At 29.6% G+C, this 72089-nt stretch overlaps 7 protein-coding genes across 14 annotated transcripts; 3 read left to right on the forward strand and 4 right to left on the reverse strand.

Moving 5' to 3' along the window:
• Positions 1-266: 266 nt before the first annotated feature.
• LOC113854068 (1-aminocyclopropane-1-carboxylate synthase) lies at positions 267-3888 on the reverse strand. Its single transcript, XM_027484902.1, has 4 exons — positions 3335-3888; positions 3049-3180; positions 2768-2928; positions 267-1899 (listed from the first exon to the last, which is right to left on the reverse strand). The coding sequence occupies exons 1-4, from the start codon at positions 3503-3505 to the stop codon at positions 906-908; spliced, it is 1458 nt and encodes a 485-aa protein (XP_027340703.1). The 5' UTR covers positions 3506-3888; the 3' UTR covers positions 267-905.
• Positions 3889-12266: 8378 nt separating this feature from the next.
• On the forward strand, positions 12267-21270 carry LOC113854814. 3 transcript variants are annotated; one of them, XR_003502803.1, is made up of 12 exons: positions 12267-12445; positions 12508-12592; positions 12675-12751; positions 12851-12875; positions 12986-13079; positions 13164-13230; positions 13988-14081; positions 14167-14348; positions 14561-14788; positions 14868-14984; positions 15478-15629; positions 21260-21270. XR_003502803.1 is itself a non-coding variant. In XM_027486053.1 (11 exons), exons 1-11 carry the CDS (start codon positions 12368-12370, stop codon positions 15541-15543), a joined length of 1113 nt encoding a protein of 370 aa, XP_027341854.1. In that variant the 5' UTR covers positions 12267-12367; the 3' UTR covers positions 15544-15909. The 3 variants fall into 3 exon arrangements, 2 of the variants coding, with proteins under 2 accessions (XP_027341854.1, XP_027341855.1); XM_027486053.1 differs by lacking the exon at positions 21260-21270 and having other exon boundaries at positions 15478-15909; XM_027486054.1 differs by lacking the exon at positions 21260-21270 and having other exon boundaries at positions 12992-13079; positions 15478-15770.
• On the forward strand, positions 20067-21316 carry LOC113855747 (probable WRKY transcription factor 29). The gene is made up of 2 exons (XM_027487378.1): positions 20067-20392; positions 20743-21316. Exons 1-2 carry the CDS (start codon positions 20067-20069, stop codon positions 21314-21316), a joined length of 900 nt encoding a protein of 299 aa, XP_027343179.1.
• Positions 21317-24334: 3018 nt separating this feature from the next.
• On the reverse strand, positions 24335-34653 carry LOC113855028. 2 transcript variants are annotated; one of them, XM_027486461.1, is made up of 9 exons: positions 34315-34653; positions 31615-34224; positions 31428-31531; positions 30493-30562; positions 28053-28838; positions 27117-27319; positions 26372-26495; positions 25541-25747; positions 24335-25146 (listed from the first exon to the last, which is right to left on the reverse strand). In XM_027486461.1, exons 1-9 carry the CDS (start codon positions 34480-34482, stop codon positions 25003-25005), a joined length of 4416 nt encoding a protein of 1471 aa, XP_027342262.1. In that variant the 5' UTR covers positions 34483-34653; the 3' UTR covers positions 24335-25002. The 2 variants fall into 2 exon arrangements, with proteins under 2 accessions (XP_027342262.1, XP_027342263.1); XM_027486462.1 differs by lacking the exons at positions 24335-25146; positions 25541-25747; positions 26372-26495 and having other exon boundaries at positions 27149-27335.
• Positions 34654-35129: 476 nt separating this feature from the next.
• On the reverse strand, positions 35130-40080 carry LOC113853596 (serine/threonine-protein phosphatase PP1). Of its 2 annotated transcripts, none has more exons than XM_027484046.1 (4): positions 39519-40080; positions 37689-38248; positions 36873-37085; positions 35130-36416 (listed from the first exon to the last, which is right to left on the reverse strand). In XM_027484046.1, the coding sequence occupies exons 1-4, from the start codon at positions 39694-39696 to the stop codon at positions 36411-36413; spliced, it is 957 nt and encodes a 318-aa protein (XP_027339847.1). In that variant the 5' UTR covers positions 39697-40080; the 3' UTR covers positions 35130-36410. The 2 variants fall into 2 exon arrangements, with proteins under 2 accessions (XP_027339847.1, XP_027339846.1); XM_027484045.1 differs by having other exon boundaries at positions 35379-35798.
• A 6616-nt stretch (positions 40081-46696) lies between these two features.
• On the forward strand, positions 46697-51963 carry LOC113854084. Of its 4 annotated transcripts, none has more exons than XM_027484926.1 (7): positions 46697-47080; positions 47991-48323; positions 48409-48564; positions 49553-49893; positions 50121-50625; positions 50737-50769; positions 50914-51963. In XM_027484926.1, exons 1-7 carry the CDS (start codon positions 46936-46938, stop codon positions 51432-51434), a joined length of 2034 nt encoding a protein of 677 aa, XP_027340727.1. In that variant the 5' UTR covers positions 46697-46935; the 3' UTR covers positions 51435-51963. The 4 variants fall into 4 exon arrangements, with proteins under 4 accessions (XP_027340727.1, XP_027340728.1, XP_027340730.1 ...); XM_027484927.1 differs by having other exon boundaries at positions 46746-47080; positions 48045-48323; XM_027484928.1 differs by lacking the exon at positions 46697-47080 and adding an exon at positions 47489-47553.
• Positions 51964-52148: 185 nt separating this feature from the next.
• LOC113856353 (protein LURP-one-related 17-like) lies at positions 52149-53322 on the reverse strand. The gene is made up of 2 exons (XM_027488138.1): positions 53035-53322; positions 52149-52584 (listed from the first exon to the last, which is right to left on the reverse strand). Exons 1-2 carry the CDS (start codon positions 53320-53322, stop codon positions 52183-52185), a joined length of 690 nt encoding a protein of 229 aa, XP_027343939.1. The 3' UTR covers positions 52149-52182.
• Positions 53323-72089: the final 18767 nt, after the last annotated feature.

Consider the following 72089-nt stretch of genomic DNA (forward strand, 5'->3'; position numbering starts at 1 on the left):
TAATAATTTTTAGTTATGCACACTAAATTTTAAATAAATTAAATATTTACACCCGTATAGTTAATAATTATTTATAATTCAAAAAAATTATACATCAAAATAAATTATTATTAATTAATTTTGTAAAATTAATCTATTTATATAAATTTTTAATGTAACAATTAAATTAATAAAATTTATCAATCAGTAAAATGTTATTCAGAGAAATACAAAAATAAATAAATAAATGATGCGATAAAAAAATTACTATATAAGTTGTGGTATAGTTTTATTATATAAATATGATATGTTTATTCAAATATAAGAAGCCTCGTCTTTGAACAAATAAAGAAGAAAACGTGTAGGAGATTTTTTTGGAAGAAGTGCGAGACTACAAGCTTTTCTTTTCTATCCAAGAATTCGTGAGTCCTTGTAAAATGAATATTTGACAAATTGAAAAAATAAAATAAAATGATTCTTTTTCTGTGGCCATTTTGCAATATCAACTTTCCTTGTTTAAACTTAAAAACAAAAATAGGGTGGGGGTATTGTATATTGAAGACCTTTACTAACAATTCATTCATCATTGGCCTTACAATTTCATTAACAGAATACAGACATCTTTGGACTCTTCTAATAATATAAACCAATAACTAAACAAAAACTATAAACTTCTTTCACCATGAACCCATTATTTGGTAATTAAGTGAAAAAAGAAAAAATGTCCCCAAGATTGAAGGGGCATGCATGATGAATCTAGCAGCATAAGTTGAATGACGCAAGGCATCCTCCATACTAGAAAGACTGTGATGTTGGTCACAAAAACAATATCAAGAATTCCCTGCTATTGTTGTTAAAAAGAACAAATCTAACACTTGTGCATCTTGCCAAAATAAAAATCAAAGAACCAAATAATCTTAATTTCTTCAAATTGTGGCTTTAACTAGAGGTGAATGAGGTATTGGGGAGTGAGGTGACATCATGATATCTTCAAACCTTCTTGATTTGAGGCTAAGCCTCAAGTTACTCTGCCAACATGGTTTCTTATTAGATACCATAACCTCCTTATTTTGAAGCACAAAGGTGCGAATTCTTTGCAAAGCAACTTGCAAAGCCCTATCATCATCCATGTTAGCATAGCACACCCTAAACCACCCTGGTTCAGTGCAATGAAAAGAAGAACCAGGTGAAACATTGATCTTAACTTCATGAATAATCACTTTCCACAGCTCCATTTCTGATTCAAGTGTTGGCTTTTTAAGAAGATGTCTCAAATCCATCCACACAAAGAGACCAGCATTACTTTGCAAACACTTTATGCCAACTTTTGCCAACCCACCGGTGAAAACTCTATACCTTTTTTCTAACCTCTTGGCACTCTCTTCAAGGAACCTTTCCACAAACTCATCATCAGATAGCATTGATGCTAAAAGATACTGAGTTTGTGTTGACACTAATCCAAAGCTAGACATTTTGCGTGCACAATGGACCACAGCATCATTGTAAGAGTATATGATGCCAACTCTAAAGCCAGGGAACCCCATATCCTTTGAAAGACTATAAACAATGTGAATGAGGTTATGATCACATTCAATATCTGTTTCTTCCTCTAATATCTCAGCTATGCTTATGAAACTTGGGTGGCTGAAAACTGTTGCAGCATATATTTCATCACATACAAGGTGGATACGCTTTTCATTGATGAAACTCACCACAGTTCTTAGTGTTTTTCTGTCCATGACAGTGCCTAATGGGTTTGATGGATTGGTAATAAGCAAGCCCTTTACTCTTATGTTATCCTCTATGGCTTTCTCATAGGCACTTTCTAATGCTTGCCTTGTCAACTTGAAGTTATTAGAGCTTTCACACATAACTGGAAGAAGTTTAACTCCTGTTCTCCACCTCAAATCCCGATCGAAACTGCATTAGGAAATTCAGTTGCTTGTTAGAAACTAATTAAGATGTCGGTGTCAACAATATTATATTTATTATATGGCTACATTTCATACGATTATACAAACTTTCTTGTTTTATTTTGTCGTGTACATAGGAAGAATAAAAGAAAATGCCGTGACGGCTTGACAATGAGTCAATGAAACATAGTTAGCGGTGGACAAGTTGCTATTTATTTGTGGTGTGAATTTGACCTTAATTTATGAACTTTTTTATAATATGATCCTTTGACTAATGTCATACATGACACGAATGATGATGAAGTTTGAAAATGCAAAGTTATTTCCGTGGAAAATATTGACGCCCCCTTTTTGTGAGGTCAAATGGTTGGAAGAAAAGAGATATGAAGAACATAATAAAAAAATTAAAAAACGAATATAAGAGCATAAAAATGTTAAAATATAAGAGTTGTGTACTCCCTTAAGATATATAAAAAGGTTTGAGTTTTAAAAGAGACAAAAAGGATCATTTTTTTAACATTAATTGAACTATATAAATTTATATATGAAAAATAAAATAAAATACATCAAATTTATAATAGTATATCATTTTTTTCAAGTTAGCTAATAAATATATTTATAAAACTATAAATTTCATCTTTTCCCTTTTTTAATTTAATTCTCATAGATGCTCTTAAAAAGCAGTGCAATCAATATCTTATCTGGGTGGAAATCAAAAGGAAGGCAGTTAAGTGGAAATCAAATCTATTTTAGTTGAAGAGCATCATCACACACGTCAGCCATACTTCATCATTCTCTCTCTCAAAATAATTGAACAACAACTTCAAAAAAATAATAAAATATATATAAAGCTAAAATTGAATTGAATATATTACCCTGGATAATAGGGAATTGGCACCAAAAAGGCGTCACCAGGGTCTGCCAAACAAAAAGCAGTGACCTCGTGTGCTCCAGTTGCTCCACCACTCATCACAATGCGGTCAGGGTCAAAACTCACTCTATTTCCTCTCGTTCTACCCATGAATTTAGCCACGGCCTGTGCAAATTTCAATTCACGTTTAGTTTGTGTTTCAAAATATCAATACTCTGACTGAACTTGTTAATTTATGGATACCGCGAGTTATGTAATCAAATTTCTTGGTATAATGTCACTCACATTTCTGAACTCTGGTAGACCATGATAATCCTGAAAATTAGCTATGGCTCTGAAATCCCATACTCCTTCTGGAGTACAAATAGAGGCCTCGGGGTTACTTAGCATCCAATCTTGAACGAAATCAGAAGTAAGCTGCAAAGATTTAAGATCATTGAATTAGAACTAATTATTATTAACATGGGAAAATATTAATAATATGCTATACATATCCTATTAGTATATCCTCGAAAGAATAGGAATCTCCTATCTTCTGCAATTGTGATAAGAAGCTTTATTTGCTTTATACCTGATTCTCTGCAAGACCCATTTGGATAACCCCATTAGGATTGTTGGTGGGATGAAAGGGGTCTTCATCATAAGCCTTCCATCCATCAAAGTATGGGGATCCTTCACCATGTCCATCGCTGATGGCTATCTTGGACAATAATTGAGTCTGGTCCACGGTCATGAGCCCCATAGAGTCTATGTTTATGTTGTCCTTAGAATAATGTAGTATATATCGATGTAAATAAATTGATGAAATCCAAGTCAGGGAGGAAGTGAGGGCTGCGTCAAGTCTTTTGAGTAGTGTTATGGGAATTTTGGTATGAAGAATTTACAAAAGCAATGCGTTGCAATGAACTAAAGGTGCTGGAGGGGGTGCTTATTTATAGCATGTTGGGCACAAAATTACCTTGACTTTGAGAGACAAGAATCTCTTCAGTGCAAATAATAAAGAATGAAACTTCGTTGAAGGAGAGAAGAGTCCAACCTCAGCAATGATGCTTCGTGGATTTGAAAATTAGGCAGGAGTTGGTACGCAGACAAGACCGTCAATTAATTAATAATAATTGTCGTACTGAGACCTAGCAAGATGCCACTTGTCTTACTTCAATGGGAGAAAGAGGATAGACTTTGTGACACACGCTTTTATCAAGTACAGCATCCAAGTTGAAACTAATTACGCACACATTCTTGCGTGTATGTTACTTCATATTTATCTAATTTTTATCACATGTATATATTTTTGCTTTCACGTCGTACTTAACCTTTTTTTTTTCTCAAACTTCAAATTTAATTATTTTTAAAAATGTTATAAAAATTCCTTTTCCACGTCAAATCTCAATCACTTGTATTTTTGTGAGTAAATCACTCATATTATACAATTAATTCTTTTTATTACTTTTAATTTTACTCTGTTCTCCATGTCTAAGTTATTAATAGCACAATTTGAAAATTCAAATTTAATTTTTAATATATCTTTAATATACTTTATAATAAAAAAATGTTTACCAATTTCTTAACAACAAGACTTAACCTTTAAACTAAAATGTCCAATGCAAATACAACGACCATTAGTAATATGTTTAAATTAGGGTTGTACATGGTCAAATCAGATTAATAGAAATATATATAGGATTGATCTTGTAGGGAAAAAGAAAACAGAGCAACTCAAAACTAATCATCCTAATTAAATACAGCTTAACTTGTGCAACTTCATTTTGTAGTCATTAGAAAAATTTCTAGTCTCACAAAATTTTTATTAAATTTAATTTTGTCTCTGAAAATGCATACATTTAATTATGATTAATAAATAAATGGGTGCTTAATTCGATTTAGATAATTGAATTGAAGAGGGCACACGTTTGTTTAAAAATTATAGTCGATATATATATATATATATATATATGTGTGTGTATTTTGTTTATCACAACACTCTTAAATTATATAAAATAAATAAATATTTGTTCATAAAAATATTATTACTTAAACCAGAGAGGCAACGTGGTGGTGGCACGACAAAAGAGGAGGGGAGTTGAACGGTGGACTCCTGGACTGACAGCAAGCATCATCTGATCAATGTTTGTAGGCTACAGGTTAGGTTACCAGTGTCGTGTCAAATTTTGAGTTTGTTTTTTTACTCTTATGGTATATGTTTATTTTTATTTGAATAATTTTTCTATCTTTAATTTTTAATTTATTAAAGGAGAATAAAATAATCATATAATTAAAGACAGACCTTGTTATTTTAAGAGCAGCAGCATAAACTCTTGAAATTTTCTGAAGTTTAAAATGTTATGCAAAATTTAGGGCAGAGGTTAGTGTAATATAATTCATTATTTTTGACTTTTTATTTTTTAACTAGTTTAACTTGAAATGTCCCTAAAAATGTTTCATAATTAATTAATTATAATATTTATTCTTAATAAATAATATGATTAATCAACTTATTTATCTTGCAATCTATTTTTTAAGATAAAATTTAATCAATTTCCATTTCAGGAAATTTTTAAATTTTTTTTAATTATTTTACTTTTTTATATTCTTTAATACTTATAAAGGATATATTAATTTTCTATTAGATTGTTTTTAATATCTTAAGTTTTAAAATAAATCAAGAGTAACCATATCAGAATATTTAACCAAAATTAAAAGCTTTTCAATATTAATTTAACTAGCAAGTTTACGGATCATTTTCAATTTAAATAGATTATAAATATATGTTTTAAAAATTTGTGATTTTTTTTATTATTAGATAAATATTTTAATATATTAAATAAAACTAAATAAAAAATAAAATAATTTTAAAACGGAAGATAAAATTATGGATATAAATTACTAAAATTTATGACATTTTTTATTGATGCAGTTGGTCAACTTTTAATATTTTAAAAAATAAAATTAAGGATTTGGTTTTTTAGCTTCAAGTCTGGCGTGGATTTAATTTTGTCAACTTTTAACGCTTGAATCGAGTAGATTAATCAGATATCATTGACTTTTCACCTAATTTAGTTTGCTTCTTTGTTTTTTCTTTAAATAATCGTGTCAAATAAGGTCATGACACTGTAAAAAAATGCTATTTATCAATAAATAAAAAACATAGAAGTATTAAAATAGCTTTTATTAATATACTTTTTATTTGATAAATTATAATTTGTTAGCAAAATTTTTTAAATGTTTATTAATAAATAATAGTTATAATAACATGTAAATATTAATATAATGTAAATTGATAAAGAATAATATTTTTTGTAGTACTGGTTTATCCGACCTCAGGAAGATCACTTGATTTGTTCACTCGGGGAAGAACGAGTACCTTACGTGTTACTAATATTTGAAGAGGATAGTACTAAAACTTCGGTCTGCAATTATTTGGATATGCTATCAGCATTAAATGGCTCAAGTGGCATTTCATCGATTAAAAGAAAGTGTAACCTAACCAAGTTGGTGTTGGGCAAGAAGCATGTGGCATTATTATGGAGGGAGTGGGGACTGAGGTCCCATTCAAATTATTGTTATTTTGTTTTTTCCCCATCAAAGGAAAACAAGTTTTGGTCATCGAAAAAGAAAAATAAATACTCATGGAAACTGGAGTAGTTGAACTCACTAAGTTTTGTTTTTGTGTCCAACTTTCAAATCATATGCATGGTTAGTGCAACTTCAAACAACCGACCAAAACAATCTTAAACGCATCATTCATGTTATTGAATTATATGATAATCCCCCATTTTTTTTATTATTATCATTATTTCTTTTATATTATTAAATTAGATGAATCCCCTGGCTTCTCATTATACATATCTAGAATGTTGAATTACAGTATTTTTTTTCTATAAAGTGTCGAGTTACCTTAAATTCTTGTTAGAGATACAATATTGCAGCACAATTGTCAAATTTAATGTTTGTAGAATGATAATTTTTTAAAAAAAAATTGTATTTTCGTATAAAGAAGTTAGTTCTAATTATGAATGTGGAAGTTAGTTCTAATTATGAATGTGGTCTACGAAAAAGTTATTACATATAATTTTTATCAGACTAAAAGTTAATAGAAGTGACTAAAACTTAAAAAGTTACTAAAATATAAAAATTCAAAATAATATAAATCTTAAAAAAATCAATGAAAACATTATAATATTAAGTTTTATCCCTAGTCATCTTATAGGAAAATATACCTTAGATCGTGTTTATTGATCATATACTTTTTTTTTCTCATCAGTAAAATAGAACTAAAAATATTATAAATCTCATTTTTTTTCAATGTATAAAACACATGTTTTAATAAAAAAAAAACAATAATAATAATATGTAGGCTTCACTTTTTCAAATATTAAAAACAGTTTAGTTACACAATTTGCTTTAGAGATACCCTTAACCCATCAATTAATTTTATACTTTCTTGTGTAACATGTCCATCGATCTATCTATCTCCATATATTGAATATAAGCATTGTTTTTAAATAAATATATTTATAATAATAAAAAGGATGTGAATTTAAAAATTGTATTTAAATATATTTATAATAATAATAATAATATTTAAATAAATATATTTATTTTAATTATGTGCTCAAAATTAGTAACAAATTTAGTTCTGGTTTGCTTATTCAACAGATTCGTGTCCGGTGGATCCCTCCCAGCCTTGGTCATTACAAACTTAACGTGGATGACTCAATCACATATCACCATCAAGTTGCAGGATGTGATGGTCTTATTGGAGATGATAGCGGTAGTTTTATTGCAAGTTTCTTTGGCTGCATCTTTCCTTGTTCTCCTTTAACTGCTGAACTTTGGATTATGTTTTGGGATATCAAGTTGGTTATTCACAAAGGTTTTCAGAGTATTTGGATAGAAAAAGACTTTAAAGAGGTTTTATTTTTTGTTTTGAACGTTCAGCCTAACTCTCACCCTTTTGCTGCCTTATATCATATATATTCTTCTATATTTTGTATTAAAATCATAATTTTATATTAATTTAACTTTTTAATGATTTATCTATCAATTTAAAAACTATTTTTAATTTAATTTTATTTAAATTAATAAAATATTTATATTTTTTTGAAATTTATTTATTATTTAAAATTATTTTAATTAATAATACACATATTATGTAAAAAAATTGATAATACTAATTTATTGTGTGGCTTTTGGTATTTCATATTTTGTGGTATTCTTTTCACATTATTAACATTTTAATGTTAAAGCTAATGTTATAAAAAAATTTAATTAAAATATATGACAGTGTTAGTACTATTTTAAAAAAAACTTTTATAATGATTAATATAAATTATGTTAATTCTTATTTTTGGTGGTTATAGAAAAAGAGGAACATTACTAAGTTGAAGAGAGAGAGAGAGGGAGCTGCAGTAATTATACTTTACAGAGGAAAGGAAAAGAATGAGTTGATTGCGTGTTCATAATTTGGCACATGGGTGGCGGGAAGAGATGGTTGGGGTGTTATTATGAAGATTGAAGATGAGAATTATAGTGAGTGAGAGCTTTGGTCAACCCTTCAATGTCTCTTCTTCTTTCCATCTAATTGCCAATTCGCCAAACCTTCCACCCAATCTCAGCCTCTTGGTCAAAATCCACGTGGAGTGGAGATTACTGTTAATTTTCTCAAGATTTGGGACTAATATTTCAGTTTGAAATAATCACCACTTCCTTTTCTTTCTTTCTCACAAGTAACCACTCCACCCCCTTTAGATCCGACAAGAACATAAGAAATGAGATAGTGGGATTTTTTAAATTTTTTTTGCCTATTTTTAAAATATACAAATAAAATAATTGTATATAACATTATATACATTATTAAATTTTAATATTTCAAACAGTTAAACTGATTAAAAAAAACAGGGTGGAACACAAGAGAAAAACAACAAATTTGATATTACTTGACATGTAATAAAAAGTATATTATGTTTCATCGATAATTTTTTTGAAAAAACTCACAGTTTTATTAATTTTGTAAATTAATTTGATTTAATACAAAAATTCAATAATCAAATCATCGATTTTATTTTAAAAAATATTACTTTTTATTTAGATCTTAAGTATTTTGATTGGAATAATTTTATTTAATTATAATACAGTTTTATTAAGTAAAACTTAAACTCAAGACAAAATGAGAATAAGGTTTATAATTTCTTGGTAATATAATAAACTATGTTTCAATAACAATGGATAAAACTTTACATTTATTTGGTAAAAAGAAACAAATTAAGTTATAATAGTACTATGTATGAGAAAAATTTTCTTATTTTTATAAATGTGTTCTCCTCAAAATTACAAAGAAAATGTTCAATATTTTATTTTAAAAAAGTTGTAGTTGAAAGTATATGTTTTAGCTAAAATTTTAGATGATCATAAAAATTTTACTTTTTGACAAGTTTTTATGAAATTATAATAAAAAAACAATAATTTTTAGTTGAAAAAAATTTAACCTTTTTATAAATTTTTTATGAAAATATGAGAATAAAAAGAAATATAATTTTTAGTTAAAAAGACATTTTAATATACTTTTTTACAAGTTCACGAATGATGTGTAAATAAAATTGTAAAAGACTAATAAGTCTAAAGTTAGCCTGAAAAAAAGGATGTTTTAAAAGACATTGTCTTAAGTTATTTTTGGTAAAGTATAAGTGATAAATGTTTCTAAAAAAATAACGGATTTATGTTGAAAATTTGAATATATTGAGAATGGTTGCAGATTAAGAATATACTTAAAAAAACTTGTAAAACAAATTTTAATTTTAATTCTAAATTGTTATTAAATTTATTTATTTATTGTTAAAATTCAGTGTAAATACTTTATAATTTAAAAGATTTTTTCTCTCAATACATTGACCTAACTCTAATTAATAAGATTAATTTTCGTGGCTAAACGAAATCATGAAATGGTTTCGCACCCAGAATATGCAAGAAATTTTTGAACATTTCATCATTGGCTGTCTCTTGCTAACTAAAAAACTCACTTGACATGTTTGAATTTCAATTTCCAAAACCCAAATATATACTTTAGCAAAACATCCCTGTTCCTCATAATGCTAACCATCATAATTGACGATTTTTTTCAGTGAACATGAAATTTTATCGACCCAATTCCAATTTGCTGTTGTGTCCAAACCTCGGCGATCGATTCCACTTAATTTTTAATCTTAAAAATGTTAGACCGCAGCCATATTCTTAGCTAGTTGTTCGAAGTAAATGTTGATGAATCCATTGATTTAGTCATCGATCATATTTATCCACTGCAATGCAACCCCAGGGTCAAACTTGCCATCTAATGAGAAAGAACAAGTCACCCAAACTAAAATTTAGCAGCCAGGGGAAGAACATATATTAATTATGTCATAATTAGTTCTCTAAGATTGAGGGAATGATAAAGGGGAAGTTTCATCATTGCCGAACTTGCACATTAAATCTTATCAAAAAATGAAAGTAATGTTAATTGTTATACAAAATTGTAATGTGATTTATATAAGTAAACAAACTATTAAGTTAATTTTATTGTAACAAGTGGCACAATATGTGTCCCTGCAAACATTCATCAAATTACTATAGTATTACTTTATTTGAGTGAATTTATAGAGAAGTTTATATATATATATATATATAAAATAGTATAAAAATAATAAAAAATTTTATAAGTTAAAAATAATTTGTTTTTTAAAATTTTAAAGATAAATAAAATAGTTTCTTAAAATTTATAAAAAATAAAAAAGTATAAATTATTTATAACTTATGAAAAAAAAATTATTTATATTTTATATTAATTTTTTCTATTATAAAAACTTATCAAAACAGGACTTATGTTGACCTTACACAAAAAGAACTTCAGACAGGCAAATAATGACATGCAACAAAGATGTAATGAAATGTTTGGAAGAATTATATTTTTCAAATTATTATATTTGTTAAATTTTAAAAATAAGGTTCTAAAGCTTAAAGCTGTAATGTTTAGAAACACAAAAGAAAAATAAAACCTAAATAAACAAATTTCAAACTTATAATCAAAAATAAAAATTTTGTTCCACCTTATAAATTACTAAAATAAATAGTATTTCACTTAAAATAATTTTTGTTAAGAGATATATAAAAAAATAAACACTATTAAAAGGAAAATTCATAATTATTTATTATTCTTGAGGTTTATTTATATTAAAAATAACTAATGTTATTTATCTTTAGTTTTCAAAAGAAGAAAGTTTATATAATGATATTATTTTTTTCAGTCTCTTTGCTAGAGAAAGAGAATCAAACTTAGTTTTTTGAAACTTAATAAGAAATAGTATTTTTTCTGTAAAATTTGTCTATCAACTTCTCTATAATTCTGTTTAGGAGATCAAATGTAATTAGGATGTGTTTGAATTAATTTGACAATGGAAAGACCCTCCTAAAATTTCTCTCTTCTTTTAAAAATTGGGTCATAAAAGGCTTCTTACTAATGAAGAAATACTTCATATAGGTCTAACTGATCTATCCACCTGTCCTAGATGTAGAGAAGCTCCTAAATCCATTATGCATGTTTTTAGAGACTGCTTTTATGATCAAGAAATATGGCAACATTTTATATTTCTCACTCAATGTCACTAATTAGTTTGTGTCTAATTTAACTCAATGTAGGTTGAGCAAATTTATGGACTAGAACTTAATTTTTGGGTTTATTATGTGGCATCTATGTAAGGATAGAAATAATTTTATTTTTAATAACTTATCTATCCAACTTAACTCCATGAAGCATAAAATTCTATGTGACTTTCTATTTTTTTCTTCTGTTTGCAGAAATTGTACCAGTCATCTCTCTAAGCTAGTGCAAGACAAGACTATGATCAGAGACTAGGATCAGGTGGATCCCTCCCCCTCATGGATATGTCAAACTCAATGTAGATAGGTCTGTTTCAAAGTGTAGAGATGTAGTTGCTTGTGGTGACTTAATTCGAGACAATAATAATAATTTTATAACTAGTTTTTACAGCAAAATTACCATCTGTTGCTCCCTTAAAGTTAAACTTTGAAATTTTTTCTTTGGTGTCCAACATACAATAAAGAAAAGATTGAGAGTGATTATAAGGAGACAGTCTCTCTTATTCTTAATATACAATTTTACTGTCACCCTTTTTTTGAGGTCCTTAATAAAATTAGAGATTTACTTTATTATATTAAGTTCATTAAGATTCTGCATGTGTGTAAAGAGACTAATTAATGTGCTGATTGTTTAGTTAATTTTGACATTGATGAGTCCTGTATTTGCATTATTTTGATGTGGCTCCCGTGCCCTTAACTTCTTTTCTTGAATATGGATGCCATTGGTAGTCCCTTTTTAGGACTCTCTATGTAGTTATTTTGTTCTGGGCTATTTAGCCCATTTTATTAAAAAAAAAAGTGATTTGGACCCAAGCATCTCCATCGATCCATTAACCAAGGGTAAAACCCTTGAAAAAAAAAAAAAGAAGAACGAAACCCCTAACAGTGAGAAGGAGTTGGTGGGTTTGAGTTTGAAAGAAGGCATTAGAAACAGAAGCAGAAGGAAAAGCAGAGGCAGAGCGCAGTAGGAAGAGGCATGGCGGCGCCCGAATCCCCTCTCTGTTACGTCGGTGTCGCCAGGCAATCCGCTGCTTTTCGCCTCATGAAACAAATGGTACTCTCTCAGTTATTCATCTTCATTCTTCTCTATATAGTCGATTTAATCTATTTATTTAGGGTTGGGAAGAAGGAGAGGGTCTCGGAAAAGACAAACAGGGAATCAAAGGACATGTTCGAGTCCAAAACAAGCAAGACACTATTGGTTTCTTCTTCTTCCTTTCTTTTGCTTTTCCATCTCTCTCACTTCGCTATGCTCATTTCCTTGTTTATTCATATTTCAATAGGTATTGGCGTTGAGAAGCCTAATAATTGGGCGTTTGACACCACTCAATTTGACAATATTCTCAAGAGATTGAAAGTTGTATGTTCCTCTCTCGATTTGTTCCTCCTTTTCTCATTCATTCCGTGCTTTTTTCTCTTCGCTCTAAACTCTCTTTCTTTCTTTCTATGTACTGAGCAGCAAGCGCCACAATCACATGACACAGGTATAATCATTATCATATTCACACGTGTTTTTGATTTCCATTAAACTCTCCTCTCATCTTCCCATGTAAATGTGTGTTAAAAGAATTGCGTTTTTTGTGAACTGTGACAGAAATAGAGAAAAACGCAGCTAAGGTAGAAACCGAAGCTAGTGTTGCTGTCGATAATCAGGATTCTGTCTCCAAAGCTACAAGACCACAAGGAAGGTATGCATGCCTTCTAATTTATATTTATGGTTTTGTCTATTACTTGATGTAACTATGCGTGACATGTGCTTTGCTTTGTTTCAGATACAAGAGAAGAGAGAGTGGGAAGCTTGTCTCTCAATATTCCTTGAAGGATCTCGAAGGAATTCTTGTAAGTTCTAACCGTGGATAAGAAGCTCAATAGTATGTTTAATTTTATTATTATTGTTGTTGCAAAATAAATTTTAAAAAATGGTGAAGGTGTTTATCCTCTATGTGATGGAATGATGTGGAGTTTCTTTACCCAGTTGCTAAATTGAATGAATCACTAACCAAAAATGTTGTAAATGGTTTTGGATTCTGATATTGACTGTCAGATTCTATAACCTAAACCTTGTTAATTTATGCATTTGTTATTTTAGTTACTTGATTCTGTCAACTATTTTGCTTTTATGTTTGATTCAATGAACCTGGAATACCTATAACTTCTCCATGCCCACTATCTTCATTTTAGAAGCTACGTTTGCACCTGATGGGGCTTTGTTATCATCTGAGCATTGGTTAAAAAAGACATGAAGATATGTGTTCCAACTTCATTTGTGTATTCCAATACCAGGGAATGCACAACTTTTGTCCCTTTAAACTGAATTTTGACAGAAACTAACCATAGATTGCAATCACCTCAAATTTTAATAACATGAATGAATGCCTGAAAATTGCCTTCCCTTGTGCCTCTTTCATTTTTTTTAAAATAATTCTCATTACTTCAGTATTAGGATTTAAGTATTAAGCTAATGGTGTTCTGTAAAAGTTCTGTCTATACTGTTAGAACTTAGAATTTTATATAATCTAGCCCCTTAAATGTATATTTCTGTTTTATTTTATAGAAGGCTGTTACTGGTTGTTTACTTGGATGATGTTGGTGATAGGTTAAAAAGGGTGACATATCTGGAGGTAATAGTAATTCTGATGGTGAACTTGACTTATTAAAGACATCTGAAATTCAAACTTTTGAAGATGAAGGTATAAGATCGAACTGCAATGGAGTTTTTGTGCTATTTGTGTTGATTGACATCACATATGATATTTGGTTACCATGATGGTATAGGAAGCACATATCCTGGTATACCTCTGGACTGGTGGGGCTACAAGTATGGTTTTGTATCTGGTGGATTTCTTGGAGCAGAATCAAAGAAGAGAAAGTCCTTGATGTCTGGAAGTGCCAAAAATATGGCAGAGAGAACTGCATTTTTTGAAGAAGATCAAGAAAACCTTTATAAGCTAGTCCAAGTATGTGACCTCTTGCCTAGCAAACTAGTTATATTCTGTATATTTTTAATTTGTCAAAGGATAACAGTAGTATGTTTGCATGTGATGTTCAATTATAGGAAGGATCTGGTATTGCTCATGTGATATCTTTAATAGTAGTGCTATGTTGTGTGAATAAGTTCATAGCCAAACCTGAAACGTGATGATTGATTATTTTGTAATTGTTATGCCAGGAGAAATCCACAACAGGAAAGCAAGGACTAGGCATCAGGGACAGACCCAAGAAGGTAGCTGGGTGCTATTTTCAGGGTAAAAAGACATCCTTTGATCATAGTGATGATGAAGATTCTGGTGACACAGATTCCCTGGAAAAACGAACACATGATGATTTAATTAAAGTAGAAAAGATTGTTGAATGCAAAGTGAAGTTGAAAAAGTTGTGCAAACAGATTTTAAATCGGGTGAGGCCTATTTTTTGCGTTTCAAATATTTTCTCTTATCCTTTAATTCGTGACTGTTTACTCACTCACTTAATTGCAGGTGCCTGGAGAATCGTTGAAACTGAAACAACTTAAAGTTCTTATTGATGAACATTCATCTTCAATTTTGTCTGGCTTTTCTTCAAAGAGAGAGGCTGTTGCTTATTTGAAACAAAAAGTATGGTTACCTTGATCACATATCACAGTTATACAATTCATTTTAAATCAAATGATGTAGTGTTATTAACAAATGCACCAAATTGCATGTGCAATATAAAACTACCTAATTACTTTGCTAAATCTTATACTATCTGAATAATCAAAATTGGGTTGATTTTCTAATTCATATTTACCAAACATGAATGGAAGTGAAAATCAGAAAAGATAAATTATATTCCTTTTTGTCCTTTTATATTTTTGTGAAAATTATCTAACTACAATTTGTGGATGCACCTATATGGGATTGTGGATAACTGCTAAATTGCTTAATATAATCCTCTCGTGGAGATATTTGATGCTTGAAATAAGTTACACTTTTATCGGGGATATGGGAACCACTGTTAGTAGAGCTTGTGGATTGTTTCTTTCTTATAATTGGCATTCAATAGTATGGTGATATCGGTGCAATTATCATCTAGCAAGTTTTGACATGATTTGTTCCTTAATTGCAGCTGACAGGTAGTAGGAAGTTTTGTATCGAAGGGAAAAGAGTGCGATTGGCATCTAAGAGAACCTGAAATTTTGATACCTCTTTTGCGGCCTTTTCTAATTCAGTATATTTTCTCACAGCTGTGCGAATATGCAGATTGCAGCAAGAGTTTTAGTTTAGGCAAATTTTCATTCGTTGGCTTCATCAACGTATGTTGTAGTAATTAAATAACATTTTATGAAATTTAGATTTATTTTTTTTGGTTGTAAGTTAAAATTCTGGTAAGTGCTTGTCCCCTGGATTGGATATTAAAATTATCTGTGTACTCATATAGGAATAATGAATGTCCATGGAAATGTCAACATGGTTTCTTTACTTGAACACTTTAACATTTCTCATCTTATTAAGAATCTTGATTGTCGATCAGAAAAAATAAATAAAAATGTTTTTCTTTTGTTTGATTTCTTCTCTTCTTCCATAGATCAAACATATCACGGAATATGAGATGTATCTAATGTCATTTTCAAGTGTGTATTATCACTCATGTTTAAACAACGTCTAAAATATTTTTTTTTCTTATAACTATATTAGTAGTAAAAATATTTTAAATAAAAAACTATTGAGTGATAATAAATATATACAAGTGATAGTAGACTCTTCCCAGAATATACTAGAAAGCTTGTAACCTTACCTTCGAGTGATGGCAAGATTGATACCGTACTTTCCGTTGGGCAATTTTTGGGTTGGGATCGAGAAGGGGGAAGCAGAGGGAGCAACTCGAGAGTTGTATTGGGTTCAGTGTCGCTTTCATTTTAACTCGAAAAGGGTCGTTGAATTATGAAAACTTGTTATGATTACTGTTTCATGTTTGGATATTTCGATTAAAATGCTAAATTATTTTTCTAACAAAATAATTGACTATAAACAAAACTTCGGGGTTTATGATTTATTTATTTATTTTAACTTTGTTTTGCTCATTTAATCTCTTACGAGAATATTTTAAATACAAAATTGAATATTACAATTTTTTATTTCTTTAAGTAATTTATCATAAGCATTATTTTTTATGCAATCTTAATAAAATTATATTTTTTAAAATGGTCTGTTTTACTTATATATAGTTCCTTATTTAATATGATTGAGAAATCATATTTATTAAGTTAGAAAAGTCTTGTGTTTTAATTTATTAGAATTGAAATTACTAATTGTCTAGGTTATAAACATTGCTTAATTATGGCCACAATTTCAGGGCAAGTAAGTTGGGTTGGTCTTGACTTTAATGTATTTTTATTGTTTCCCCCTTTAATTATAGTTTAATATAATAATTATGATGGTATTTATTGAATGGTAAGCCGAAGAAATTTAATTGGTTTTTATTTAATAGACCTAATACTTTTCCAAACCTCAAGGCCTGAATATGGCCTTTTCGTTAACCCCGCACTTTATTTCTACAAAATTAACTCTAAATATTATTCTAGAAATTAAAATTTGAAAGTTACTTTTTTGAAATGTATTAAATTCTCTTCTACAAATCAAATGATTGCACTAGAATTTAAGTTCTTAGAATTTTTTTTTTAAAAATAATCAAAGGGTGCAAATAAAAAAAACAGGGATACAAAAAGAATTTTTCCACGAATATATATTATTTAAGTGACCTGGGTCTTTTTTAAAGTTTGATATACTGTATTACAGTTTTTATAAATTGCTTTGCAAGCTAAATATATAATTACTTTAAGATCTATTTAGATGAAAAAGGTGAACTCATTGCATAAATATTGTATAAACAACAATGAAATAATCATGACTCCTCGAGTAGACTTGTATTATTAGGTGATTCATAATATCGCACCACTAAAAAATACCAACACGTATACTTGTGATCCTTGTCATCGTGCTGTGCTATTATGGAGTAAAAATGACTGCGGTCAGTTACTAATACAAAGGTGATTAAATTTGGTGTGTTGAGAATGAGAGCAATATGAAAGAGATAAGACGTTGTTTTCTTCTTGAATCGGAGAAAAGAAAATGGAAGGAGATGTCCTCACATTTTTCTCTTTTCCTTTTCTCTCCTACAGCCAAACAAACGATATTTCATAAAATCTTATTCTATTTCTCTCAAAATCGTGTCTTCTTAATTTCTACAAAACTACTTTAGCCGGATAAAAGTGAAAAGAATCTCCAAAAACACTCCTTTCTTTTATGTTGCAGTTAATTAACGATTACAATAATCTTAGTTACATCTTATTGAATATTTAAATAATCTTTAACATGATTTTTTAAGATCATTGAAAATTTAATTATACTTTTAATTTTACAAATATTTTTAAAATAAAATCTTTCTACTTTTAAATACTTTAAATCAATTTAAACACTTTGTTAGTTTTTAGATGAAAGGAGAAAGAAGAATAAGACTTATACGATAATAATCTTTATTTGAAAATTTTAAATGAAAGAAAAAAGGTTTATAATTCTTCAAAAACTTTCATAATCTTATATTTTTAACCATCTTTCTTACTCCTTTCTTCTCTCGGATTCATAAGAAAGTAACAATACTCATTAATATTTTACTGGCAATTAAAAAGTTAACTTGAGTAAGCGGAATGAAAACGCGGAAACCAGCCAAACAGTTGGCTAATAGAAAATGAGGAAGTGAATAGAGCATGGAACACATGTAGAGCGAAAATTAAGAATTCCACAGCTTTCAATTTCTCTTTAGCGTCTTAAGAGTGTCTATGAAGAACAGTCACAACTTGTAAAAGTCATAAAATTGGACTATCATAATGTGTACCACACGGACCGTTTAATTATTTGGTCATAAAAGTCCACATTTGTATCGCAAACAGTTTCCCTGCGTTTTACGAAACAAACAACATTTCAGCTTTCGATGCTTGTTTTTCTTTTCTTTACTTTGTCCTTGTTTAACACTCAGTCGACACTAGTTAAAACCCCAATAAATAAATAATAACTGCATGCAAAGAGCTTGGTCCTTGCAAGTTGGAACACATACTTTTTTATTTTTTAATTCAGTAACAGATATTTAGTTTCTCACTTGGCCATAACTTATATGTTGACAAATAATGGATTTAGCTGGCAATTTGGCGGTGTTGGACTAATTTGCTACATGGTTTTTTTTAATGTTTTATATAAATGAGTGGAACATCTTTAAACTTCAAAGGGAACGAGGAAGAAAAAAGTGATTAAGTTTGGTTTTCCTAGAATCCTAGCTAGGATTTATAGCATGGTAGTGGTGTGGTGCCCAAAGGAGAGAGTGGTCTCAACTCTAAACAAGGGTTGGAGGTAGTCACAGCGATAACTACCGTATATGCAAAATCCTACGTAACAGGTAGAAACGTATATGTAGGTGCGGTATGTAACTAATTATAAGCCCATTAAAAGCTGACCACATCTACAACCACAAGGTTATCTTTGAAGGGTTGGAAAGAAAGACCAGAGTTTCAGAAATAAGATACGAGAAAAGATGGAAGAGACAAAGTATTAATAAAAAAATATTTTAATTTAAAAAAAATTAAAATGAGTCTATTAAAATTTATAAAAGTTCTTAAATACTCTCACACATTTTAAAAACTTTTTAAACAAGAATTTCCATAAAATATATCTTCATTTTTTTTTACCTTAAAAAATAGACTCTTAAAACAAAATTTAAAACTATAACTCAGTTTAGATATTTTTTTTAATAAATATTTGTAAAATAAAGTAAAATCTATTAATCTTTTTAAAAGTTAAAATCAAATTATATATGCACTTCAGCTTTGAAATGAAATATCTTTAAAATTAAGACACAAAAATTAATTTTAACTCATATTTTTTTTATAAATATTTATGAATAAAATTATGTAAATTAGCTTATGTATTCTTCTAAACCATCTAAAAAAACATACCAGTTGAAAGTGGCCCTTCAAACTAAAATGCAATCAGATCAAAAGCAAAGGGTTTAGAAAAATCTAACAAAACTCTCATGCATGACGTGACAATGACATGATCGTAGTGGTACTAGGATTTAACTTTCTTTTATTTTCACCCGTGAGAGAAAAAGGGCCAAGCAACCTAGCTGGCTTAATTTAATACATATCTAGTTATATATAATAATAAATTCCAAATTATTGGCCTCTTACGTACGAGAACTTCCAACCAAATTGTATTGTATTGACTTAACCGCAAGAACGATTCAATTGTCTTACTCACTGTCATGCAGTCGCCAATAATCCCAAATAAAGGGGACATTATATTAATGGGATCAGCACCGAATTGCTGAAAAATAATATCCCTTCCCCACTTCCACTTGCTCCCATTTTGACTTTATAGTTTAGTCAACTCAATTGAAATATTATTGCCCGTTTGAACTTTGAAGCATATAGAGAACATATATTCAAAACACCACCCATTGGTTACCTTTTCACATCTATCTATATATATATATATATAACCAAATATTCATTGACATTTCTTCAAAACCCTCCCGTTTCAAGTTAATGTAAAGTCACCCTGGCCCACCCATTTTCTCATATAGTTATTTTTTTCATTGCTTGTTCTTGATCCTTACCAATTTCCTAGCTGCAACTTGGTTAATTAATGGACGAATTTGCATTCTCGATGGACTGGGATTTAGAAGCTATTGTGAGAGGAAGCACTAGTGAAGCCATCATCATGGACGAACCATATCCTAATTTTTCTAATTTCTTTGATGAACAAGATGAAGCACTTGGTAGTTTTCCCGAATTCTCTGAAACCACGAGGGTTCTTGATGATTTGGAAGAGCTTTACAAACCCTTCTACCCAGTTTTGCACCCTCTTTCACCGCACACCATCTTTACAAGTTCCATACCTATCCCCAAAGAACCCGAAGAAGCCAAAGAAGCATCAGAGAAAGTAGCTCCACAAGAGTTGCAAGTTCCCGCAGCATCTAAATCTAAAAAAAGGTAGGTTATTTAATTATTTGCCTATTCAATCAAACACAAAATTTCATTTGTTTTACAGAAATTGTAAAGTAAATAATTTCATTTGTTATTTAGTTATTTCGATGCATATTAAAAGTATTTTTAGTTCTTCAAAATATATTTAAATTTTAAGTTCTATTATTTAAATATAAAAAACTCACACCATATATATATTATACACACACACCAGTCTTAAGAATACACTTCAAAAATTATAAAGGACATTATTTTGATGTTCATGAAGCATTTTCCTTAAACTTCTATAATTTTTTTGAAAAAATGGGGTAAGTATAGTGCAAAGCAAATAATGGCATGCATGTTATTGTTTGCAGCAAGAAGAACCAGAACAAGAGTGTGGTGAAGCAGGTGAGAACAGCAGAAGGTTTGGACGATGCATGGGCATGGCGTAAATATGGACAAAAACCAATAAAGGGTTCGCCTTATCCTCGAAGCTACTACAGATGCAGCAGTTCCAAAGGATGTTTGGCAAGAAAACAGGTTGAAAGAAGCCACTTAGATCCTGCTGTTTTTTTGGTTACATACACTGCTGAACACACACATCCTCACCCTACTCGTAGGAACTCTCTTGCTGGGACCACCCGCAAGAACAATTTCAATTCCAATTCCATAGTTGCACCTCCAACCACTCGTGACCAAAACACTTGTTCCTCAAATTCCTCAGTAGTAATTAGTAACTCTCCAAGGACACCTTTGGTGGTGCAATCCATTGTGACAGGTGTGCAACGAAGTAAGGGTTTGAAAAAAGAGGAAGACTTTCTTGAGTGGTTGGATGATATTGAAGGTGCTCAATTTGGTGATGGAAATTGGATTCCAAGCACAGATCTAGAGGAATTGGTAGGATTTGAGTACCAACAACTTGCACTAGATGGCTTTGGTGACACCTAGTTTCCTTAACGAATCTAATGAGTAGTGCAAGTTTGTAATTTATTTATTTTTTTCTCTTTTTACAAGGACAATGTAGATCCAGGCCTCCCTAGTGTCCCTCTTTAATCCTTCTCCTTTTCACTTTCTCACTCTTTGAGGATTTCCCATCTTTCATTTTCTCTCTATTCTCCATAGTTATTAGTGAATCTTTCGTTCTTCAATCCCAAAACAGGAAATAGAATTGAATATTGACCACTTGTTCTTATCCTACCAAAAGAAATTAAATTCTTCTGACATTCCTTTTTGGGTGATTTTATTATGATATATTTTGGTAAAAAGGGTTATTAACATATATTGAATTACAATCAAGTTGCTTTGGTTACAATCATGCAATATTTGAATCGCAAATGCCTCATCATACTTCAATTCAGTTTTAATCAGTCTCTTCTTATTTGACTAATATATAGTGATTCAACATTTTTATCGAATACACCAGTTGCACATGTTAAAAAAATATATTAAGAAAGAATAGAATTTACTACATTAAAACTATAAGCTTCATTTTAATATGTAAAAGAATATCATTTTTTCCTCTTAAACCTATGTACTTGATACACAAGATAAAATAAGATATCGTAAATATTTTTTTTCTAATTACTTGAATTTACAAGGGAGAGATGTGAAATACTGGGTTAAATGTAAGCATGTGTGGAAAATTTTACATTAATATTGGTATATTATTCCGAAGAAACTAAATGTCGTCAAACTTTGAACAAGTATGCAGTTTCATTTGCAGTATTAGATAGATGTATTAGAATAAGACAGAACATAAATTGAGATGAATTTCATTTCATGTTTGGTCCCTAAAATAATAAAAGAAACTAATTGCCATCAAACTTTGCAGAAGTATGTAAATTAATTAATTTGAGGCATCTGATAAATGTAATAGAATGAGATCTATATAACCAAAAATAAGAATTTTATTTTAAGTTTGTTACATTTTAAAATAAAATAGAATAAAACATAAAATTGAAAATGATATATTTTAATTTTACTGTAAAAAAAATTGTGAAGTCAAGAGGAATTGAACATTGCAAGAGGCTCTATTTTGTTCTATCCTTACTGAAATGTTATAAAATTTGCAAACATATACTTTGATGTGTTATATATATATAAAATTTAAAAATTAATTAATAATTTATCAATTTTCTTAACAAATGTATAATATTTTATTTAAAACATAAGTAAGTAGATCTTATTTTTTAATTTAAACTACATGTATTCCCTGAAGGAACTAATCCTGCTTGATGTAGGAACAGCTGCTACACTATATAGTGAAATTAATTCTTTTAGTAGAATTTTTTTATGTACACTGTGGAACCTTACTTAAAAAACACTAAACATGTATTAATTGAACCGATTCCCACCAATAAATAGATCCTATTTGATTAAATATTTACTCGTGTAAAATTTTGAATATATGTTTGTTAAGTTAGCATTTTGTGTTTAATGATTGGGTTAATAAAATTTATTTTTAATAAAAATGTTTAAAATATTATTTTGCGTACTAAGTTAGTATCAAGGGTTATTTGATTTTATCTCATGCATATATGTGTGTCGAAGAAGAAGCAGTTCACGGAATACTTAGTAATGTGTTCAATCCTTTTCTAATAATAAAACGTCTGTAGAAAAGGCTGTTATTCAACGGATAATATATCAATAATTGTTCAAATGGGTGTTTGTCGAGAAAACTGGGTGCAAACTGCAAACCATGTGATTTCATGAGGACTAGAAAAACAACACCAGAATCTCACACAAGTCAATCATTGATCTGTATTCTGTATAGAGATTATAAAAACTATACTTAATTCTTTCACTAAAATTAGAAGAACAAAAAAACACTTATCTTAGAGAGAGAAATTCCTTTAAAAAAAATTCCTCAACAACAGATCATATATATTAATTTTATTTTGAATATCTATCCTAAGCTATGTCCCTATTTTTTTTTCTCTCAATTTTTAATAATTTTTTTATATATTTACACTTTTTTTAGATTAAAATAAATATTTAGTCTTTATTGTTGATATTTATTTATAAATAAATCTCAACACCTAAAAATTTTAAATTTTAGTTTATATATAATTTTTTATATTTAAATTTATGTCGTTAGGTTATTTAAAGTAATTTTTTAAAATAATGTTATAACAGTTAAAATAAAATAAAACATTCGTACAGATGTTAAATCATATATAATTTTTTAAATATATAAACTAATTTATAATTAATTTATAAAAATTAAATATATTTTAACATTTGTTTTTTTTTTCTGTTACATTAAATATCACATCACTTTTTATTTCTTCCTTCTTTTTATCGCTTTAACACGTCAACGAAATATTTTGTAATTATTAATTCGCTCTAACGTGTAATGAGTGGGCCAGTGGGCCACCATTCCACCGACTGTCCAGCTCATTGCTGCCGACCCCCTCCCAACTGTGAAGGAGTTTCGATCGACTTTAAAAAAAAATAATTATTTATATTGCTTATAAAATATTATATTATTTAAAGTTATTAATTTTTATGATAATTATTTTGCATATTATATTTATAAAAAATTAATTATCAATAATATAAAAATATATATTAATAATATATTAAAATTAAATTCTTTTGTTAATAAAAGAGAAAGAGTGGGCTCATTAAAGTATGATTTAGTAAAATTAACAGTGAAAGTACTAAAAGAATAACAAAGAAGAAAACTTATTTAAACACGTCTCACTAATTTTGTCAATTTGACTGGTCTATTTAGATGTCTTCACTAAATTATTTCTTATATGTAACAAACTTTGTATATATGACCTATATGTTTCTTCTTAAAAGAAAACGTTAAATATATGTAATTGTGATAAGACAAATTTATGTTTGTAATTATATTAATTATGTAACTGAACAATATATAAATATATGTTCCATTAGATGATCTACACGAATTTATCCATATTCTTTCACTTTTCTCTTTCAACAGAAATTATTATGTAGGCATGATCTCAATGTGTAATAATCAGAACAAAAAGACAATACTCAAATTAACTACATGAGAAGCCGGAGTCCTGTACAATTTTATTTTTTTTTTGGGGGGGGGGGAGGATATGATTTCTGTAAAATTCGGGAGAGATCAAAGTAATTTTCTCTTGCTATATATATAAAAAGACTGCACAAGCTTCAGTACTGACTAAACTATGAAGACTAATTTTTCCCCATAAGTCTTCCGGGACTTCAGCAACTACATAACTTACTCAAAGCTAGTGACCAAATAGTCATTTTGAATAATTTTGTGATTATTTGGTCCCTAACTGTAAATAAGTTAACAGTTTCTATGGTGTAAGGCTCTCTATTTCCTTTTCTCAATATTTTACCCAAAAGATTGCCAAATCTATCCCAAGTTGCAGCAAGACCATTCAATTGGCTCCTGGTGCCATCAAGCTGATCTCAATAAATCCTCACAAAAAGTGTCGAATTGTACTATAAGAGCTACAATGAACACCACCTCAAATTGTACGCTACTATGAACTGAGAAAATATCTTCTCTTGCTAGTTGGAGCTGCTATACATGCTGAGGGATCCTTTCATGATAAAGCCTCGACTAAAATTCTGAAATCGTTGAAAATTTCCAGCAAGAATTTCAAAGAATCAGCATTATTTTATGCTTATAACTGAAAAGTGCCTAATTCATGACCATGCCTTGTAAGTAGTACTTTCCGGCCATCAACCCATTCTAGTCGATAGGAGAGGTCCAGATTATGAAGCAGTTGTTTCAAACTGTCAGCATGATTTGAATCCCTCGCATTATCCTAGAAAAAGAAATATAGGTAGCATTACATAAAAGGAGAAGTAGATTTATGGCAATAGTAGATATCTTAATGACCCGTAACGAAAGGAGGTGGTCGAAAGTAGAAAAGCTTTCATCTCAAGCTATTTATCATTTATATTCATGCATTTCGACCAATTGAATGTATTTTTGCATGCTTTCGGCCAACTTTCTATAAGACTTTCATCATGTGCTGAGTTAAACATTATAAGGAGATTCCAACTTAGCACTAAAGTTCTCCTGCTAAATATAAATTTATCAGCTATCTTCCCCTCAGGCATCAGTTTCAACCAAAAGCTGGGTTCTAGTTTCATTCGCTAGACATAAAAATAGTTCTCTGTCTTTATTGAAAACAGAAAAAAGTAAAAGAAAATCACCTGAAAGTTCAACTGCCTGTCAGTTTCCAAAATATTGGCCATTATGCTTGACCTGGATGAATTAGGTGAAAATCCTTCCCAAGGAGGAACAAAGATTAATTTGGTGCACTGGACAGGAATAAAGTTCCTGCTTAGTTTCTCCCACCAGAAAGATCCCAGTGACCACCATCTAATCAGTAACCCATGTTCAGAAAAAGCAACCAGCCCCTAGCAATAAAGAATGTTCAAGAAGTAGGAGGGAAAAAATATCAGTTTGAGATATATAGAGAAATCACTAATCTCAAAAAGATTACATAAGATTGCTTCTGGAGTTCAGAGAACAGTTTTGGAAAAGAGAAAAAAGAAACATAGGAGCACTCAAAAAGATTTAGGAAAAAATACAATATATAAGAAACAAAGGTTTTCATCTGGTTTAAATTGAACCAATCAAGCATGATGAACCTATATGGAAAGCGTACTTAAATCATAGAAAAATATAGTAAACAAATGGGTGTGGGAACAATAAGGCAGACTGTGGGGAAGTATGTTGCAAGGATTTTCCCTTGCTCTTATGTTACGAGTGGTTCAAGTATTTCTCAAAATTGATTTTATTAACCACATTATCATTATAAATAGCATTATAGTAATTAGTATCATATGGTCTGAAGCTAGCAACAGCCCTTATTTAGGTCACAGATAAATCAGAGTATATAGTTTGCCTAATATAACTAAGATTCTGGATAAGATCAAATTTTTACATATCATTATTTCTTTACGTGATGATCCAAAACCTACCATCTAGATCCACAGAACACCAAGCAGTCTAGGTTTTTAAAAACAATTGGTTGGTACCTCTCCATCGGGTGAAAAGCTCAGTGCTGAAATTGCAGTAGTCAATGTTCCTGCTGTCGCTGCTGTGAGCAGAGTTGGAAGTCCAGGAGGCCCACTTGCATCCAAAACCTTTATCATTGTCACACTGCATAGAAAAATGAAGGTTGTATGTTTTAGGAAATTATTATCTCTTCAGATATCACAGAGAGAAGAAACACAAGAAGACCACATTGTAAATCAGAAATTTCAAAAGATAAGCACAAAAGGGTGGGATAGAGAGAGAGAGAGAGAGAGAGGAAACAAGTTATAAATGCCATAATCATATAAACAGGGAAAGTAGTAAAAATTAAAAAAATAATTCTTTTCATTCTTGAAAAATTTATCTGTATCGTCCATAGCCTACCACATGGCATTAAATGGACATTTACCTTGAAGAGTACAATTATCAACAAACAAAATGACCATTCGGCTATTTAGGATACAACCAGGGGTGGAACTAAGCAGTAAGTACAGAACCACCAAAATCTCTCTTTTTTTCCTTAAATATCCTCAGTATTGTATTCTATCTTTCAAATTTTTAATTATAATTCCATCTCTTGTGATTTTTATTTTTTTGACCTTTCCACCCTGCATATAGCATTTAAATAGCACAAAAAGTATTTTCTCAAGTACATGCCAGACAGAACAATTGGAGGGTATCTACACATTGTCAGCCTAAATCCATTCTGAATTTAAAAATTACACTTTTATCTTGTAATCCTAATACCTTTGCATATCATAAACCCTAATGCTTGCAGTCTTAATTTCTCCAATCACATCTCCAACTGCTAGTCTGGTCCACGAATCATTGACAGCAACCATAGGATATACACGCACAACTTCCTTGAAAGTTGTCATTGAACTCTGAAAGCATGCCTTCCGCATGACTGAGTTGCTAGGATCTATAGTCTGTAAAATGAAGTTCACCACCTGCAGATCTGACCCACTGTCACAAAAATTCATGCTTTCATGTTTCAAAACAAATAAGCAGCATGAAATTTAAAACTTCAGGGCAGAGAAAACTACTAGCAGGTCCTATGTTGTGCATGATTCAGTACAAAAAGAAGATAGCCCCTTGAAATAGAGAATCACTCTGCTCCCAACCATCAAGAATAGAAACAAGCAGTATTAAGTGATGAAAGAGATAAGCAAGAACAAGAATTTTTTTACAAGACAGCAGGCGAATCCATACTAAAGAACTGATAACGAGATATAGACAAGATTCATTTTGCAAGGAATAAATATTAAATAATTCTAGCTGTCAATGGTAGCATACAGCAATAATAACAAAGCTTTTGTCACTAGATAGAGTCAATTACATGGGTCAAACAATGCAATAATATTTTGTCATAAATCATGTATATAGACAAATTATTAATGTTTAAACCTTTCTTAATCGTTTCACTCATACTTTTTCCCACTTTCCCTCTACCCCCTCCCAACATTAAACATCTGAGATCAAAAGATTATATATATATATATATATATATATATATATTTATTTTAAAAAAAATAAAAGAGACAATTTTAAAATAATAAATCATTATTATATAATTTATATCTCTTTCCAATTGTTATTTGGATATAATTCTCTCCATCTGATACATTGATGATCAGGTTAGTACTAGACTACTAGCAACAAGTAACTTCACAAAAAACAAACCTTGTCAAGGTATTGAGCCAAATTCTTGGGAGAACCATGCATAATCCTTATAAGAGTCAACAAGGACACCATGTGGACAGGTGAATCAGATGCAGTAGACCAAATTTGGCTTTCTATCACAGACAAAAAGCCAGGTATATCAGCCATAGCTAAAGTTGGAAGAAGAACCTCCACCAAAGTCTTTTTAATAGAAAAAGAGGCATCTGAAATTTCTGGCACTGATTTGGAAGATGGACCACTCAACTCTACTTGGAAAAAGACATCCCCAATCAGACGAGGAATCTCAGAGACAATGCATTCTTTCCATGTACTCTCCATGCCCTCTGCAAGGAGCTCAGCAGCAGTGGAGCTGTACTTCTCATTCATAGCCATAGCCAACTTCATTAATGGATGAACAACTAACATGGCAAGACATGGCTTTACAAGACTGGGGTACCAGATAGCCAGTGCAGCGGCAACAATAATGTGAGATGTCATTGCATCCTGACTTGTTCCACCAACACAAGAAATCCAATCTTGCACTTCAAATGATTCTAGCCAAGCAAGAATCTTGGATTGCTCATCATGGGAAATTCCTCGTTTTTCTGCCTTGGGAGATATGCTTTCTACTGTCATATTTCCTAGATGTTTGTCTCTACTTCCAGTTTTGGAGCTCATACTAGTTGACTTAGTAGGTTTTGAATTGCATAGAGGTAGAGGAACAGCATGAGAGGCAGCACAATGAAATATAGAGCGTGCAGCCATTCGTACATGTTCACTTTCATCTTGCCAAAAAGCCACCAAGAGCTGTAGAAAGAAGATATCCTTCAGAACTGATATCAAGTAATTGGGAAGTTTAATAACACATAATGCATAAGCATTATCAACCACCCATAAAACAACAATACTAATCCAGCATTGGAATTGATCTTTCTAGTAATATCACCTTATGGAACAATAAAATATAAATAAAAAAATGCTGTAGTAAAATGTTATGATGCAGCAAATAGAACAGACCAGACTGGCAGATTTTAAGCTATCTCAGACACTCAAGAAACACAGATGAAACTCCTCTAAAGTGAGTTGTTTATGAAGTGAAAAAGTAAGGGTGTATCTACCCTCAATTTTATTTAAGGTGCATAGTGATTTTAAGCCACTAATTTTTAAAGGCAGTTCCACCCTTACTCTTCCTAACTTTAGAGAGAAAGAGAAACTCTTTTGGAAGGAGCTTTTCCCAAGAAACAAAAGTTTATAATGCTCCAGTTTCAATGATTGATTAGTTATTTGTTTAGCATTAAAAATTTAAAAGCAAAATTTGTGTTCAAAAGGAAATTTGTGACAGAAACAAGAGGGATGATCAAAATATGAAGGCCACACAATTGAGGGTTTTCTCATGGTTTAACACATTTCCCCCAACTGTCTCTTTTCTAGGATTTAGGGAATTATTAAAGCAAAATGAATCAAGTTTTATGGGGAAGGGGAGAGGATTTATGTATTCTGTGCCAGCCAGCTGTAGTCTCAAAAGTATCTCACCATACCAGTACTTGATTATACATTGATTATACATGTTGGGTAAACATTAAAGGTTTAATTGCATTTTTAATTCCTTAGGTTTGGACTATAAGCAATTTTGATCCTTCATTTTTTTTAAAGCCAGCTAAGTCCCTTTAATTTTAAATTAAACAAATTTGGTCCTTTGTCAATTTTCTCCTACCTAAAATTCACAAATTTTCATTCTTTAACTGGAAATATTTACAAATTAAATTCATTAAATTGTATTTTGCTAAAAAAACCAGGACATCAAATTACACCAAAAAAAGAACTTTTTTCAAACCCTAATATCGTATTTTATGAAATCCTTCAAATTTTATCAAGTTTTCAATGATCTTCTAAAATAATTCCATATCCCAAATTCATCACCAAATCTTGTATAATTACATAGAAAATAATAATTTTAAGATTTAAAGAAGAAAAATTGATGGAGGGACAAAATTTGCCTAATGTTAAAATTAGAGGGACTTAATTGGTTTGAAAAAAAATTAGGAGACCAAAATTGCACATAATCTAAAGAAAGAGAAAGGAAGAAAGAAGGGTGTTTGTATTGAAAGTGTAGAACACATTAGGAAGAATCCTCTAACAAGGGTGTTCCTTTCTCCCCGTCTTGGTTTCAGTTATTTACCAAAAAGATGTGTTCTTATTATAATTTCCCCTATTTAACCACCTAACCTCCTAACTGCCCCTAAAAACACTTATAACTGATCCCTTACTATTTATTTCTTCTGGAATATTCCATCCAAGCCCTATTCTCCTTATTACAAGTTGAGTCATGCCTAACAGGGTATTATAATGCATCCCAATTTATCACATATTCCCCATAAGCTCACAAATAACATAGTACATGCATAAAATCTATTGAGATTAAAATTACTAAGCAACAAAAGCACTTTTACAAGATTCCAACCTGTAATGAAGGTGGCCTCACATCTGGAAAATTTTCCATAAAATTTCGAGTATAAAATGCTGCTAAAGCACTGCATATGATACAATCAATCATCAGCAAAACTTTTCCAAATTCTAATTGAGTGCATTTTGAGGAAAGAGAGAAAGAATAATGAATTAATTTATAATTTAAAGAATTCAGAATTAAGAAGAGAAATACACAATGTGAAATTGTGCAGAAACACCATTACCCAAACCATAAAAAACAGATTAGTAAGGGGGAAAAAACGTAAAAAGAACAACAGGAAAAAATGTTTGCAAGCATCATGAGAATCAGACATAAAAGACTTACTCTACCATCAAGCCTACACATAGTAAATATTTTATTCAGAAGAACTACAAAAACATCACCAACTGGACTCAGATGAATGTAGGACCCAATATATCTAGGTCCCACGCTAATCAGGGAATCTTTTTCTTGTTATTCTTTTCAAATTTTGTTCATTGTTTTTCTATATAAGAAGGAACATTTATATGTTGCAAGAAACACTTCAAGACTATATTAAGTTTCAAAGAATACCAAGGATCCACCTGCAAAACTTAAAAGAAACTGAGCACTAAATCCATAACACTGGGAACTATAAACAAAAAAGAATGGTTAATTCCAGTTTGTCAAGAACCTCAAATAGTTTTGAAACTTTGTAGCTTTTACAAAACATCTCCTCTGGTTTATAAAGCTTCAATTTAGAGTATGCTTCTTAGATGGTTCAAGTGTAAAAAAAGGAGTTTTCTTGATGGAAAAATATTAAAGCAAGATGTGATTAGATCTTCATTTAAAAACAAAATTGTGGAAGTACAAATAACCTGATTTGACCAGATTTTTTTTTCTATTAATGTAATTGTAACTCCTAGTGGCATAGGACTTCTGTTGTTGTTGTAATGCAATTGCCACAATACCTGCTTGCTGCAGAACTAGAGTGAGACAAGCTAATTAAACGCTGGGCAAGGGACACCATCGTCAATGACCTCATTGCACAAAACTCAGATGATGACTTCCAGAGCTGAAATGTGGAATTTAATGTCTCAGGAACTAATGAAATGAGTGATAAGCAAAAAATAAGTCCCAGAATACAGTCCAAATTACCTCAAAAATAGCACTCTGACCAGGAAATGTCAATGTCAAGGATCCTTTATCCCCCTGCAGACCACAAGCTACTATAAAATTTTCTGGTCTCCTCAGCTTCATGTCACTTATCAGCAAATTATCAAGCTCTCTGTCTACACTCCACAAATGTAGAAATGATAAGCTATATCGAACTAAGTATTCTTCAAATAGGCTAACCCAGTCGTGCCCCTCTAAAGTTTCCGGATTATGGTAGCCAGGATTTTGCTCCTGGACTCCCTGCTGCTTCAAATTGCTATTCATTGGTTTGCCACCACCATTTTCCATGGACTCGTTCTTTTGATAAGAGAACATCAATGAGGCAAGATCAAAACTCAGAGTAACAATCCCAGGGAATGGGCAAGAGCATTTGATAGGAAGCTTGTTACTCAAGACACCAATCAGAGGGGATGAATTTGGCTTTGCTGAACTTACTTTACCTGCATTTGTTTTGGAAGAATTCAGCTCAGTCATATTTGAAATATTTGGGGAAGACCTTGATGAAGTAAGCAAGTTCTCTGACAGACTTATGGGAGAGTTAGAGAACCTTGCATCATCAACTATTGGAAGAAGTAATGAAGAGACTGATGTATTTCCATTCAGCAAAGTACCAGATATGGAATTCATGCTGATACTTTTACAAAAATGATCAAACATTGAATGTGAAGCTGGTCCGCGTAAGACTCGCTCACGTGAACCTGTCTTTACATCCCAAATGTATAATACATCAGCAGCATCAGAAGTTCCATAATGTGTTTGACATAGACAGGAAATATAACCCCGTGCTCCATCCCATAAAACTTTTGAAGGATAGTTCATGTGTCCAGGAAACATTCTTTCCACTCGCAGAGTCTCAAGAGAAACAAGAGCAACACATGCATCTTCTCCAACTGAAAGAAAACAATCACTCCAAGGATGTGCAGTCAAAGAAGGGGGAAGAATAATTTGACGCACTGCAGCCACATGATGATGCATTACCATAATAAGACTGCCACTGTCAAGATTCCATACACGAACTGTGCAATCTGTACTTCCAGACAGCAAAACCCGTTTAAAAGTCGAGCTTTTGGCACTACCCATCATTTGATGTGCTGCCAGACAAAGTACAGCACCTGTATGTCCTAAGAAGTACTGTTTACAGGAAGTTGACTTTTCGTCAGGGTTGGAACTTACACCATCCAAGCAAATGCCTTGAAACAGATCAAATCTTACAACCTCTATTTCTCCACTTAAAAACCCATACACAACAGCATAAGGAGTAAAGAGGTTCTCAGAGATAATCATGGAAGAAGACACTACCTTCCCCTTGTAAGTATAATAATTGCTTAAGCTATCCACATGTGCATTGTCTACATCATCAGAACTTGGACTCACACCAAAAGTGGACATAGTCTCAAGATCATCCAGTCCCTTGAGCTGAGCAGACTTCTCAAACCAGTTGGTGAAAGATGCACCATCACTAATCATTCTGCATTGACGGTACAATTTACCAGGTCTATCATCAAAATGATACGGTGACCAAATCGTGACAAGTGGTCTCCATAGCAAAGGTTCCTCATAATGAAAGCACACTGACTTGATGCACACAAGATATTGATTTACTTGTAGGAAAAAGATAGATAATCTCATATCAGGTTGATAATGAGTAGCAGGAATCTCAGAATGAGGTTCACAATGAAAAACATCATTCTGATACGATATTTTATATATAATTGCATAACCTATATTATTCCACACAACAAAGTATACCGGAATCAAGTTTTCATGGGTACTGCCCATATTGCCCACATCATCACTCTCAAGAAAAATGCCACCAATAGCATGTGTTGGAGTAGAATGCCGATCCAAACTGAAAAAATTATCCATAAAAGAAACCTCTCCAATATTGCCATCACTAGAGAATAACCTAAATATGCAGCGATCTTTCAATATAAAAGCAACAAGGCTCCCATAGGTCAAAACTGAAATAACTTGCTCCACACCACTCAATCCCTCAGAGCAAATAGAACTTTCCAACGGAGCTTTATCTCCATGTGAACTCGTCAAACCCTCCCCATAATCACGAGGATCCTCCGACATCGAGACCATCTGTTGCTTCCCAGCTAAATCAGCCACAAACACAGAATTCCTCTTCTCATCATCACCTAACACTAGTGCCATAAACCTGACAGGACCAATGGATAGATTTCCATGAAACACAGTTTGTGTAATGGAAAGTGAATATGTGTCAACAATAAGAATAGTGCATTTAGAGGGTTTCCTAAGCTGTGTTTCTCTATCAATTAAACCTTCATTTCCTTCCACAGAATAATCCACAAAAGAACAAGCTATACACACATATCTCGGCGTCGAATTCAAAGTTTTAATTATACGAGGAGTGCCTACCCAGGGTGGCAATTTTCTCCTACACCGACAATGACCACTATTTTTACTCCACACACACAAAAACCCATCGCAACACGCACTTATCAACGCACTACATCTACTTCCACTTGAACCAATACCGTTTTGCTCTGCTGCGACGGGACAGCAAAGGGCGAGATTGGTGACCGGTGCTGCGTGACCACACAACACGCCCACTGCATTAACATGCTGCAAAATCAACTTCGCACTAAGAAATTGAAAAGAAATGGTGATTTGTTAATTGAAACAATGAGAATGGAAATTGAAATGGGGAAATACCGGTGTGGAGGTGGAATTGGAAGGGGAAAGGGTCCACCAGATGATGGAGCCATCGGATCCGGCGGTGTAAAATGTTGGTGTCGGTGGTCCGGTGAAGGCGGCGACGGCGGTGATATTGTGAGGGAAGGGCGTGCCTGACCAAATGCACGCCACCGATCTGCACTTCATTGATATTCAAATTCCCACTTAATTCATCGTTCCCTGCGTTTCTTTTATTAAATACTAACGTATACGAATATGTACTGTTAAATTACTCGACGTTCCGTTTGAGAATTTCGATCAACAAGTTTCTGTTTGATTCCAAGGGCTTTGGGTACTTGATTCGGACTCTTCCCGCACCAGCTACTGTTCCTTGTTGCCTATTAGGTTCACATTTTTTTTATATTTGACTTTATTAAAAACATGTCATTTTTATAAGTTAAAAAAAAAACATTGTAGAGAGATCTGTAGTGTTTGGGACAGTCATAAAAATTTATTGTAAAAATATTATAACTCAACTTTGAAAATAAAATAAGGATGCACTCGAGATTTGTAAAGGCTAATAAAAAAATTTTATTAAAATAATCTTTTTCTATCTCTTTCCATTACATCACTTATCAATTTTTCTTCTTCTCTTTCTATTTCTCAAAATCATAACAAAAATTATACAATTTCTTTTGTACCATTTCTCTTAAAAGTTTTCATCTCTTTTCAAGACTCCAAAAGAAAATAAATACATCTCTTTTGAACAGTGTTGCACGGTGACAAAAGGATACCCGCAAACGAGCATTGAGTATTTTTTTTCCTCTTTTTTTTTTTCCTCTTTTTTTTTAGTTGACACACTCCATATAACGCCGGTGCAATTATAAATTAAGGGTAAATTAAAAAACAATGGTGTCCATAACTGACACACTACTTGTATAAAAATTATATATGTTAAATCTTGTGTAAAAAATTTACAAATTTTTTTCATTTGTCAAAATTATAAGTCAAACATAAGAAACAAAATGTAAAATTATTATGTAAAGATGAAAAATAAATATTTTTTAAAAATTAAAACAAAAAACAACTCAAGATAGAATCAATTCATGAACTTTTTTTTTAGTAGTGACTAAGATGGGAAATTTAAAAAATTATGTAAGGAGACATGAAAGGGCCGAATTTTTGAATTTAACCTAAATTAAAATTTTCGCAACAAATAAGATATTCAGGATTTCCCCTTATAAAGTTAGAATCTGCATTATACATTAAAAAAAAAAAACTATTAGAAAGAAGAAACAAAGGGTAGGGGGTCAATAGAAGTCGCACAATAAAAAGTGCCTTTTCCCTTGCCACACTGTCTATAGTTATCGTTGCCAAGGAAGGAAGGCCTCATGCTTTATATCTTGTGAACCATGCCAGGCAGCATAACCATAAGCCTTTGACCTAATATATAGAGAATGGAATGCCTCCATCCAACTCGCTGACCTTGTACAGCTCAGAAATGTTAATTAAACCTTCCCACCCTGGATGAAAAGGGTAAAAGTGAGGTCATAATAAATTTCAAAAAGATTTGGAGCACGTGATAAGATGAAAAGAAGGCAGCAAGCAAATTTTCGGAAGACTTTTCTTTTCTTAAAATGTGAGATCAGCTACATAGATTATTCAACGTTATTAAACACGGTTAAAAATTAAATTTTTATAAATATTATTAACTAAAATGTCTAGTTTAATAATTTCATTTAAATTTTGTTTAGGTCTTCTCTTACCCCCTCTCATCAGACTAAAAGTAATACCGGAAGTTTTTCATACCACCAAAAAATTTCACAAAAAAGAAAATTGAAAACCTAAAAAATTGAGTAGACCGTAGTGCAAAAATTGTCACTCCTCAATCCCCTTTCTCTCCCTCTCCGCCTTTATTCATTCCATCTCTCATCGGTGGGCTTCACCAAAACAAAAAGTGGAAATCAACATTGGTAGACAACTTGGGCAACTTGAATATCAACAAACACCAGAACTCCCTGACCACGGGAAGGTGTAAACCTCATGAAGGGAAATTGCCCCAAATAGCATAGACATGTCTCTCCCATGCCCCCTCAGAACACAGGTTCTGCACTATAGGTTACTGCTCCAAACTCTCAAAACTGAATAGCCATGTGAGAAATTGGATATTAGGCTTACGATTCTAAGATAATAATGAACATTGATCACAAGTAAAGCCCCGAAAGGCTTGAATCTCTTGGACAATTAACTTTAACAGAAACATCATACATGGGTATTAACCTGATGATATTTCTATGAAGCCATAAACCTTGAAATTACCAGTTGTCTGTCAATGTTACTTGTAATGATACATATAGATTCACACAAATCATTTATCAATTACGTGCAACAACCAACTTATGTAATACATGGAGATCAAACTTCATATTTGCTAATAGGTAGACCTATAATTATGATACAGTTGCCTTCTTGATTACAACTTGAGTTTGTAACATCCTTGCATTAAAACATACAAATACATAGAACCATGTACATATATAGAAATGCATAAAGTATTAATGAACAAGTGCATGCCTTAAAATAACTCATTTTTTTACCTTATGGGGTGGAGTTCCTGGTCTTGATGAGTTGTTGCCAAATCCAATTTTCCCTTTCTTTTCAGAAGATTTAAGTATCTGGAAGGAGCATGTCAAGGTGTCATCCACACTCATCATCGCACCAGCATTATCAAATTCACCACAGTAATTTGGTGCGGAGAATATAGTCACCAGTTGACGCTTAGCAAAAAACTCATATCCATCTTCTACAACCTGAAACACAGCTCAGAATTTTAAAAGGAAAGCATCAAACCGGATTCATCAATTGATTACAAAGAATTAAGATCCATGAACCAAGTAAATGTCCAATACATCAGCATGGACAGACAAAAACCCAATACAAAATACAAGTAAATCAGAAGATAGGCAACTAAAGAAAGAATCATCAACAAAACAAAAATCGAAATGACCTGATATTTATGAAGTGTGAAAGCTGGTGATATGGAAAGGAAAATCAAGATGTTACAAGAAAACCAAGCATTAAACATAATAAATTCTCTAGACTAAAATAGTAATTACTAAGTGAGGTCAAAACCCAATTTCATCTTATCCTCATCCACCCTGTCTCTTTTTTATTCTTTGATTCCCAGTCATCATAATCAATCTACTCAAAGCATGTGATTATTTTTCATTTAACAATTTGAGTAATAAGTAGTAAGTTGCAATTTGCAATTTGCAAATACATCATGTTTTCCCAGTAGTAGTATATATGAATAGAAGTACAAACTAGTAAAAGATACTATCTATAGTCATCAATGGTCAATCCAAAAGTAGCAATAAAATGATAGAAATTGACCAAAATTCAGGTTTCATTACCTGGTGAGCTCTGCAAATCAGATCGAGATCATGTTGTTCAAGAAATTCAACAACCTTGTCAGCCCCAAATGTAAAGGACACACCTCGATCATTTTCTCCCCACCCATTAAGATCTTTATCAGGATCAGCCCATAGAAGGTCACAGAGAAGGCCATGATCTGGCACATCAATAGGGCGAGCAATAGTCCGTATCTGATCCAAGTTTTTTAGATCAGGTGATAGTCCGCCATGCATACAAAGGATCTTCTCATCTATTAGAGCGGCAACAGGTAGACAATTAAAGCAATCAGTAAATGTCTTCCATAGGCGAACATTAAACCTCCTCTTACACTCATCATAGAAACCATATATACGATTGATGGAAGCACACTCATGATTGCCCCTGAGAAGAAAGAAATTCTCCTTGTATTTGATCTTGTATGCTAAGAGTAAGCATATTGTCTCAATGCTCTGCTTACCACGATCAACATAATCTCCAAGGAATAAATAATTGGCTTCAGGTGGGTATCCCCCATATTCAAACAGCCTTAAAAGATCTGAGTACTGGCCATGAACATCTCCTGCAAATAAATTGTTTAAAACAGATGCCATCCAATAATTAACATCTATAGATAACAAGGTGATCAAAAACAAAAAGCAAAACCCTGAGGCTCTAGGGCTTTCAATGCCTCAACAAAAAGTAAACAACTAATGAGGCAAGGCATTAAAATTAGATAAGGAAAAAAAAGTAACAAATTTAATAATTTTAACATGATTTTCCATAATTCAACTACTCAAGCATAGCATTCATGCTTAAATAAATCTGAAAAAATATTCACGCATGAAAGCACGATAATAAGTTGAAAATGAAGTAAATGGAAGCTGCCGCAACCCTAAAAAAAATTCATGACAAATCAAGTTAAATGGGTAGGCTTTTGGAGGTTTTCCAATTATTGGCCATTTAAACCGAGTATCACAGAAATGTCATCAAGGCGAGCAACTTGCCAAAACCAGAAAAACACCATAATGCAGTGCATGCTTGACAGACGGGTCACCTTGCCAAAACCACAAAAAAGCACACACCAACCCCTTCTGTCGTCTAGCATCCGTCCCTTATGGCTCCCTAACTCCATATTATCAAATACACTGACATATAAACAACAAACTTATTGGAAGTTATTTTGCGCAACTAGTAACGTGCCTATTGTAGTAAAAGCTGTTGGTTCTGTCCAAGCAATTTATCCATCACGTCAACTCCTTGACATACAATTTCACATAAATGAAGAGTTAATAATTGTGCACAAGCAGCTGACTATCTCAGCAGTAGTAGTATCATGATCAATCACGCCTCCCTCTGCTCTCTCCCACTTTCTCCCACTAAACAGTCATAAGAAAACTAAACAAGATGCGAGCAACAACCCTAACTTCAGCACACCAACCTAAAGACCCATAGCGAATTCAAGGTACCAAAGAAGTTTCAAAAGAGGTATAACTAAGAGCTTTATTTTCACACCAAGACCTAGACATTCACTCAATTCTATTCCATGTAAACAAGGATGAAACATAGCTGTCTACCTCAAATCACAAGGGATTGTACGCAAGCCCTCTCAACTCCGATATGTAAAATTGAAATAAACAGAATCGCATGCCAGTTTTCTCAACCTTCTCTTTTCCATTCAATTACAGAATTCACACATCAAAATTCACAATTAACACCAGGGCAAAGAAAAACCAAGCAAGCACAGGAAACAATAAACACCAAGGGCAACCATGCATGATTTGTCACCGACACAAACAACCAATATTTTAATCAATTAATTGAAATTATCAAAGAAAAAAATAGATAAATACCACAAATCTTGATAGGAGCCTCGAGCTCGAGAAGATTGGGTTGACTGAGAAAGATCTCCTTGGAGGAAACACATAGTTGTCGGATTTCAGCCTCCGTAAGCTGCACCTGCTTCGTTGTTCTTCCGTTCTTCGCCGAAACAAGCCTTCGGATGATATCGTCGAGCAAATTCTCGTCCATCTCTCGAGAAATTCAGAAACCCTTCACAGATATGAAGGATCGGATTCTCCGTCTCAGACTCCAGAGAGAGAACGGTTTATGCTTTGCCTTTAAGATAAAGCAGAGAAAAAGAGCGAAAGGGTTTAATGCAAAACGCAAAAACGGGAGGAAAACCGGAGGAGGGAGAAAACGACGAGAGCGTATTGCTATGGCCGCCGTTTCCCGCTCGTAAATTGCATATGACAAACGGAGTTTATAAAGGAATCAACACTAATAGTTTTGTAGGCATGTACTCTTTTGGTTTGGCGGAGGGGAGTGGCCACTAAGAACCCTACCCTAGTTGGTGACAAGGACAAATACACCTTCATATTGTGTATATGGAAAATGAATAAAAACAATTATTAATAATCAACTATATATAAAAATAATACCTTACTTTCCTTTCCCATATATACATTTCGGAATCCTCAACCCTATCTCAAAATTTAAGCCCGTGGGACCCTCCCCTCGCACGTGTAATTGATCGCTAAATCATCTCATCTACCCCTCCTCTGGTTTTTTCGTGCTTCCATTAAGCAATCTCTTTTACCCCACCGTGCGATCATCACACTGTGACGATCATAACATAATGAATTGAAGATTGTGCTTCGTGTTCATAATGAGAGAATTACCGGGAAATATCTACAATCTTTGTTCTTCAAATTTAAATGATAAATCATTATTTGGTGTTAATAGTTTTGCTTATTTTACAATATTCTTTTCATGAATAGATATTGGTCATTTGTACCAACTTTACCTATGGAAGGTTTTTAAAATAGAATTTGAATCATTTCTATGCAACAATTTAAAATGGTTAAGTTTAGAATTAATTTATTTATTATCTTAAATTTATAAAATTTAATAAATATTTGTTTTTTAATAAATTTTATTATTATTATTTCTTTAAATTTTGTCATAAAAGTTGAAGTTAACTTTTTTTAAATTTTATATTTTTATCTTTTATCATACTTTCAAATGAATAAATAAAATATAAATATTCATATTTTTATTATAATTTTTATACATTAATTACTGTATAATATTTTTTTTAAAAAAAATTTACTGTATAATTTTAAATTTTTTATTCAATACTACGTTCTTTAATAAGTCTCTTTTTCATTTTTTGTTAAAATTTATATTTATTTTGAATTATAATAAAAGTGCAATAAATGTTTCTCTTTCCTATAAATTTTTATTATATTTAATTGTTTAAACCTAGTTCTTAAAAAATTCACTTTTTTATTTTATATTTATATCTTTTTAAAATGTGAGTATTTAGTTTTTTAATATTTTGATTAAAATATTAATCTTCTGGTAAATATTTATTTAAAAATTAATTTTTATAATAAAATTTTATATTTTAATTTTATACAATTATTTTTTAATATATTTTGTCTCTTTCATCGTTGTTAACAAATCTTAAATAATGAAGACTAATTTTAAATTGTGTACTCAGATAAAAATTAAATTATAAATTTTGAATTATAGAAGTGTGTCATGTCTATGACTAAATTTATAATTAAAAAAAACTTATATTATAAGGATAGATCTCCAAAATCATTGACTAAATACTCTTTAAAAAAAATACTAAATAAGTGAATAAGTATAAATTTCTAACCTAATATTATATCAATTCCTCAGGTTTTTTTTTGTTTGAAAGTATATATATATTTATTTTAAAATTAAGCACCTGAAATTAAATACTCGATATCTTTAATTGAAATCAACAATTACTTTTATGCATTAGTTTAATTTATAAAAAAAAGTATGTATTTACTTCACCTAATAACAATTTAATGTTGTTACTTAGATTTTATTTTATTTTTTTATCTTTGAAATATAGGGTGAGGATCTTTTGTTTTTATTCAAGCTATAATATATTTCTTACCTTTGTATATTTTTATTTATAAACAAAATTAAATTTTAAGAATCATTCAACGTGCAAATTAATTGGTAAGAAGTTATTTTATGAAGATATTTAATCTAAAAAATACTTTAAAAATATATTTTTTTATTAAAAATTTTAAAAATAGACTAGATTTTATTAGTTCTTTTGTATTAAAATCTAGTTCAAACTAATAATAATAAAATATATTTTTAGTATTAAATATTAAACTAGTTATAATTTTAAATCATAATAAAGATAAATAAAATTATTTTATACGTAGTTATAATATATAAATTTTTATTTATTTAATGATATTTTGGAATAAATTTTTAAAAAATAAACTAAAAAAATCATTAAATAATTGATTCAAATTAATGTTTGCCCAAATTTAGCTTAATTTAACTATTTTTAATTAAATTTGTTTCCGATATTTTTTTTGAGTTCGTCAAATTATTTATCTGACACTTCTTCCTTCGATCAGTCAAGTTAGCCAATTTAATTTGTTTACGCAGTTTTTATAATAGTCACGCACACCAAAACAATAATTTTAATATTAAAATTTTAAAACAGAAAATAATATTTAATAAGAATTTGTGATATACATATAATATAACTGTAGTAACTAGTTAATGCACATTTTCAATTGGACAAGCCCTTAATAATATTAAATAGTTTTGAATAGTGAACCTGAATTCTCTTTTTTTTAATAATAGGTGAATAACATACATATTATATATTTATTATTTCTTTAATGAGATTTTAAATTAAAAAAATGTTTTACTTAAATAAATAAATATGTATATATGGGCTTAAAAAAGTAATAATTTATTGTAATATCCTTATCGTTTATCATCTTTCTTTCTCTTTTACTAAAAATAATATTATTAAATTTATGTAACTATTTTCTTAAAAAAAATTGTTACTTATCACCTCATCGTTTATATACATTTAATTAAATTAAGTTAAAATACATAAATGATATATTTTAATAACATAAAATTTAAAATTAATTAAAATTAAATATCTTTTACCGTTGTGCATTCACAATTAAAAGACCAAAATTTATAAAATTAAAGGAAAATATACATAAAATTAAAAATTTTAAATTACTATGTTAATCTTAAATTACTATGCCTTTAATAATTAAAACTCTTATATAAATTAAATTAAAATTTTACCATGCATATCTATCTAAATTATTATCAATTTTTTTTTAAATATAGTAAATAAATTTTGAAACCAAAATAAAATAGACTTTTGTCTAATAAGCTTTTACAATTTTAATAAAAGTCAATTAGATACTTTTATGACATTTGTATAATTTTTTTTTTAAGATATTTAGAGAATAAATAATAATTTTTAATTTATTTATAAAAAAAGTTGAAATTAGTTGTGAAGTTTTAATAAGTTATAAAATAATTTACTAATTTTCAATTGTTTGATATGTTTGCCATTTTTAGAAATAGAGAAAGAAAAAAAGAAGAAGAAGAAAGAGGAGATAGAGAACAAAATTACACTTTGTTGCTTCAAAAAGTCAATAATTTGAGGAAGGGTGGACGGGTACTGTGATGTTTTAATTGTTATTATTATTCCATAATATTAAATTATAAAAAAGAGTTACATTGAAAATATATTTTGTTTATTAGATTAGTTTGGCATAATTATCATAGATAATATTTTAATATTATTTATTTATTATTTTTTATTCATTAAATAAAAAATTCTATTCTTTTACTTTTTATTTTTATTTATCCAGATAATATATTATTATTTTTCATTTTTCATTTTTTTTCTTTTAATTCCATCCTACAATCAAAATATAAGCGTCAACCTCAAAAGAAAAATAAAAAATCAGTTGACTAAATTAAATGTAGATTATTCCTTAAATTTTCATTTACAATAATTAATTTTTTATTATCTTATGTCCTTTTCCTACTATTAAATTGTAAATTTTTCTTTTAAAAAAAATGTAAACTTGTTAGAGTATTAAAATTAGATGATTAAATAAATAAGATTGTTGTTAGAGAAGAAAAGTAAAGTAAATATAAATATATATATATATATTAATTAGACACATAAAAGTCAAAGGATCAATATAAAGCAAATAAAATTTAAATAAAAAAACAAGCGACCTATTGAATAATTTTACAAAACAAATTTCAAGACTATGTGAACCGTGATATTGATGGATATTGCTTTTTTTTTTTTTTATAATTTTGTATTTTTTGCAATAAATTTTATTTTATTTTATGAACTTATCATTTATTTTGTGTTCCTATTCGAGAAACACTAATCTTCAAGTCTCTACTTGGATAGGGTGATATTCTTCCTTATCTTGCTGACGTTACTTGACGTAGAGAGGATATCTGTAAAAGACACTCCGATGCTGAAGTCAAGATTCGGTTCTGAATAATAAATGTTATTTTATATTAAAAAGTTCCCATTTTATCTGTACTTTCTAACTTCCTTTTATAGACATTGTTATGGGCTAATGAACTTGCTGAGTCAACTTTGGTTTTGGCTTTTTAATTAAAGTAGATAATATTTTGATTATTACCCTTAATTAGATTAATTACTTTTTAATCTGACAAAGGGTATTCAGCTAAATTAGACCGAAGGGATACTCGGTTACCTTTTCCTAAAGGTAAGACCAAATAGTGCCCTATCCAGTACATTTTGTATATATGTTTCTTAATTTTTAATTTTTAAAAATTTCAATTTCTTATTTAAAATTTTATAATTTAAATACTTAATTTTTATTTTTTAATAAACTTTTAATTTATTTTCATGTGTGCATTTTTTTCTTTTTATGTTTTTAACCTTTCAAATTTTATTTTTTTATTTCATAGTTATTTTTTTTGTAAAAAAAAATACGTTAATGTATAATAAACCATAAATAATAATATTTTATTTTATTTCTTTTTAATATTAAATAGAAATATCTCTTCATATAATATTTATTAAATCACCACCTAATTAACTTGTGATATTAAATTGAGTTTGCGAATATAATTATATTAAAATGTATTTAAAAAAATTCCATTCATAGTTGACATAAACGGTAAAAAATTTATATTAATTTTGTGTTTTATAAAAATTTATGGACTCATTTTATTTAATATAATAATATAACATGTTAGTGTTAAAAAATTTAAGTTTTTTTTTTTTTTTTTTACTTTTGGAATTCAATATACAAAGTAAATCTTTTAATGAACCCATGATTTTCTGACATGTCGTTGGATTATTTAAATTTTTTACACGTACTTTCCTAATAGAAAATTATTTAAAATGCTTAAATGAAATTTTTTATTTAAAAACATTATTAATATACTTATAATAAATTTTTATTTATCAATGTTTTAATTAATATATTTTAAATGCTGACCAATGCATTAGGTTTAAAATATTTTGACCAATTAAGGTTCACATGTCATGCTTCACGATTTGTGATTTTGCTACCGACACGTCCTCCTGATGACGCTACTCGTGGTTTGAATAACGCGTACAACAATGGATTTTTTTCGGTACACATCGTGGTTTTATTACTTTATAGTTGTTTGAGGGTAATCTTGTAACAAATATTAATTCTCAACACAACGGTAAAATTTAGATATTTATGTTATTTAATAGCATTTATAAAGTATAAAATTTATTAATTATAAATAATATATATTATTAATTTATTAATATTTATTTATAATAAATTATATGTTAAAAAAAATAAGACAATAAATTATATTAAAAAGGTGAAAAGTTTTATTATCAAAAGTAATTTAATTTAATTTTTTAAAATAAAATATATGTCATATAAATTTTTTTAAAATATATTAATTTTTTATATTTATAATACATTATGTTCAAATGATTCTGTATGTGTTTACTTAAAAATTTATGCAAAATATTATATAGTGTGTATGAAATTTAATATAAACAAAAAAAAATAGAGAATAAAATTATAATAATATGGTTTATAATAATTTGAATAATTTAATTTTATTAAAAAATATTATTTTTAATAATAATGTGTTAAATGTACGTAGAATATTTAATTTTATTAAGTACTATTTTTAGAAGTGAGTTATAGCATACTTTTGAAAAGATTGATTATATATATGAATTTGATTAATGGTTTTTAATTTTTTTTTTAAAGTTGTAAAGATTTAGAGTATTATTCTATTTTAAATTTATTTTTAATAAAATATTGATATTATAAAAAAATATTTTTTTATATTTTATTAATAATATAAATTTCTAAACTAATAAATAAATTAATAAACATTTTTTTCATATTTTTTAGCTTGCATTTAATATTGTATAATTAAAAACAAAACTAAAATGATTAAATAAAATAATTTTTAATTTATTTTAAAAGAGATTCCATTCATTAAAAATTAAAGGTATCAAAATAAAAATTGTACAGATTAGCCCATTAAACCATCTAACTTATTATTTATTAGTAATTTTTTATAGTTAATATAAAACTATTATTCTAATATTTTTCATTTTTTTATAAATATTGTTTAATTTTAAAGAAATTAACTTATCAATGTACTTTATAATTATTAGAGTAATAAATATCATATATTGAAAAATATTTTAATATTCAATATTTATTGTAACTCAAACTCTAGATTATAAATTAAATTAAAATAATTATTTATGAGTTATTTCTTATTTTGGAATTATATATTATTATTAATTACATATATAACTTAATTATGAGAGATAAATTTAATCTTATCAATTTCTATATCATTTATGATGTTGATTATCTAAAAAAGTCAATATTTTTAGTCATAAATTATTTTAAACTCTGTTTTTACCTGATGCATTAGGTATGTAAATTTTAAAATTGTAAAAAGTAATATTATAAATCATGTCTCTAATTGTTTTTTATACCATTGAACCTGTATAAAAATTATTGTATAACATTAAAAATAATTGTATTTACATCTGAAGAAAAAGGACAGCAGTGGTAATAATCTGATAATCTGTGTAAAAAATCAACGTTAATGTATAATTACACTAATCGATCCATGAGCAAAATGGATAATGCCACGTCAAGAAAGTAAAAAAACCCTCAAAGAAGAGAAGAGCGTGTCATAAAAAATAATGTGGGATTGCCCTCACCGGAATATTCCCTACCGACGGAACGCACGAGACCATTTCCCGAAAACTATATATAGCGAACATTGAATCCCAAAATTTGCCCTAGAAAAGCTTCACCAGCCGCAACATGCTCCTTCCTACCAAACACTCACACTCTCTCTCTTCATCACTCCAAATTCGTGACTACACTCACCAGATTCGCGAAGGGGTTTAGGGTTTTGTCCATGGATGCTGTTGAATTGCCTTTACCGGTTGATGTGGCAGCCACACCCAAATTGATGGGATCGGAGGGTTTTGCTAGAGCCAAGGAAGTTATCGTTACCCATTCGAATTCAATTGACTGCTGCAACTCTCGTCTTATCCAAAATGGTTCCTCACTCATTATCCTTGCCCTAATTTTATTTTTTATTTAATTTAGTTTCTCGTTTATGCTACCGAGTCATCTTTTTATACCCTTATCTTAATTTGTTGGTTATTACTATATGTATGTATGTATGTGTCGTTAGCTTTGTGGTTTTGGTGATTTGATCTGTGCTATTCTGTTGTTTGTTTGCTGGTAACCTTGACCATTATGAGATAATACGAATTTCTAGGATGGGAAAATTTAATTGCCGAGACAAAATTGCCTTTTTCATTTCATTTAGGCATTTAGCTAATCCGTGCCCTTAAGTAATCAAAAGTATATATTTATGGCTAAAAAAATGTTATTAATGCACTCAATAAGATCCTCTCTTTTATATAATTCATGAATCCTTCTTGTACACTGACCAGGATATCATAATTTTCACATCATTATGAATGAAAATGAACCTAGTGGCAGGTACTCCAACTGCAGCCATTGTGTAAGTCTTACCCATTGTTGATAATATCCATTGGATATATAACTGAATGTTGAAGTTGATGTTGAATATGAGAACTTAATTGACGGATGAGGAACTTGTTGGAGTATATATTTGATGCATGCAGTATATTTATGTCAGTTAAGTGTTGGGAGAATTCTGCTTAGTGGCAGAGATGCTCACCCTCTTTGCTCAATGCTGGGATTTGTGTCATTCCCAAGTTATGTATTGAGATTAAACCATTGTACTTCTTTTGCACTTCACAGTTGTTTAGCTTTAAATAGTTGTTACTATAACTGTCTTGACTATTCATTCAATGGTATCTGATATATGTTTTATGTATGCATGTGGTATTGGTTGACTTGTCTTCTTTTGGGTTTGGATTTAGCCTATTAATTTTAGGCTTCTTAACTTTTATATTCATAATCTTTTTGTGCTAGATGTTGCAAATATGAAAAATGTGGCTGAGTTTCCCTCCTGTAATAAATTTATAGAGACTCAGTTCTCTAAGAATTCTTGTCAGCTGCCCCAACTCAATGGTGATGATTTGTCCAAAAATACACCTAGTGGCAATGACAAAAGTTGTCCTGTAATTACTTCCAGACTGGAAGGTGTAACATTACAACGAAAAGCAGCAAAATCCAATAGAAGTAATAGTTCATGTTCAAAGAGGCCACGGATGTCCCAAACAGAAGATTCTGTGAGCCCTAATGGAATTGAGGAGTCAAAGGATATTTCTGATAGATCACATAACTTGAAGTGTACTTCTCCAGGTATTTTCCCTCCAAACAAACCATTGAAGGCTTTTTATATATCTGCTCTTAACTTTTTTATTCTCTGGATTTTCTTTTGGTGTAGAGAAAAGTCAATTACCAAAGCAAAAAAGCAATGCCAGCAAGCGAGGTGAAAAGAGGAATTTTAAAGTGCCTTCTGCAAAGGCTAAATTTGAGTCATCCTCTTTGAAGATGGGTGCATCAATCTTCAGTTCTACCTGTGGAGGGAACAACTTTTTTGGTATGTAATGTAAATATGCAATTACTGAGCCTATTTTTTTGTCTTTCTTCATAAATAGGCAAATATGTATTTTCCCTTTCATCATGAACTTTTTTTGCCATGTATTTATCTACTGTGCATCTTGCATATTATGATTGAATGATAGCCGTGAGCTCATTTAACCTGTTTGATATCTGATTTAATTGTTTGTATTTAGCATTAACTATTTGAAGTTATCTGACAATTCAGGTCATTTCATTTATAATTTGGGACAACTCATCTGAAGTTATCTAGTTGACTATTCTGCTGCATGGATATCCATTGTGTATTCTTTTTTAAAAACTAAGTTCATGATGTAACTGAGGCTTTGTTTTTTCCACTGTGGTTGTGATGATATTGAAGCCAGAAACGGGTCTTTTTGATTATGCACACATCCAGCTTAAATATGAACTGCAGTCTTCTTACAGTAATGATGATATATATAACAGATATATATCAACTGCAGTCTTCTTACAGTAATGTCTTGATTTCTCAAGAATTACACCTTGTTACATTATTATTCTTGAATCTTGAGTTCAATTTCATTTTGGTTATAATTGTGCCACAGTGGAGGCAGCCTATTAATGTTCAGTTCTTTGAGCTTTTAGACTCTAGATCTAGAGTGTTATTCATTTTTCTATGTAATTATACTTTTTAACATTAGTTTCTGAACCATCTTTTTATGTGAGCATATCAAAATAACAGCTTCCTAATTATGTGATATTATATCAGTTAGCTATATGCCTGATAGTTGGTACCTAACACTTGCAGCCATATATCAGCAGATGACATTTTTTCTGACAGCATTAATCTATAATCTAAGCAACAAATATACTGTTTTTGTAATGCTTCAAGAGTTTAAATCTCTGCTTCTCTACCAGAATACTTTGTTTCTTTTATGCTTTATAGCTGTGATTATTGAGTAGTGCTTAAATAAATTTCAATGGATTTTTTTGGAAACTGTTGCCAGGGTTATATGGTCTGAAACATGATTTTCATGATGTTACAAAGCTTATGGATGAACCATCTTTAGATGAGCTCCTTAAGGGAACTTTTAACTGCCCCATTTTAAGCAAAGATAAAGGGAAGAAAACTTCAAATATGAATGAAAGTTTCTTGAACTTAGTTAGAAAGGCATTCTCCATCCTTCAGTTCCCAAAATCTGTTCGGTCCCAAAATATGACTGAGATGGATTACTCCTCCAACATGAAAATGTCCACTTGCCAATTGAGTTCAGTCTGTTTAGCAGAAAGCGTTGGTAATGGGGATAAAGAGCAGTCTTGCACAACAGATATGTCTTCATGTCAGAAGGTTAGTATTAAATGTTTCAAGCATGCAATCATTTTTGGCTTTAATAAAATAAAATATGAATTTTAATGGGTTATTTGATATATTCAACATAAAGGTGCACCATCAGATTTGGTTTTTCTGTCACTAAAATTTTTTGATGTCATGTATGCCTATACTAATTTGTTTCCACTTATAATAAAAATGCATAATGTTAGTATGATTTGTACTTATTAGCACTTGACATCCAGGATCCTTGTAGTGAAACGGAAAGTACAGCTAGTCCACTTGACCTCCCATTACGTCAACCTAAGGATATTTTGGAACAGATTGCACTCCATCCATTCCGGGATTTGGATTCCTTGCTTCTTGATGTGTCCAAGCTTGCTATTACCACAAAGAATAGTAATGACCAACGTTCAGGCAAGCAGGTGTCTCGTCGGCCAAGCTTGCCAGCCTTTCCATGGTCACATGCTTTTGGTGGCCATTCTAGAACTAATTCTGACACAGTGAAGTTGTCAACAAGTAGAAGCTCATGCCAAGGTAAATGGACAAGGATAGGTTTCGTTGCTAGCTCTATAGATATTGATCGCAGTTGCTTCACAAACCTTGATTCATTCAGTTATGATCAGAGCCTGGTTCCTTCGTCTTGTAGTTCAGACAAAAGAATTTTCCCTTCTTTATTTGCTAATCTTCCTTTCCATCAGTTGGATTCTTCTTCTGTATCATGTTCTGAAGATTCTCAGGTTAAAGCAGGTAAAACTTTTTCTTAAGCTACCTGAGTTTGTTAATGTTTATCTATTCTTTCTTTTTGTCTTCTCTCTCTCTCTCCAAGTCAATTGACCGATCTCTGTCCTGAAAATGCAGAATTTGGAGGCCAAATTGATACTAAAGAAAATGGTATGGTGTTATTGAGAACAACACATCTGTTGCATGATACACCTGCTTGAGTATTTTGTACATTTATTATTTTTAAGCTAAAGAAATTACTGATGTTGCTATTAACAGCAAGATCTCCTGCTAAACATTTTTTGTTTGTGACAGATGAGCGTTGTCCAAGGATATTAACTGCTGCACAAACACTGTGTGAAATTGCAACTAACTCACCAAGGCAGAGCTCAGATGGAACTTTAAGATGGCAAAGAAAAACTTCGCATAAGACCATGAAAGCTTGCTTTTTTAAATCAAATGAGAAACTTGAAGAAATGTCTTCAAGACAGACTTCAGTGGTTGGATCTGACATGACGGCCAAAAGTGTGGAGCAGATAATGCCCTCAAAGAAGCCAAGGCTTTCTGTTGTCGAGAATAAGAATAGTGGTCATTCCAATAACATTAAAAAAGGACCCTATGCGTGGCCTAGTTCAAAATCAAGTAGATCATCATTACCTAGTAAACAAGTTAGGGACTTGTTTGTAGAAAACAAACGTACAAATGCCAGCATCTTGAAGCAGCATTTTATGATGCCGCCACCTGCAAGAGATTTGGATAAAGCTTATGATGGTCAGCAGCAGGTTGGAAAATTAGTAGTGATGGATTGGAAAAGGGGAAGAGAGAACACAGATTGATCATACCATTATTGACTGTAAACACATCAGCAGCTGACAGCTGTTGTGTGATTAGCAAATGTTTAGGTTAGTAAAAGGCGACTTTGTACATATTATGTTGTGGCTGCAAGCCTGTGATGAATTGGATGCTAGTGTTCATGTTCAAGGGCAAACATGATTCAAATGTTGTAACATTAAAACAGGTGTATAAAACAGCAGAATTCTTTGCTTACCGGAGAGTATGAAGCAATAGCGAGATGAAGTTCTCTCATTCATATGCGTGTGTATCTTCTATGAACTGCATGCCCGCTATCATTCTATAGCATGCTTCTTATACTGGTCTTTCCTTAGGTTATTACTAACCCAGCAAGTGCTGGGTCATGTGTATGTATGACTTATAGCAGTGCCCAATATTTTCGTATTGCCCTGTTGTATAAATATGGTAAAACAATAGATTACTTTGCCGTGCGTTTTGTGCTCCTGGGCAATGCATGTTGTAGTCTTTGTTACTTAAAAATTGAACTGAATGTATTTGTTCATTTTAAGGCGTTTAAAGCAAGGACGTCGTCTGGTGTTTTGAACTGTTTGCATACTCAGCCTATTGAAGCATAGGCAAGAAAGAATTCCATTCCTAAGATATACTTAAGAGATATTAAGTAGTTGACATTTCAATTTTTTTATTCATTATCTCTCCCATGTTGATTTACAATGCCTTTCCACTAAAAAGGGGTGCAGATATAACAACTGGAAATGTGCTCTACGAAGAATATTATGAAAACATTTGATCCAGTAGTAAAACGAGTGCCATGGCAAAGGCAGGATCAAAACCAGGTTGAACAACTAACTGAAAAATCTCAATCCCAAAAGAGACGTCTTTGCTATTTGCCTGCTTTCTCTTGATTTCAGCTACGGCCCTCTTGCAATCATCCAACACCTTACACGTCCTATGTGCATAGGAACCTTCAACTGTAAACGCCGCTTGTCGTTTATCTGAATCCGAGGCCACGCGATACACGTATGCCTGAACCTTGGGATTGCCGTCTAAAATATTCACACGCTTTCTCACACAACAAACTGGACTCTCTCTTGACTCACCCACTTTACTCCTCCTCGTACTCTGCTTCCCCATTTCCCCTTCATACACAAACCAGCTATCCACAAATCCTAGCTTCTGCAATCAAATCAAAACGCGATGTCGTCAATCATGCCATTTATAAAACCATAAAAAGCTTTTTATATAATTAACAGAAAAAAAAAATACCATCTACAAATTTTAGGATTCACTTGCAAAGTGAGAAAAAGATCATTTTTTTTGCACTTTGTAACAAAAAAAAAAAACGTTTTTTAATAAAAAATAAATAAGTTAGATTAATTTACCTTCACATCTAAATTATATTCAACGGTTTAAAGTTAATTTTTTCGTCTTCAAATTAAACACGTACTTAGTGTAGTAGAACAATGGTTGTATCCCATTTCTTCAAAGTGATTTTCTACCATTTTACCGTTTCTTCCCTTGCTTTAACCTTAGCTATAGGCTTAAGGGGTACTTTGAAAAAGTAATAAACTTAATGCATTAAAACATAGTAAAAGAAGAGGAAGGGTATGGCATATAATATCATACTCTACGGCGTCGCATGGTGAGGACAGAGTTTCCTGAAGCGTCCATAAGAATGACTTCGTTGGGGTGGACGATGTAATTGTCAACCCTATACACCAAGTTTCCACATGAATCGATCACCGTAAATCCGTTACAATTAATTACTAGGGATTTTCTCCAAACCGTTAACGTTAGAGACGTGCACAAACTTGCTTCTGTTAAAGGGTACTTGTTTCTCTCCCCATCATGCTCCATCTCTTGTTCTTCATGCACTGCTCTTGACACAAATTTGAACCTAGGAAACACCCTCATGGGTCTCTTCTCTTTCTATTTCCTTCCCTTGGTGGTTAACACTGTCTAGCTAGTTACCTAGATTCTGTGTTCAGTAGAGTTTTTTAAAGGGGTTGCATTATATTTATAGAAACGAGGTTTTGGTGTTTACACCACTTTGTATTTGACACGTTTCCGACGAATAAAAAATGTGACTAAGTTGGTCTACAAGTCTGCTCCTAGGACCAAGCCTAGGGGGACAATACGAGTGGATTAGCATTTAAGCACACAGGAACTCTTCGAGGCTAGTCTTGGACGAGAATGTTGATGTGTCTTATGAAAAGTTCCATGGTCTAGGACCAGATGCATTGTTTTCGTCCCTTCTTTGACTTCATTCTTTTACTTTATATTTTTCTTTTTCTTAAGAAAAAACAAAGGTACGATTTGAAGTATGAACGCTTATATAAGGACTGTGTGATTGGTAAAACATCACTTGCATTTGTATTCGATCACGCCTTTAGTTTATTTAACACTATCTTCGACGCTTCAACTGTTGCTTATCAGTAATAGTAGAAGTATGAATAAAACACACACACACACACAAAAGTAGTGAATACAAATTTTTCAAGAAAGGGTCCATAGAAGCAACCCATTCATCAGAATAAATAATCGATTCTCCACGTAGGTGTAACTTCTTAGAAGTAATAGATTATGCAATTCTCCTTGTTTACACTCTAATGTTAGAATTTTTCATAATATTTACTATGAGTTATAATCAATTGTGATTTTTATTTTATTAAAAATAGACTAATATTATGATTTATTTGATGATGCTTATATTAATAATGTGATTAATTATTTATGAGCTTTAGACCTGATCTATGTAGGATATAGTGTAGGCTTAACCTTTAGGTCCATAATAGAAAGTGCCTAGTGTTAATAAATACGATAGCTAAGTCTCATTTTTCCGTTACGGAAACACATTTCATTGTTCTCTAAATTTACTCCCATTGAGAACCTAGGATTAAAAGAGCTTGATTAGGTAAAGAAAGATTTTGGCTTTTCACTCACGAAAGAATTCGCACGTCACGTAGATCGTTTACGATATAATTCACAATGTCTACAATAAGTAAGTGACTTTACCACCACTTTACAATTGATATTCTAAATTCATATAATTAAATTTAACTCAATTTATTCCTACATTTGGTATTAGAGCCTATCATTATATGATTTAGAATTCAATTATTAATTTTAATTAATCTGAATTTAGATTAAATTATGCAATATGTATTATTTTTTGTTGATCGAATCGGTGATGTTTAATTCTTAAAATTAAATCAACTTTAATTTCAATATTGAATTATTGCTTATTTCATTTATGTTGTTAATATATATTATTGTAATTTTATTTCTAAAATTGAATTATTGCTATGTCTAAATTAAGCTCAATGAATGAATTTAAATTCACGTAGAAGAATTTTTCAATGTCATTGTTATTGCATCGTAATATTCAATATTTTAATACCTTGAATTGAATAAATATTTTAATTGCTACATCGTAATACCTAATATTTCAACGCTTTTCAATTAAATATAAATATTTTATATGCTTATTTTAATTTTGCAGTAGGCATTGTTTTCAATTACGCTTGCTTGCAATTTCTAATTTCAATTTAATGCGTTGCTATGTGTTACTACTATTATTTTGTTATTTTCAATTTCAATTTAATGCATTACTACAGTATGATGTTTTGTGATGTTTTCAATCTAATATTTGTGTTATTATTATTGCGACTGATGCTATATTTTTATTCCGATATTTGCGCTATTGTTATCATGTTTGTTACAAATTCTTCTGTTGTCATCATGTTAATTTTTTAAATTTTGAATTCAAAATATTTTGATCATTTTTTTTATTGTTACAATTTTGGATTACATTTATTATTTTTGTTGTCATTTTAAATTACATGTATTATGTTGTTTTTCAAATTTTGAATTATGTGATATTCTTCCATTGGGTCGATTGTTATGTTTATATGAAATTTATGCATTTCAATTTTCAAATTTTGAATTCAGTATTTTACTATCATACTGTCACAATATGTGATACGTTCTTGTGATGCAACTTTTGAAGTATTATATTACATTATGTTGCTGTCATTCATGGTTGATTTGTCAATTTTATAACTTATCAAATTTTGTAATCGCTGTTTGTATTCATTTAAGGTCAATTTTGAATTACATGTCAATTCCGTTAATATATATAATATATATTATAATATTTGATTTTTTGGCTACTATCTTGTTGCATTTCTAAATCTATTGATCTTTGCCTCTAATATTATTTGAATATGCGTTAATAATTTCTTGTTTCTGTTTATATGTTTAACATACATTGATTATGGAGTTACGTAATTCAATGAGTATTTGTTTAACATAATTTAATTTTAAAATTACCTGATTCAATGTGAATGTCTTAATTTTGAATGAATCACATTATGTGTGCATCTCCCATAGCTAATTTTATTTATTTTTAATTATGTTCCGCAAATCAGCTCTCCATTGTTATTGGCGCTTCAATTTTAATTTTTAATAATTGAATTATTCTGTCGTTGCCTACGACAAATTACTACACGTTTTGTTTTTAATTGATTTGTGTGATCCAATATTTATGCAATATTGTTAGCAACTGCAACTGCTACTATTGAGCGCTTGCTTTGAATTATTTGATGCAATGCTATGTTGAGTTTATTGCCATATGTGGACATTTTGTTGCCACAAGGGTTAATAATCAAAATAAATTAAAATTAAAGTTGCAAAGAATTAAACATGATACTATGATCTTGTTTGACCAACCTGACATTATTAATTTATGTTATATGCTTTATGGTGAATTATATATTATTTTGTTTTGTATGAAATAATATTTAAGTTTGCATTAATTATCATTGTTATATATTATTATTTTGTAGTTACATATAATTGAGGAAAACATGTGATGTTACTGAATGATTGCATATTATTTCACTGTCATGCTTTCGAATTTTGAATTATAAATTGCAATATTCTTCTCCCTGCCATTTTAGTACATACTTTAGTAAGTATGTGAGTTTATGCTTCTCTTGTGGCATTTCATATTTTTATTGTGTTATGATAATGTGTTTCCGTTGCTACTATTATGTTGTGCGTTAATTTAGAATAATATTTAATTCTTAAATTTTATTGCTTCCGTTGCATTATAAATGCAATTGTAATAATTTGAATTAATATGTGTGTTTGTTTTTTACTACTGCCAATTCAAATTTTGAATTACATGTTCTATTGTAATTTTTTCAAATTTTGAGTTACTATTGCAATCTTTCAAATTTTGAAATTCAAATTTTATGGTCAAAGGAGTTGATATAGCTGTTGGAAGTGATATATTTGCCTAAAGGAGATAAAATTTGAACCTAGTATGTGCTCATTGAGTAACTCATTTTAAAATTTATGGATAAAGTTATTGAAGGTACATTGGTCTAAAGAATTTGTCTACCCAAAGGGGATAGGTTCTTAAATCTATTGTATGCTTATTGAGTAACTCATCTGAAGTTCTGATCTTGGTGATCGTGGTTTACACATTCTGCCCAAAGGAGAATGTATAATTGACCTCATTATAAGGACATATATGTTGAAGTTATGCATTACCATTATTACGTAATTTGATGTAAAATTAATTCATCATTATTATTGTTACAAGTTTTAGCTTCTTCTACTACAACTTAGATATTGTGTTCCTAAGAGCTCTTGTGCTCAATTTTCTTATTTGATTTTGTGCAACAAAATTATTGTTAATATTTATTTATAATTTAATAATATTTTTAATGTATAATCATAACTATTTAAGTATAAACATATTGAGAATGCAATTGATTATTAACGAATGACTAATAAGAATGTTGTTAGATGCGTATTTTCTTGTTGACTAAGTCATGATTTTAGACAAGAGATAATTGATTCCTGTATATGAGTTTTCATAGATTACTACAAGCTGTTACCACCAAAGTGAGACAATTTGTATTGGTTTATGGAGAATTTTATAATTTGAGAAATGCTTTTGATCCTTGCATGCGATTGCCTGCCCAAAGGGGGTGGTTGTATGTTTGGATTGAGAGTTGAAAATGGATGGAGTTATTGGATAATGCATTGAGTTAAGAGATTTGTCTGCTCGAAGGGGATAATTTTCTAAGTTCGGTGTGTGCTCATGGATTAACCCATATGAGGTATTGACCAGGATAAATGACTTTGGTTTGTGCATTATGCCCAAAGGGGAATGTACTATTTTACTGGCCTCACATTGATAGTTTATTACCCATCTTGAGCTATACCTTGTTTTATAATTTATTCTTATGCATTCTTGTTTTTATCCTGATAGTGAATTTTCTTATGAACAATTATTTTCTCACCTAATTGTATCATAGCAAATGAAAGCAATACCTGAAATTCTCTTTTGGAATTGTTGTTCTTGATTTAGTTTTGCGTGAGGGATAAGCCCATAATCAACTAGTAAAATACACATGAATAAAAAAAACTTTTAGTTTAGTGGGAGAAGTTTGATAGGTGAAGTTTGATTGTTATCAAGAGAACTAATTCTAGATATCTTTTGAGTGAGTAGGAGTAAATAATTAGATATAACATTGCTTTAATAGTTTACAATTTGGCTATATGTGAATACATTCTTTGGATTCATCATTGAATAATTGCTAAGAAAGTAATAACGTGCTTACAAGGGATCGAAGAGTGTGGGCTTATGTATGGGAGAGTTGACAATTTAGAGATTATAGGATATATATATATATATATATATATATATATATATATATATATATATATATAAATCTTTTTGAGTGTTGTAGTAACAATTGACTTTGGGATACATCTTTATGATGATTGGGGGATCCACATACAGGAAGAGTAAGAAATTGACTTTTATTGTATAAGCAAAATTTTTTTGTTTGTTATATTGTTGACCCTTATATTGTTTGGTTAAGAAACTTGATGACAAGATTTTATATTGTAGTTTTCATTACTAGACCATTGAAGACTTATTATTATAACAGTATTGTGTTCTACACAAAAATAAAATAAAATTACTAATGGTTCTAAGCATTTAAAATGGAAGTAATTTGACAGTTAAATCTTATGAAGAAAAATGACATAGTTATTGAGTATATTGATATATAATATAAACTAAATAATTCTTAAATTAAGGAGTTAAGACATATTATATTTGAATAGATATATGTTGAGAACATAAAATTATAAATTTTTTTAATATACTTAGTTAGTGAGAGTTTATCTCTTATGTCATTTTCTTATCATGTTGGACCTTTTATTTTGAACACCTTTTGTATTTGGTTGACATGTATTTTATTTTATTTTGAGCAATTGATAATACATCTTTTTATACATCTTTGTATATAAGCATATTTGTTATATTAATTGCCAAAAATAAAACTCAGTTTTGTTAGAGTCATTATGCTTGTGATTAACACTGTATTAAGTTTAGGCATGATCAAATTTTAAGCTCGGTATCATTAAGACCACTATAACGGTGGTTGATGCCAGCTGGAGCTGAGGCATAATGGTTCGTAATGAACTATATAATTTCTTTGACTTTTAAGCACATGAGAGAAGTTAAAGACTGATGTGAAAAATGATAGTATGGTTGTTTGATTATATTGACATGTCATTTTCTCGCTATACTCCATATTGATGACTAGTCGATAAAGTTGACAGTATTTGTAACTATGGAAGGTGTTACGTCAATAAGAGATGTAATTGCCGCCACGATTCTATATTTGGATGATTTTATTGGATAGAGTCTTAGTTAAGTGTTGCATTTTGGGATCATATGTTTGTAGCTACAACAAGTTATTAGCCTGAGATTTTTTTTTAAAAATTTTTAAAACCCATGAACTACACAATTGATTTTGCTCAAGTGGGAGAATGTTAGAATTTTTCATAATATTTGCTATGGGTTATAATTAATTGTGATTTTTATTTTATTAAAAATGGGCTAATATTGTGATCTATTTGATGATGCTTAAGTCCATTAATAATGTGATCAATTATTTATGGGTTTTGAACCTTAATACTGATCTATGTGAAATATAGTGTAGGCCTAACCTTTAGGTACATGATGGAAAGTGCCTAGTGTTAATAAATACGATGGCTAAGTCCCTTTTGCCGTCACGGAAACACATTTCACTACTCTCTAGGTTTATCTCATTGAGAACCTAGGATTAGAAGAGCCTGATTAGGTAAAGGAAGATTTTAGTTTTTCACTCACAAATGAATTCGCACATCACGTAGATCGTTTATGATATAATTTATAATATCTACAGCAAATAAGTAACTTTATTACCGCTTCACAATTGGTATTTTAAATTTATATAATTAGATTTAACTCAATTTATTCCTACATATAATGCTGTCCAAATTAAAATAGATATTTATTTTTGATGTCTACGGAGAATGGCTGTACTTGTAAAGACCTTTTAAATGAGTATGGGGATTGCAAGTGTAGAAGAACATGGGTGAGATAGAATTGTAATATTTGAGGCTCTTTTAATTATGTTGATAACAGAGAAAAAAATAGTATCCCGATTTTTAAGTGGATAAAGAAAGTGAAAAAAGTCCTATTTTTAATAAATAAGATTGTAATATGAGGCCTTCAAAGATCTTGAAGGATAAAGGTTAGTCAGTTTGGGTGAGATTCTCACACATATGAAATAATTTAAATCTTATCATTCATGTAGACAAATATGTAACAAATTCGAAAGGTCATCATGGGAGATTCATTCAATGTATATTTTAGTCCACTAAAGAAATGCTCTCCAACATACCCAACATCATATGGTGATCTTTCTTATAGCATCTTAAAATTGGCTCCCAGTGATAATTAACATTAAAGTTTGTACACTCAATAATTAAAGTTATAGGTTATAGTTACAGATTTAAATAATAAATTTTGCACTTTAAAAATGAATTTAGTTGTCCATCGTCCTTACCTAAAATTATCCTAGTAATTGATAAAATCATGGAGTCATAAGACATTTTTTTTCTGGATTTGAAAAGAGATATTTCAAAAGATTCAAGCTGAAAACTGTTGACGTTGAAATCCTAAGGTAACGGGTGTTTGAGAATGATGACGCGTGGACCAGCAAAGGTTGCATCACTTTTCTAAAATCTTGTTTTCAAGGGTTGGAGTGCTTATGTTTCTTGGCTACGTAGACTCTTGAGAAAGAGACTGAAAACAGAACCTAAAGCTATAAGTGATTGAAATTCTAGAGGGAGAACGATCACTCCTAAGCAGTAGAGTTATCCAAGAAATTTTGCAACTTTCCAAACGCTTCTTTTTGACTAAATTAGTTTTTTATAGCGATTGACAAAACGAAGGACATATGTAATGGGTTCAAGAAATCAGAGAGTAGAGTGACCGACCATTGCACCCTTCACTCGGGTCCACTTGCAAATCGCACGTGATATTGTTGCCATAAATCAATCAAGACAGCAATACTACAATGAAATTATTAAAAATATGTATTTTATATTTGTTCTTTCAGTATTCTTAATAATTTAAAATATTTAATCTACGTGTAGGTAAATAGTTTAAGTATTTATTCAATAATTTTTTTGTAAATACAACACAAAACACAAATACAAAAAATACGACAAAATTTAAAAAGTATAAGATACGATCTGACTATAATAAAATGTATTAACATAGTCTAAAATTAATATAAAGTAAAAATATTAAATTACAAGCGATAATTATGTTTTGTAAATTACTTTGAATCATTATAAAAAAATTGCCTGATTAATGTAATATTTAAATTAGTGCTAGTACAAAATTATAAAAAAAAAGTTCCAAAAAAATTAAAGATGTTCACAATTCATACAATATGGTTCGTGTTTGACATGATTATGGTGGGACTTCACTTTCATTTAGAAGTGTCATGGTTTCTTAGTTGGAAATTACACTTAAATAGTGTACTAGAGTACCATACTTGCATATCAAGAACTGTATTTCTTTTTTTTTTATTATTATTGTAAAATTTGTATTAACAAAATATTTATTTAGTAACTATATAAATAGACACATTTATTTTTTTATGTATGGATTTTCAACCGACTACATATATTTAAATTTATATATATAATTATTTTGTATTAGTTTTAGTAAATTAATTATTTAGTTTTTTTATTAAAAATGAAGAGTATGGTCGTAATCTGCAATTAATTTATATATATATATATATATATGGAGTTTGTTTTTCAAATACGGCTTTGGGCTTGTGTGGTGAAATTGGAGTAGATGAATAGCTTTCCAACCGCCCCTGCCGCATTGCATTAGCACACAGTTTTGTTCTCCACAAAATAATCGACAATGATGACCACCTCCTATTCTCTTACTAAATATATACACTTCAAACTTTTTTTTAAAAAAAGTTTAATTTTTTCTTTTTAAGAATTAAATTTGATTTTATTTTTTAACTTTATTTAAATTCTTTAACTTTTTAAAATATTTTAAATAAGTTATTTTTTATTTACAATTTTAATTTTATTAATAATTTTTTATCTTTTATTACCATGTGTCTTGTTGTACTGCTTATCATTTTATTTCATGTTTTTGGACAGTTTATCATTTTTTTTTTCTCAAGTTTCTTATTTTTCTTTTTTCTTCAAGTTTCTGTAAGATGAAAAAGACTTAGGCAAAAAAACAATCTTCTAATTCATAACCACAGAGATTCAAGAAAGATGTGAGAATTAAAATTAAAGAAAATTTGTGTTTTTAATTTATAGTTATTTACTTGTGAATTTGGTGGGAGAAAATTTGAAATATTTTAAAGAATTGATAAATGGAGTATTTTTTTAATTTGTTTTAAATAAAGAGTAAAATTTAATTATTTAAAATTAGAATTTTAGTGATTGATTTGTATTTTTTTTGTTGTTTATAAGAGAAAATAAAGATAAAAAGATACAATCGATTGTATCAAAAATATTTTTATGAAAAATGTTTTTAATATAAAAGACAACTTCAAGCAAGAATCATGTAGTTATACATTGCATAAATTTATATAAAAATAATAATGAACGGTGTAAAATAATACACGTGAAAAAATAAAAATAAAAAAATTAAATTAAAGTTATTAATATAAAATTATATATTTAAAAAATTTTAAAAATTGAATAAAAAATTAAATTTAATCCTAAATTAAACAAAAATATTAATTTTGCTGTGTTTATGGAAAGTTAGCTAAATCATACTTATTTCCGTACAATTCAAAGATTTTATCTATGCCATTTTGGGTATATCCTGCTTTTGTTTATTATTTATTTCCACACTTTTCTGCTGTGAGAGAGACAGAGAAAGACACTTTACAAGGATGATTTGAGGAATTATTTAATAACTAAAAGAAGAGTGAAATATAAAAAGGTAAACAATGTAACAGCTGGCGTGATAAAAAGAAAAGAAAAAAATAGAGTAAATATATAAGTGTTAATTTCAAAACTTATTTATAGAGACGTCAAATTAATTATTACATTAAAAATAGTTATAAAAATAAAAACAGCTATGAAATATAATAAAATAAAGAACAGAAGGATCCCTCTCTACCCAACTATCCCCTAAATTAATTTGAAGATTCTTTTCTGTCTTCAAACGTAAAAGTATTATTGATTGATATTTGAGGCCATATTCAAAAGTTGGTGACAGAACACACGTATCCCTCCTCTACCTATTCACTACCATCCAAGGCCATAAATAATAACATGCTATCCCATATTTTCGACCAGATTTTTCACTTACGTGAGTTCCACTGGGAACAAATTAAGCAATTAGCAAGTGGGTGTAAATAACTTACTAAAAACCCACAGTTATTTATGTTCTCCCCATCAAAGCTAGAGACTGTGGGTGGGCATAGGTTTAAAGGTTACCAATGGCTATTATAGGTTCCATTGAAAAATTTGAACAACAAAACAATCGCATAGGACAAGCAATAGCAATATCAATTCTTGTTAATTCTCGTCAATGGGAAACTTTATTTCTACATATTTTAAAAATTAAGATAGAGATAAAATTAATGTGAAATATAAGTGATATAATAAAGAATGATAAAAATATAAAACACTATCACTCTTTCATATATCTCTACATCATCTATCTCAAACATAGTGAGAAATTCTGCAATCAAACAAATATTAGCATCTCAAATTAACACGGCGTTAGATTTCGGAATCAATAACATCAATATGTTGTTTGCATTCAATTTTTAATATTTTAGGTTGCTTGATTCAAATGATAAGATGAGGCCTGACTTTATAAAGCTTGACAATGTAAGGCTAGATTGCATTATTTTATGTTTTATAATGCATAATAACATTGGATAAGACAAAAATTATCATTTTTACATAAATTTCTCTTACTAAAAAAATGTTATATTATAACTATCTAAATTTATTACGCTATTTTATAAAATAAAATAAAACTCTCAATATTTAAGAAAAAAGGTTATATAATGAAGTATTAAACTTCATTAATATTCATATGCAATGCGCTAAATCATAAATCTATATTAAAAAAATGTGCAAATAATATACTCAGATTTAACTTAAGTCTCACATTTAGATACGGTGGGTGAGTTTGTCATTAAATTTTTTTTACATATATAATAATTTTAACTCAAGATCTTGTTTAAACGATACCAAACTGCTTATCACTCGGACCAACCTTGCAAAACTTTTATCCAGATACTATGCTCAATATGTATAATTTTGGTCTCTAATTATTTTTTTATAGCAATCAAATCTAATTTTTTAAATTAAAAAATCATGTCCTTTGTACACTCATTAAAAATCATGGTCCGAAAATTACATGTCATGATAATATTCTCTTCACAAAATGTCCTGTGAACAATGGTCATAATGTAAATTATTTAAGAAAATCGTTAGACAAAGCTGTGTTATTTAATAACTTACAAATGTGCACATGTATGTGAGTGGAAATATGTGAATTCACTCAATTGCTAAGTTAGAAAAAAAAAATTAGAGAAAAACAAGCCCACTTCATCGTTTTAACTTTAACCCGGCTTTGTAAACCAAACCTCTTGCTGGGCTGACAATGGGCCTTATGTGTACATGCCCAAATTGGCAATAAGCAACAATGGGATGGCAGCAATGAACAATTATGGAGAGGGAAGGCCAGCTCAGTAGGAAGGAAAAAATAAAATTAGATACATAAAAATTTATATATAATAAATTTTTATTTTAAATTGTATAATATTATGTAATTTAATTTATTAATAGTATTAAATGTCTTTATTTTTGTAAAAATATAATTTATTATTTTTATTATATACTTTTAAACATATATTAAAAAATAACCCGTACGTGACTACTGATCCATTTGATTAGGCTGCCTAATTAAAGAGATGAAACTTAATGATTATGTGTGAGATAGGAAAATGTTTTTCTAAAAAGAATAAAATAACTTTTTAATTTTATAATATATTTTAAAATACATGTATAGACAAAATATAAAAAATAAAAAGAGATAAAATAATTACGTATAAATTCACATGCAATGTCATTTTTTGTTTTTTAAATAATGGTAGTTGAGGGCAACATAACATAATGTGAGAAATAAAATAGACATGATTCGATAGATGAAGGACTTTTTCTTTGTCTTTTTCCTTGGACTCTCTCCTCTGTTTTCGTATTCTTTTGTTGTGCAAGTCACCTCGTACTCATTGATGATATCAGAATATACTAATTCCATATAATCTTTGATATTTGTTTCACTGCTGTCATCACTAAATTCAAATTATATTTGCTTAAGATATATATTGACCAATTCCAGTTCCACTCTTTAGAATATTAAGATAGGCTTTTGGGCTCACATACAAAACTCTGTTCTTACAGAAACTAGGCGTATTCCCAATTTATTCATTTGAAAATCAATACAAACATTTTGTTCTTATAAAAGCACTAACCACTTTGGGCGTGGGAGAGAAGAAATGATGAAGGATTTGAACTCCTTTAATGTATAAAGTATATGTTAAAAAAATAAAGCATAGAATAGTAATTATTAATTTAAAAATTAATCATTAAAATTTTAATTGTTTTTATAATTGTCATATGTGTGCATATATTTTTTTGTTATAATCTTAATTATTAATTTTTGATAAACTATTATGACTTTATTATTTTAAGGTGTAAATTACACACCAAAAAAACTAAAACAAAATTACGGCACTAAAACGTGCCTAAAATGAAATTTGATTATTCATCAGCATGTAAAGAAAATTAATAATTTATTTAACTGAGAGGTTTGAAAAACACTTTGATGCAGAGTACACATTCAGAAAAATATATTAGTAAAACACAAAACACAAAAATATATTAATAATTTTTTTATTTTTTTTATCTTTATCGTGAAACTCAGGTAAGAACAGAAGAATGAATCAACGAGGGAAGCCATCCACTTCGAAGTCCGAACGCGTGGGTTAGGTTTATATGAGTCAAGTACGAAATGAGAGGATCATTTTCATGTAAAAACAAGAAAAAAAATGTAATTATTAAATATTACAATAAATAATTAGAATTAAAATATAAAAATAATGTCAATTTATTAAAAAGTTATATTTTTTTAGTAATTATATATGTGACATTAAATAATCTTTAATTGGACTTATTATTTAAATTTTTTTCCTAACAGCTGCAGTCAAGGTCAATAAAACATCTACGTACATGCAGCGTTCTCACTTCATTCTTGCAACAGCGTATTTGCTCCACCACTTTTTCTGTTCCCACAAGGAAAGAGATCAAACATTTGAATATTGAAGCCTAGAAAGCCTTGAGTATGCTCCTTTTTTTAGGCTTAAGCAACGGATTTTGGTGCCCCAATAATGCTTTGCACGTTTCACTTTGATCATAATGCGACTTAATTATTTGTGTCCATTTCCTCCCATGCACTGTGTTATCGTGAAACAATACGATACCCCCTCTGTTCATTATTCAAATGATGGTTTCGAAATTAATGGTTCAAGCTATTCCCCGTTTCAACCTTCTCATCCACAAATATAAGCATTCTCTACATTCAATATAGACACAATCAACATGGATCATATAAAAAGGTAAGCGAGCTGCATTCTTTAAGAAAGAGCTAAAATCCTCGATTAAATGATTTTGGGGTTAGTTAACTTTCCATAACTATTGTTTTGAAAAATATATAAAGAGAGCTCGTAGTTGCAACTTTAACTATTAATAGAGGTTGAATTGATCAACAATAGTTAATTATTCACAGAGTAGTGAACTATAATTTAAATCCATTCTAAAAGACGCGCTCATGCATGTTTAATGTTTGACCACATATACCCTAACTAGGATTGCATACATGTGATAAGAGCAAAAGGAATACATGATCAAAGATTATAAAAAATTTTAAATAAACAATGTTCAAATTTCACCGTAACTTTCAAAACTAATAAACATACTCAGGCATTTGTAAATTGCAAACTGTTGTCAATGAATCAATATATAAGTAATTTTATGTGAAAAATACTATTTCAAATAATTATTACTAAAAATGACAGAATTAGTCAATTGAATTATAATTTAGATTATGGCTTATCTAGCTGAGTTTCAGTGTCAAATTAATTGACAATCTTCAACTCAATAATCCTTTTTTTTTCTGGAAAGAAGGGGCTAAGAGCTCAAAAAAAAAAAAAAAAAGAACAAATCAACAAATTTGTAACTAGATGGGGAAATATTGTGATTTTTTTTTCCTATCATCACAAATTCCTATATTATAGACTACTGATGATAAATTAAAAACTATTGATTAATCATCTATTAATTGATAAAAACACTATTTAACTAGAGATGTTTAGTGATATAATTGTGACAAGTATTATATTTGTGTAATCAAAATACATTTTTGTAGCACGCTTTTCAGTTTGAAGTCCAACTCTCTTTCTCTAAAATTGAATTAACTTCAACTTTTTCATTATTTTCTAAAATTATTAAAACCTATAAATAAATATCTCACCACAAAACAGATAAACAAATTATCACTAAAATACAAAAAAAAAAAGTCATATCATCTTAAATTCACATACTTAAGTGCCATGTTATTAACATAAAACTAAAAAAATTAAAAAACGTATTGATTATGTAATTGTAACATTATGATAAGAAAAGATTTCATTAAAATATATCTCTTGTTGAAATTTAAAGTTATATGGGATAAGTGTTCATAAAAGTATTTATCATGGCAATTTTTGGAAGGAAGAAATTAAAATTCAGGTTTTTAGTTGCACGTGCTATTAGAAGAATGGAGAGAGCAACGAACAAATGGAAAGTATGGGAAAATGATAGAGGCAATAAAAATGCTTGGGGTCTAAGTGGATGCCAATGCAAACCACTTGTGCTTTACAGCACATTAATCCTTGAATATTGATTTCTTGATAATTGATTAAAAGAGCAAGTTATGTAAAGTAGCAATTAAATTGGAGACCTCAATAACAATTAGCAACATTAAAAATGTTCCTTTATTTCTATCTATAAGCAATTCTTTTGTAAGGATAGGAGTTGGTGAGTGTTTGACTTGGAGGTTTTTGGTGGGCCCCATTTATCTGGGCTTTGTACGTAATGGCCTTCTAGAAGCCCACCAATCCACCCATCATGCCTCTCTCTCTCTCTCTCCATCCCATCTCTCTCTTCCTCTGATTTTTTGGTTTAAATTTTGTATGCATGGACTCTGCATTTAGGACGTCAAAAGAGTTTTTTTTACTGGTAACAACAAACAAATATATATTTTTATTATAATTACAAAATTTATAAATATCAATTTAATTCATAAACTATTTTATTGATAGTCAAAAAATAAATTATATATATAATTATATATATAAAAACTAATCAAATATTGTGCTACTAGTTATTATGTTTGTTGATCGAAGAAATAAGTGTAAATATAGAGTAAAAATAAACATATATTATTTTAAATAATAATTAATTGTAGAATATAAAATATATTCAATATGTCACAAAGAAAAAAAAACTAACACCATATTATTACTGATTGAAATTTAATATATAATTTATTAAATTAAGAGTGTAATCTATTTAGTTCAGTGAATCTCATGTCAATTTTAACTAATAATAAAATATGCATTAAAAATAATGTGCCAGTATGTTGTGAATTTTTTTTGTATATAAAAAAGAGAAAGATACATAATTACATTATAAATAGATTAAAATAATATTAATTAACTTTATTATTAAATTATAAATTTAAATTCTCATGTTTGAATGGAAAAATATTTTTATCTTTACTATGTCAAATGATTTTTTTATTAAGAATTTAATTTAATTTTTGTTTTTTTAAATATTATTAATTATTTTTAATTGAATTAAAATTTTTAAAATTGATATACTATATCAAAATTTAAGATGTATTATTTTTACATATATATAATAATAATTTTAATTTGAAATTAATTTTTATAGTTTAACACATTATATGAACAGAAAATTGCATTCTAATTTAAATATTGTATATATATATATATATATATATATTAATTTTAAAATTCTTGTCTCTTTATTTTTATATTTAATGTGGTAAAATATTTATTAATAATGATAATAATTACTATTTTTAATTCATTTTTTATAATGTTTATTTAAATTTTAAAAAAATATTGTACAAATACCCAAATTTCCCTAGCTTTTTATGTGTGTATTTCCAGAGAGGGTTCTAAGAAAAAATGAATTGTGATTATGGAGAATGTATTTTTAGCAATGAAGTAAAATAATAATTGTTAATGGATAATATAACTTAAGTAAACAATTAGAAGGTTATAATAAAAATCTATCTCAAGTCTAATTACTATTTTTCAAATGGAAAATTTGTTTGTGACTACTAAATTGAAATCGACTCTTATTACGTCATGACCCGCTTTTACATTCCTCATGTAAAAGAATTTTGCATAACTATAATATCAGAGGACTGCAAGGGTCTATGGATTATAGGCAAATATTTTGATAATATATATAATATTTAGTTTTAAAAATATATATATATATATTTTTTACTTTTTGAAATGTACACCTTAACAAATTATTTAATGTTTATTTTCTTTTTAAAATCTTAATTAATGCTTAGAACCATAACGTCATCTTCTTATTGAAAATGAAATTATATTATGTATAAATAGTTATTACAAAATGTTATTATTTTGTATTATAAAAAAATACTATATATATATATATATTTATTTAAAAAACTTGTGTCAGAATATTCTTATTTTAATATATATAAATTTTTTATTTCAAAAAATGAGGTCTTAGGGGTTTTTTGTGTGTGTTGAAATTAGGCATAGGGTTTAGTTGTGTATACTTTGAATCGGCTTTATAATTAAATGCCTGAAGAATTTTTGTTTTGGTGAGTCTTACTAATTAGTTAAATCAACTTCAAACAAAGTCTTCCACACCACAACTGGCAAGACTCATAACACAGTATAGGAATATTCAAGCTTGATTGAGAGGTATAACTTCAATGTTAAAAAGTAACTTGTCATGAATGTGGTTTCTACTCCATGTTTGGATAAGGTATAGTATAAACGGAAGAAGTATGATGAAAATAAATTTAAAAAATAAAATAAATAAAAAATTACTAGAGTCTTAGATTATTTGAGTTGAGAAAAAAGGAGGGAAAATAATTCTTTTTTATTTTTTTAATCAGATAAAAAAGTGAGAATTTTTTTAAAACAAAATCATTTTTATCCTTAATAAATAATACATATATAAAAAATATAAGAGGAGGGATGAATTTGGTATATCAGCAAACATCAAACTTATATCCCACTTTTTTTCATGTGAGGGGATATTTTATTTTATTTATTTTGAAATTCACAAGTTGTAACTCTTCTCTCTCTACTTTTCTCTATTTATGCAACAATTATAGTACAAATGTTTTATATCCATTTCTTAAAATTTGTACTCTTACTTTCCATTCAAAAAAATGCTATTGGACGCTGTCCAACATTTTTTTTTAAATTAAGAAGGTATAATTAATAAAGAGGTTTGTATAATTGTATCTCATTAAGTACAGAAACTATTCGACTTTTTGTATGACTCAAATAAAAATTAAAATAAGTGAAAAAATAAAGCAAAATGGAGAAAATTGAAAACAAGAAAGATGGTAGAGAAAACGATCGTTAAACTTGTCAGTCTATTTTATATTAAAAGTGTGTAATTTTAACCCTATAAATACTATTCTATTTAGCAAATGAGATCATTACGTAAATATTGTTTAATTTGGAACTACTTTTGGTAGACAATGGTGAGAGGAGAAATACTTACCATATATGCAGTGCTATTTTCTTCCATACATAATTAACTAATACTGTTCTTTCGTACGTGTCTGATTTTGCTGGAGAAGTTACCACGACATGTCGGCAATTATTTACCTGCTTTAATTCAGTTTAATACCAGTTAGTTGTTCACACAAGCTCACATACACATACGCTTTAAGGTGATTCTCCCCCGTGTCCTTCACGATCGAGTGGTTGGGGCCATATATGAATAGCTTTTGTTTTTTGGTCATAGAATATGAAAGCAATAAATCAATATGTGTGCATTTGTTTCTAAAATTATTACACACATCTTTAGCCGTAAGCAGACATGTGTTGATAAATTAAAAAATGCAAATTATATATGAAATTACCTCACAGTTTGCACTTTAGATATTGAAAGGATGCTCAATATTTTGCCTTATAAAAAAATGGAAATTGAAGTGTGTTCGTATTTTCATTGCCTAAACGAATAATATATAATAATAATAATAATAACTTTCGTGTTTATTTAGTACCTCCCCCCCCCCCCCCCCTCTTATTCTCTTCCACATAATTTCGTCGTTTCCACTTACAATTGACTTTATAATATTTGACCAACTTATGGCCCATGTTTTATGCTGCCTATAAAGTCTATAGCCAACATTCATGTGATCGTTTTTCAAATATGAATACCCCCTTATTACAATTAACAATTTGATCGTGTAATTCGATAAATTGACCAAAGACCATTCCAATATGCTTCAAGGTAATTGGATATTGAAAAATTGTAATGATTACATCATAGAGAATAATTTGTAAACAAAGTTATTTAGAAGGTAAAAAAATGATCACCTTTCTTGTATTGTTGTCAATAAAATTGTTGTTTGATACGATCACTATATATTTCAAAGGAAATTCAAACTGTGGGGCAATAGTTTGAATGCAATATTCTAGGGTAAGTAAATTATCCCGTCCCTTAAGTTGAGGTTCAGCGCAAAAGACCAAGTCAAAGTATTCTGGATGCACAGTGCCAGCACCCCTTGACACGTATCCAAACAGTTCACACAGCACCAAACACCATATCTCCATCTGTTTATTTTTTATTTTTTAATTTTTGAAAGAAGAGAAATATGTACTACTATAAATGATGTAACATTATTCTTTTATTTTTTTTACCGTGCGAACAATTGCAAATAAATGTCTTGATAAAATGAATTAGAGTCAAGGGACTGGTTTAGTTGTATATTATATCTTTGTCATTATGGTTAGAGAAATAAATGTGAATAAATTCCGCGGGTTGGTGAACTTCCTGAAGTGGTGCACAGTGCTAGTTCCACCACCAAGACTGGATGATCCCATATTTGACAAATATTCCCAATTATCATAGGAAAATAGATAGATGAACATACATGAGAGGAAACCCTT

The sequence above is a fragment of the Abrus precatorius genome, unplaced genomic scaffold (genome assembly GCF_003935025.1).
Source record: "Abrus precatorius isolate BTA unplaced genomic scaffold, Abrus_2018 Scaffold11, whole genome shotgun sequence".
In the NCBI taxonomy this organism is placed as follows: Eukaryota; Viridiplantae; Streptophyta; class Magnoliopsida; order Fabales; family Fabaceae; genus Abrus; species Abrus precatorius.

Coding starts and splice junctions, on each gene's coding strand:
- LOC113854068 (XM_027484902.1), bottom strand. CDS start 3,505: ATGGGGCTCATGACCGTGGACCAGACTCAATTATTGTCCAAGATAGCC. Junction 2,929..3,048: donor GTCTACCAGAGTTCAGAAAT/GTGAGTGACATT, acceptor AAATTTGCACAG/GCCGTGGCTAAATTCATGGG. Junction 1,900..2,767: donor CCAATTCCCTATTATCCAGG/GTAATATATTCA, acceptor TTCCTAATGCAG/TTTCGATCGGGATTTGAGGT.
- LOC113853596 (XM_027484045.1), bottom strand. CDS start 39,696: ATGGACGAGAATTTGCTCGACGATATCATCCGAAGGCTTGTTTCGGCG. Junction 38,249..39,518: donor GGCTCCTATCAAGATTTGTG/GTATTTATCTAT, acceptor ATTTATTTGCAG/GAGATGTTCATGGCCAGTAC. Junction 37,086..37,688: donor TGATTTGCAGAGCTCACCAG/GTAATGAAACCT, acceptor GCTGTGTTTCAG/GTTGTAGAAGATGGATATGA.
- LOC113854814 (XM_027486053.1), top strand. CDS start 12,368: ATGGCGGCGCCCGAATCCCCTCTCTGTTACGTCGGTGTCGCCAGGCAA. Junction 14,349..14,560: donor ACCTTTATAAGCTAGTCCAA/GTATGTGACCTC, acceptor TTGTTATGCCAG/GAGAAATCCACAACAGGAAA. Junction 14,985..15,477: donor TTGCTTATTTGAAACAAAAA/GTATGGTTACCT, acceptor CCTTAATTGCAG/CTGACAGGTAGTAGGAAGTT.
- LOC113856353 (XM_027488138.1), bottom strand. CDS start 53,322: ATGAGGGTGTTTCCTAGGTTCAAATTTGTGTCAAGAGCAGTGCATGAA. Junction 52,585..53,034: donor TCACCATGCGACGCCGTAGA/GTATGATATTAT, acceptor ATTTGATTGCAG/AAGCTAGGATTTGTGGATAG.
- LOC113854084 (XM_027484926.1), top strand. CDS start 46,936: ATGGATGCTGTTGAATTGCCTTTACCGGTTGATGTGGCAGCCACACCC. Junction 47,081..47,990: donor CTCTCGTCTTATCCAAAATG/GTTCCTCACTCA, acceptor TTTTTGTGCTAG/ATGTTGCAAATATGAAAAAT. Junction 48,324..48,408: donor CTTGAAGTGTACTTCTCCAG/GTATTTTCCCTC, acceptor CTTTTGGTGTAG/AGAAAAGTCAATTACCAAAG.
- LOC113855028 (XM_027486461.1), bottom strand. CDS start 34,482: ATGAAGTGCAGATCGGTGGCGTGCATTTGGTCAGGCACGCCCTTCCCT. Junction 31,532..31,614: donor GTCAGAGTGCTATTTTTGAG/GTAATTTGGACT, acceptor TCCACATTTCAG/CTCTGGAAGTCATCATCTGA. Junction 25,748..26,371: donor GCTTTTCACCCGATGGAGAG/GTACCAACCAAT, acceptor CTTTATTGCTAG/GGGCTGGTTGCTTTTTCTGA.
- LOC113855747 (XM_027487378.1), top strand. CDS start 20,067: ATGGACTGGGATTTAGAAGCTATTGTGAGAGGAAGCACTAGTGAAGCC. Junction 20,393..20,742: donor GCATCTAAATCTAAAAAAAG/GTAGGTTATTTA, acceptor TATTGTTTGCAG/CAAGAAGAACCAGAACAAGA.